Here is a 72,089-nt window from a genome sequence, read left to right on the forward strand (position 1 = left end):
ATTATTGTGAATGAAATATATGAAAAAAATAGGGAGTTTTCCATTTGACATGGTATCAAGAGCTCCATTGAAGAAAACAAATCAGCTTGTTTTCTTTCTTTTTCTTCTTTTGAACTTATGGCATAAGTTTGAGTCGAGGGTTTTCAGTAGCCGTTTGTTGTTACCGCTAGTATCAGTGAAATTGCAAATTGGTCAGATTGTCAAGCTTGAAGAGATTCTATTCGGAACGTGTCCCTCACGCGCCCGGCATTATACTTGTCGACATTTCACGTGCCGACGCATAAGCACTTCTTCGTCATGAGAATAGACGATGTATCTATATATGTTCAGATTATTGTTTTGTGTTCATTATGTTTTATTGGATCAACTTAGTCCAATACCTTAGTACATTCGATGCATCCATGGTAATAATAAATAAATAAAATAATAGAATAGCTATATTATGACGATGACCATTTGCCTTGGTATCTTCTGCATGCATTTTCATGATCCATTGATGCATCGAATGCATCAATTGATATTTCTCAAATAGTTCAGTGACTTAACCGGAGCATGCATTTCGAGTTCATGGTATTTCCATGATTCATGTTACCAATCTTTTGTGGATTGGTCTAGCATGTTTATGTTCAATCGTTATGCTGTGGAACTGTGCCCACCTTGTTCCAAACGACGCCATTTTCATGTGGTTGAATTGAGTAACGGTGTTGTTAGTGAAACTGTTATCCTTCATAATTTCTATACTGTAGATTCATAATTTCTATACTGTAGATTCATAATTTAAATACAATATATTCATAATTTATATAAAGTAAAATCATAATTCCTATACTGTAGATTCATAATATCTGTACTGTAGATTCATAATTTCTAAACTGTATAGTTATCAAATTATGAACATATAGTTCAGTGATTTGTGAATACAGAGTTCAACAATTGAAAATATGAACATATAGCTCTATAATTATGAACATATATTTATAAAATTATGAACATATAACTTTATCACATGTTCACAAATCTAATACTTGTAGATTCATATTTTCTATATTGTAGATTCATAATTTCTAAACTGTGCGATTGCGAACAGAGAAATGCCGTTAACCGCAAGTCAAAAACAATTTTTAAAAAAATTAGAACGGCGTCGTTTTTCCGTTGTGAAACTGTGCCCACCTTGCATAGCATAATTTGCCGTTTATGTTACAACCTACTCCAAAAACTCAATAAAGATGGTATACTTTTTAAAAACTTAAAAAAAATAAAAAATTATTTCAGTAATTTGTATACACAATCAAACTACCAATAACACAAAGTACATACAAACTAAGCGAGAATTTGAAAATCAAAAGTGTTATTATGGAATATATTTAATATTTAATATTTTTTATGGAATTTTGTTAAAATAACTTTTACCTGGCATGCATCTTTTTGGAAAAAAAAAAAAAAAAAAAAAAAAAAGGAAAGTGGACCTATTTTTATCCTTTTTTTTTTTATTTACTTACATGCATCATATTATTGATTTATCTTTTTTTATGTTTACTCACAAAGAAATCACACCATTACTCCTCAGCATATATGGCTTCACTGACCAAAAGTGCATAACATACCATCTTGCTTCATTGATCAAAAGTGCATAACGTGCCATCATTATACCGTGGATCATAGTCCATATTTGTAAGATAGACTATAGACCACTTATATACAAATACATTTTCAATGTACTATAGATTCATTTTTAATATACTACCTAAAAATGGACATATATTACACTAAAAATAAACATTCGATATATTAAAAAGAACATTTTATTAGTGATCCTCGGTATAATTTGCCCATAACATGTGCATAACATGCAATCATTACACTGTGGATCATGATGCACATTGTAAGGTGGACCACTGACATACATCTATATTTGTAATGTACTAAAAGTTCATTTATAGCTTGTTTGGTTCACTGGAAAATATTTGAAAGGAAATGGAATTGAAATTCCATGGAAAATAAATTCTAAGAAAATAAATTCCATTGTTTGGTTGGTGGAAAAGAAATTACTGAATATGAGTTCCATTGTTTGGTTGAGTTTGAAATGGTAAAGAATAATGATTACAATGACAAATATAACCCTACACAACAATAATAATAATATAATAATAATGAGAGTAATTAATACAGAATGATGAGGGTAAAATTGTCATATTAGTTTTCCATGGAAAACAAAATACCTAGTATGAGCTAGGAATTTGTTTTCCTCATTCTCAAGGAAAACATTTTCCAATCATCCAACCAAACAACATAAAACATCATTTTCCTTCACCTTTAGGAAAACATTTTCCATGAAAAATGTTTTCCATCCAACCAAACAACATAAAACATCATTTTCCTTCACCTTTAGGAAAACATTTTCCATGGAAAATGTTTTCCATCCAACCAAACACCCCCTTAGTGTATTGCAAATATATTTTTAGTATAAGACCTAAAAATAATCATATATTACATTAAAAATGAACATTTAGTATGGTAAAATGGAAATTTATCAATGGTCCACGGTATAATTTGCCTGTAACATGAGGGTCATAATGTGCATTCAGTCAAAACAGACTTGCCAGATAAGCTGTTGACTTGTTAAGATCAACAATACACTCCAAAAATAAAATTTAAAAAAAATGATAATAAACAAATGGGTATTGGTTGCTTAATGTGTGCTGAAAAAATGAGAGCATTTACAGAATGCTAAGCATCTATTGCACGTTCCAAGAGACTAAAAGGAAATTGGGGGGAAAGATAAGCCAGAAGGTGATGTCAAGAAAGTAAGATTGGGTATGTGTGGCTGTGAGTGGATGATCCCTACATTCCCAGAAACTTCAAATCTTGTTCTTTCCTTATCGCAACCGCATATATACACAGAGAAGAATAAATTTGAAAAATTTTGCATCACAAACAAATAATCCCACTGTTGTCAAATGGACAGATTGGATAAAGTGTGAATGAACAACTGTGGGTTTAAAAAAGTGGGCAACACATATCTGGAAACGACTTTTTTGTAGTCTAGTGATCGATATCTTAAGTTGGAGGTCACAGATTCAATCTCCGTTCTATCTTAAATGCACCAAACAACAAATAGATGGCAGCTAGGCAGCAGGCAATACCAAATGGAGCAGAGCATTCAACATAAATTATATGATTCATTACTGCACTAGCAAATATGAACTCAAACTCGGTTCACTGCCTGTACTGAACCTCACCTTTACTAAGAACTGCAGCCTTGACCTGTAAGAAAAATGAAACCAATCAAACCACAGTAGTCAGCATGTGCCCCACAGGATGTGTATAGAAATTCCAAACGTCTCATGTCCCGAGGCATGAGAATGCAGCTACCTTCATGTCCCGAGGCATGGGAATGCAGCTACCTTCATGTCCCGAGGCATGGGAATGCAGCTACCTTCATGTCCGAGGCATGTGCCCCTTAAAATTCTACTTGACACAATCAATATTAGTCTCAGACCATAAAAAATACACAGGTATACGTAACAGAATAGAACAAACCAGTTAATCTAATTGGCAAGGCAACAAAGTTCAGTAGCAAGCTCCTGAATATCTGTAGCAATTGCTTGATCATCATCAGAATCTTCACAAGCTTCAGAGTTTAAGAAGGCCATATATATATATATATATACACAAGATATACCCAAATGAGGAATTTGCTTTCAATCAACTCCGGGTTCTTCCAAATATACATCTAATTGTGATCTAATGATAGCAGACACAATCTTAATCTGAAATACATCAAAACTCTTTCAAATCATCCTCCATTCCACTATCAGCTTCACTTTTGACAACTGTTTCCATTTAAGAGTATTAATTGTTGATGCAACACCAGAATATTCAACAATTTCCTGTTATATGTTCTAGCTTTTTGTAAAGCAAAATCTGACAAAGACAATTTTGTGTTTAGGGTCAATTGCCAGCACCGTTCTGCAATCTTCCCAATCCTGATCAAATTTTAGGCTCATTGCATCTGCCATTTCGCTATTATGAGAGTAAGAAGCTTCATCTCTTCTTGAATTTTCAATTTTATCTTCCATGGATCTGAAAACTATGGATCCGCAGCGGGATAACCACGGAGAACATACTAAATCGATTACAATATACTTTGAAGAACACTGCGCCAATCCACTCAAATTGTTTGAACCTTTAACTCCTCAAGTTTGATCATTCTTTCATCGTGATATGAAATAATTACTTTGAGAAAACCTAGCTTCATCATGAGAACAAAAAAATGTCACGGTAGATTGAAGCTTATACTGAACTTGAATAGAAAAGAACAGACAAGTAGATACCAGAAGTTTCGTAGGATTGGGTTTAGGGTTCTTCCGCAATTGAAGCTTTTACGGATCGGTTTTCATGTGTTGCATTTCCACAATTCAAAGGATGCTTCTGCGCAACGGGGGAGACAAAGATGGCGTAAGCAAAATATCGGAACTACATCGTTTTATTGAAATATAATTCGTCAAAATTCCACCAAATAAAATAATGTCAAAATTATCTCAGTTCTACCTAGCCTTTTTTTTTTTGTTTTGTTTTTTGGTTGGAAGCATAGAGAAAACTATCATTCTTTCATCATATCCAACCGCAAAACAGCAAGGATAAGCGAAGAAAAAAAAAAAGAATGAAGAACCGTTCTATATAATTTATTGAGTTAATTTTATTTTTATTCTAAATTTATAGGTGTGAATCCATTTTTAATCTATTTTATCATAATATCCACATTTGGTCATTGTAATATTGTGACATGATATTTTTTGTTCTTTATTAACAAAACAATTTTAATGCGATTAAATACAAAAGCATGTCAGTCTTCAATTACGATTTTTTTTAAATAAACATACAAATATAGCAAGGTCAACTCACTGTGTATAAAAATGATCGAAATATATTTGTATTTAACGATATTTCAACGATTTTGTTGACCACAAAAAAAAAAAAAAAAAAAAAAAAAAAAATTGTCATCGCACAATAATACGATGACCAAATGTGAATGTTATGATAAAAATGGATTAAAAGTAAATTGCGACTTATAAATATAGGAACAAAAATGGATTTAACTCTAATTTATTATAGAAGCGATTTGCCTAGCTAACACATAAGACACTTGATGATCATTTAACCAAAAAAAAAAAATTAAACGATGAAAATTATTCATCATTTCTTTAATATCATTAAGAAGCAAGACAACAGTATATGAGACTATAGCCAACTACATTTTTTTTGGGATCAGTGGGATGGAAATCCTCAATATGACCTACTGTCTTATCACATTGGCATATCGTTATCTAATGATATCCATAGAATCACTGATATAGATGAGGATACGATATATCTGAATGAATAATAATGAGTCTGTACAGGAGTATATATAGTAGTGAATAGTAAACCTATTACAAGACGAATACTAATAATAATAGGTAACGAACACTAATTACTAATAATAATAGGTAACGAACACTAATGATGATAGAGTCCTAATACTCCCCCTCAAGCACAAGGTGGACTAGCAACAACATTGAGCTTGCCACATAGAGTAGAGAAACGCGGACCAGGGAGAGCTTTAGTAAACACATCAGCGAGCTGATCCTTTGTGGAAATGAAGCTAACCTGCAACTCATTCTTCGCCACTTTGTCACGAACAAAGTGGTAATCAATTTCCACATGCTTCGTACGAGCATGGAACACCGGGTTGGAACAGAGATAAGTCGCACCCAAATTATCACACCAGAGAGTGGGAGGAGCAGCCAATGACACTCCAAGCTCGTGCAACAGAGAAACCAACCAGGTGACCTCCGCAGACACATCAGCCAGAGCCTTGTATTCAGCCTCTGTAGACGAACGAGCAACCGTGCGTTGCTTCCGACAAGACCAGGAAATCAGATTGCCACCAAGAAAAACCGCAAAACCACTAGTAGACTTCCTGTCAGCTGGATCACCAGCCCAGTCCGAATCCGAAAAGGCATGAACCGCAACAGAGGAGGAAGGACGAATAAAAAGACTAAAGTGCAGAGTTCCTTTTACATACCGCAAAACACGCATGAGCATAGCCCAATGCTCAGTGGTTGGAGAGTGCATATGCTGACAGACCCGATTCACGGCAAAAGAGAGATCCGGACGAGTAACAGTAAGATACTGTAGAGCCCCAGCAAGACTGCGATACTGCGTGGGATCCGCATAGGGAACCACAGAATCAGAAGAAGGTCGGGACACAAGAACCGGAGTAGCCAACGGTTTACAGTCCACCATACCTGCACGGCTCAAAATATCTCGCATGTATCGCTGCTGAGAAAGAAACAAACCACCATCCTTGGAGACCGTCTCAATGCCAAGAAAAAAAGACGGAGCACCCATGTCACGAATCTTAAACTCCGAGGCTAAGTCAGTAAGAAGCCGAGTAACACACGAAGCATCAGACCCCATAACAAGGATATCATCAACATAGACAAGCAAATATAAACAAATAGAGGCACGCGTATAGATGAATAAAGAAACATCAATCTTGGAGGGTGAAAAACCAACCGACACCAAGAAAGCATGCAACCTATTGAACCACGCTCGAGGAGCCTGCTTAAGACCATAGAGTGACCTCTGTAACAAACACACATCATCCGGCCGTGACTGGTCTTCATAACCGGGCGGCTGTCTCATGTAAACTGTCTCTGCAAGATTACCATTGAGGATGGCGTTGTGAACATCCAACTGCCGAATGACCCAACCGTGAGAAACGGCTAAAGAGAGAAGAAGCAGTACGGTGGTGGGTTTGACAACAGGACTGAAAGTCTCAAAAAAATCTTGCCCAGCGACTTGATTGAAACCCTTTGCGACCAATCGAGCCTTGTGCCGCTCAATCGTGCCATCGGCCTTGCGCTTCGTTCTGAACACCCATTTGCACCCCACAACGTTCATGCCAGGTGTACGACTAACCAGACGCCAAGTGTGATTCTGGAGCAAGGCATTAAACTCAAGATCCATGGCCTCACGCCACTCCGGATACCGAACTGCCTGAGAATAACAAGTCGGTTCAGGAACAGTCATAAGAGCCACATGCTGCGTCGGTCCTTGAGAACGGGTTGCCATGACATGAGACCGAGGCTGAATAGGCTTCGCCGTACGGCGGCCTCGCTTGGGCGCAGTAGGAGCACCCGAGACCGCCCCTTCCGGAGCCGTAGCAGTCACGGTGCGAGAATCTGAACCAGCTGCGGCAGCCCCCGAATCCGCGTCCAACTCTGGATGAGGATCAGGTCCAGTGGGACAAACATCGGAGCCAACACCAACCCGAACGGCACCAACACCCCACGGCTCAACCGGGCGAGAGCTAGAGACCTGAGAAGGCATAGAAGAAGCAAACGGATATACGGTCTCATCAAACCGTACATGACGACAAATGAATACCTTGTTAGTAGCAGGATCTAAACAACGATAGCCACGAAACGAAGACGGATAACCAAGAAACACACACGGGGATGACCGATACTGCAACTTGTTACGATTGTACGGGCGCAACAGAGGATAACAGAGACAGCCAAACACACGTAAGAAGGAATAAGAAGGATTAGAATGATGCAAACGATAATGAGGACTGACATTGTCTAGAACTCGAGTAGGCATTTTATTGATGAGATAGACCGCAGTCTCAAAGGCATAATCCCAATATCGCTGTGGAACCGAAGCCTGAGCCAAGAGAGCCAGACCCGTTTCCACAACGTGACGATGCCGACGCTCAACTCTACCATTCTGCTCATGGGTATAGGCACAAGATTGCCTATGATTGATACCCAAAGAGACAAAAGTACGGTGCAACCGTTTATACTCTCCCCCTAAATCAGATTGTATAGAGACAATCTTACGACCATATGAACGCTCAACTAGTGACCGAAACTGCTCGAAGATAGCATACACATCAGTTTTTAATCGCATAGGATAAAACCATACATAGCGTGTGTAGTCATCAACAAACAAAACAAAATAACGAAAACCACTGACAGAAAGAAAAGGCGATGGGCCCCAAATATCAGTATAAATAAGCTCTAAAACATGCGACGTAGTAGTATTGACACGAGGCAAGGGAAACCGAGATGATTTCCCAAGCATACAAGCACGACATGACACCGAACTATTACTAAAACTAGAATCAATGGAACACGAATTCAAAATCTGTCGCAAGACACGAGGATGAGGGTGACCCAACCGACCATGCCAAACGTCAGAGGAGACACGCGAAGCCACTAACGCAGCGGGACTCGAACGAGAAACAGGCCAAGAATAGAGACCCCTCGAAGCCTGCCCTCTATACAGAACTTCCCTGGTTGAACGATCTTTCACAAAGAAACAATCAGGGTGAAATTCAAAGAATACATTATTATCACGGGCAAACCGTTGCATGGATAATAAAGACGCAGAAAGCCCAGGAACAAAAAGAACATCAGACAACCGAAACAGTGTTTTAGAAGAGGCTACCGAAGACGAACCAGTACCAACAATAGGTAAACACTTACCGTCACCAACACGAAGATGATCCGGACCGTTATAAGAGACCGTCGAGGACATCAAAGACGGATCTGGGGTGGCATGGTTCGACGCACCAGTGTCAGGAAACCATTGCTGAGTGCTAACCGAAGCCGCATCATCCACAGGATACGCAACATGCGCTCTCGGCCCCGGAGCTCCATCGTACCGGCGAAAGCACGAAGCGGCCGAATGGCCCTCGCCGGAGCAGATCTGACACTGGACAGCCCCGGCACCGCCACGACCACGGCCACGCCCTTTGCCGCGACCACGGCCGCGGTTGCCGCCTCCACGTTGCTGCCCGCCCGAACGGCCTCCACCTCGCTGAGCCGCCATGGCGACCGGAGCAGCAGCAACATCACCAGCTTCATCGGCACATATAAAAGCCTGCGAAACAAGAAAATCGGATAGCTCGGGCAGAGACACCGGAGCACCCCTTGTGAGCGACGCCACCAAAGGACGATATTCAGACCGCAAGCCTCGGAATATATACATATTCTGATCCTCTAGCGTCACCGGACGGCCGGCAAGCGCTAAATCCTCGATAAGCACCTACGCACGGCCAAGATAGTCCGGGATCGAAGCATCCCCCTGCCGTAATCCTTGCAACTCACCCACCAACCGGAGGGCATGAGCCCGTGTAGTCGAACCAAGAACCTGTTCGATTGCCAACCACAAATGCCGAGAAGTGGACTTACCGATTGCGAGGTGCATCATCTCGTCGGACAAGGATGAGATTAATAAGGAGAGCACGGCCTTATCTTGACGGAGCCATGCACTCCGAGTAGCGGAAGACAAAGCCGACGAAGGCACGGCAGGAACAGCTCCCTCGGCAGGCGGCACGGCAAGCGCGGTGATCGGCGGACATACCGAAGTACCATCGACAAAACCCAACAACCCTTGGCCATCCAAGAACAGAAGAAGCTGAGTACGCCAAAACAAAAAATTGCGGGATGTCAACTTGATGGAGACGAAGTGATGCGCCGAAGAGAAAGACACCCCCGACTGCAGCGGTGCAACAAGCGCGGCCTCGGAAACGGTCCGTTCAGAACTACCAACAGAGCCGTCATCAGATCCGAGGTGCGCCATTAGAGAGAGGAGAGAGAAACCTGCTGATACCAGATGAGGATACGATATATCTGAATGAATAATAATGAGTCTGTACAGGAGTATATATAGTAGTGAATAGTAAACCTATTACAAGACGAATACTAATAATAATAGGTAACGAACACTAATTACTAATAATAATAGGTAATGAACACTAATGATGATAGAGTCCTAATAATATAAACTCCAGTGGCATATCGTTATCTAATGACATCCATAGAATCACTAATATAAACTTCTTTATCTTAAGCAGGTGGCTTCTCAAACTCCCACCAATAGTGATTTCCATGAATGATCATATTCGCTAAGATATTCGTAACATAATTTTACTCGTGATAAATGTGAGTTAGCTTAGTATCACTATTGGCATGAATTCAATCTTTGTTATTATGTGGGTAGACCACTCGACCAAGCTAAATGCCTTTAAATATCTACTAAGTGTCACGCTGATTTGCATCACATATAAGTTATAAAATATTTTATAGTGTATTGATCGAATATTGAAGACACTTATTACATGTCCTTAATCCAAATCAACATAATACTACCACAAAATAAATACAATATGATTCTTATATTTAAACGTCACAATATATACTAATACTTTTCTAAAAAAATTCATGATATTATTAAAATTTTGATTGATAACATAAAATAATCCTGCAATCATCCCAAGTTGCACACTTGCCCCCACATGTGGCATACCTAAAGTCAAAGATGCCAATATGCGAATATTGTCATTTTGTGCCTTCGATCGGTCGGTCTGTCACTTGTTCTTTGGAACAACATTGTTCTTTCTTTGTTTTACTACTTTATAAGGGAAAGATTATGGCAAATTATGCTGTGCATCCGTATACCGATGCAAAAACGACGTCGTTTTTATAAAACGCGTGTCTCCCTTTAAAAAAAAATTTTGGTTCGAAACTATAATTCCATAATCGATGAACTATAATTCTATAATCGATGAACTATAATTCCATAATCGATGAACTATAATTCCATAATCTAATCTATGAACTAAAATTTTCAGAATGAATGAACTAAAATTTCAGAATATATGAACTAAAATTTCAGAATCGATGAACTATAATTCCATAATCGATGAACTATAGTTCCATAATCGATGAACTATAATTCCATAATCTATGAACTAAAATTCCATAATGAATGAACAAAATAATGTTGTTACTAGGAATCGAACCTGAATTTTTTTTTTTTTTAGGGGAGACACGCGTTTTTAATAAAACGACGTCGTTTTTGCATCTGTATGCACCATGCATGGTGCATACAGATGCACAGCATAACTATTCAAAGATTATTGGTTCACACTTCACATGATGGGCCTAGGACAAACCACAACTCCCTAATTTGATCCACCCCATACAACCAAGTATATTATTTGAGTATTGAAAGTATATTATTTTATATATACAATCAAATAATGTACATTCAATACACAAATAATCTTCTTTTAGTATTTTAAAAATGTATTTTATATTCTGAAAAAATACATTACTTGAGTATTAGAAGTGCATTATTTTGTATAATATACACTCAGACACTCAGTACACAAATAATATACTTTTAGTATATTAAAAACTTACTTTTTTTTTAATGATTCACATATAGCACTGTGTGGACCATAGTCCACATAATAATTCCCCAATCGTTATATCGCGGACCAGGGGTCCACAGCAATACACATGATTCATATTCATAATGCACAGAATTCATGTTTATAATACATTGACACATAAATACGATATAATAACATTAATTTTGTGCATTATCAACATGAATTTTGTGTATTATAAAGTCAAATTCTGTATATTAAACCAGGGTCCACTGTGGATCTTGGTCAACGATATAATTTTCCATAATTCTGTACCTCTCCGGCCCAAGAATATCAGAACTACAATTGTTTTCTGCTCTAGGATTTTAGTTCAATAGTTATGCTGTGAGAACGTGTTCACCATGCGCATGGTAAACACATGAGTAAATTCATAATTTCTATAATGTAGATTCATATATATATATATATATATATATATATATATATATATATATATATATATATATGAAAACGTAGATTCATAATTTTGTTTTTCATTTGTTGTTAACGAGATAGATCCATAATTTCTATGCTGTATATTCATAATTTTTGTACTGTAGATTCATAATTTCTATATCTATAATGTAGATCCATAATTTCTATACTGTAGATCCATAATTTCTGTACTGTAGATTCATAATTTCTATACTGTTGATTCATAATTTCTATATTGTTGATTCATAATTTTTGTACTGTAGATTCATAATAGCTGTAACAACAAATGAAAAACAAAATTATGAATCTATGTTTTTTTTTTTAAAATAAAAAAATTATGAATCTATAGTATAGAAATTATGGATCTACCCATGTGTTCACCATGGGCATGATGAACACGTTTCCACAGCATAATTTGCGATTTTAGTTGGGTTGGGCCTATCCTTAATTAAATTTCATGGGCTATTCATAGGGCCACGTTTGCTCTCAATTGTTACGTCGGAAATTGTGTCCACCTTGCAAGGTGGACACGGTTCTATGTTTATAATTACTGAACTCTATGTCCATAATCTTTGAACTTTATATTTACAAGTATTGAATTCTATATTCACAATTACAAAATTCTAAGTTCATAATTATAAAACTCTATAATCATAATTTTTGAACTTCATTTTCACAATTACAGAACTTTATGTTCATAATTATAGAATTCTATATTCATAATTATAGAACTCTATGTTCAGAAATTTTGAACTCTATATTCATAATTATGACACTTTTGAAATCGTGTCCACCTTGTAAGGTGGACACGATTCCACAACATAATTTGCCGTTTGCTCTCAATCATTATTATATGGACCATAGTCCATATAAGTTGTGTGGACCATATTTTGTTTACTGTAAAATAATGTACATTTAGTACAAAAATAATGTACATTGTATTCAGGAAATGTACATTATTTTTGTTCTGAGTGTACATTATATTGTATGTTAACATTGTGTTATAATTTGCAGTTTGCTCTTTGCTGGGCCTTCATTACCCATTGCTGCATATTGGGCCTTCTGGTGTTAACAGATGCAATATGTAACGTGTATAAAAGTACAAACTACAAAGGCACAAATGTCACATTTTGGACTGGTATCAGGTATGTAAGTCTTGCTCTTTGTTGGGCCGATTGCTGCATATTGGGCCATAAATCCAGTCCACCCAACAGATTATGGCAAATTATGTTGTGCATTCATGGTGTACACGGTTACAAAAACGACGTCGTTTTGACGTTTAATTTTTTTTTTTTTAAATTAGTTTCGATTGCCGTTAACGGCGTTATGTTGTACATAATTTGAATTATATATCCAGAATGAATTATATATATATCCAGAATGAATGAACGATATATCCAGAATGAATGAACTATATATCCAGAATGAATGAATGATATATCCAGAATGTTGTTTTCAAAAAAAATATATCCAGAATGAATGAACTATATATTTAGAATGAATGAACTATATAATTCAAATTATGCACAACATAACGCCATTAACAGCAATTTAAACTGATTTTTTTTTAAGCCAGACGTCAAAACGACGTCGATTTTGCAACCGCGTGCACCATGCATGGTGCATACAGTTGCACAACATAACGCTCCACAGATTACGTAAACCAGCATATGTATAAATATAATTTTTTGCATGAGATGCCCGCATGGGTAGCTCAACTGGTCATAGAGATGAAACTTTGGAAGAATGACCAGGGATCGAGTCTTACTAGCGGTAGTGTGGGAGCAACGCAGTGAGCACCGGTCTAGCCTAGCCTTTTGGAAGAATAATTTTTTGCATGACCTGCAGGTAGGGATGGCAATGGGTCGGGTGTGGGTCGGGGAGGGCTACATCCATCACCCGACCCACCTTATATTTTCTCCATCCACCCCCACCTCCAACCCGCATCGGGTGGACTTTTTCAGAACCCACCCCCACCCCACCGGGTGCGGGTGCCTACTACGGGTACCCACCACTTATCATCCTATTATGTTTTTCAAAAAATAATAGTTAAATTATTTACACATAATAAAAAAATAAAATCCATTAGTAATACTAAAATATAAATAATGGAAATATTTAAATATAATAACTAAATTGTTAATTTTAAAAAATAAACTTAGTAGTTTTGATATAAAAAATAGTAAAAAGATACACGAAGTTATATAAACTTTTATAAATAACTACATACTAGTACTTATTTTATTATTATATATAATATACACACACATGGTGGGTCGGGTGGGGTTCTAGGCGGATCTTGTACATAAAACCCGAATCCAACCCGACCCACCGCGGGTTTTCTTTTTTAAGACCCACCCCCGACCCACCACCCACCATCACAAAAAAAAAACCCGATCCATGCGGGGTGGATTCAGGTGGATATCCACGGGTCGGATTGAAATTGCCATCCCTACCTGCAGGCTACCGTTACTACCGAATAGACAGACATTGAGCAAACTATATTTAAGCCTCTAAGAAGAATATGTGCTACGTGTGTGTATATATAGGCTTTGGATCCCATGAGAACAAATTACTAAGGGAAAACTAAAGACAAATCTCAGCATTACACCTAGGGATGTTAGTGAACAGAGCTTTCGGCAAACTACTCGTGTTCGTGTTCGGTAAGCGTTCGTTTATGTTCGTTTGTTAAGGTAAACGAACCCTTAACAAACAAAAATTAGAGCTCGGTTAATAAACGACAGAGCTTGAACAGTTGTATGCTCGTTTGCTAAGAGATCATGAACAAACTCGTTTGTGTTCGTTTAATAATGTTCGTGAACAAGCTCGTTTAGTGTTTGTTTAATAATGTTCGCGAACATGAACGTAGATTATTTCTTGTTCACGAACGAATTGTGAGCATGAACATGTGCAGGTGTATGGTTATTAAAGGTTCACGAAAGTGCTCATGAACGTAAATCAACATGTTCGTGAACGTGTTCGCGAACATTGGCAAACACGTTCGCGACCGTGTTCGTTAACGTAAACGAACACGTTCGCGAACATTATCAAACACTAATGAACGTTTAACAAACGAACACGAACAGAATTTTCAAAAATCTTAACAAACGAACACGAACACCCCAAAATTCTTAACTAACGAACACGAACAACCTTCGTTCGTTTATGTTCGGTTCGTTAACAGTCCTAATTACATCTATACAAATTTAATGTTTCTGATCAAATTTTTTTAAAAAAAATGCGATGAAATTTTCGTAATTATCTTCAATTTCACTATGCAAATTTGAAGACTTAAATATGCAAATATGGTAAATTTTATAAAATCAGTGAAAAAACTAAATTCTAAATCTAAACCGTAAATGCTAGACTCTAAGTAGTAAAAAATGAACTATTAGACCAAATAAAACAAAAAACGCAGTCATAAAGTCTAAAATCGAAACCCTAAGTGCAATGTACTCTCGCATTTTTGCAAGTGCAATCTTTTAATACTAAATGTGCAAGCCCGAAAAATTGTGAAAATTGCATATTTCAATTCAAATTTGCATAGTAAAGTTGGTGATAACTATAAAAATACCACCACATTTATTTTTTAAATTCAGCTTTAGTCCATTCAATTTTGTCAGATGTAAAATTAAGATTAGATCTTAGTTTTCTCTTAAGGACTTGTTCTCCCGTATAATCTATATATAAAAGAGAAAATCTGAACATGCCATTGAAAGAGTTAATGTGGAATTTAATGATGTTTTGAAGTGATTGTACAACCCATGATAATGGGCATGTCAATGTCATAAATTCCACACACGTAAGTCGTCTTCTTCATATTTATAATGGAAGCCAAAATTGTATCCACTTTAATGTGCTGCTTCAATTCTGCATTTACCCTTCTCATTGCACCATTCTCCTTTTTTCTGCCAACCTCAAATTTTTAGTACACTTTCTCATTTATTCCCAACTCCATTGCTCATCCCCCCAGCCCTAAGATATATGTATATATTTATGACATTTTCCACATTTTTTTTTGGAATGACGAGATAACTTCGCAGCCATTATTTGAAAGTGTACATTAGGTAATCTTTATTTCTTTATAATAATTTACAAACAATAAGTGATAAGTAAACCACGATATAAAAACCTTATGTTCGGCATAAGGCCGTGAAAAAATAAATCTTTTATCACTTGTAGCAATATCCCAATACACTTTCCACTTTTGAATGGATTTAGCATCTTTTAGGTATAATATGCTTTATGATCTTATAATAATAATAATAACAACATCGAAAATGTGACCAAATGGTAAAACATGATTTTCGTATCAGAAGATCATATGTTCAATTCCTGTCTGTTCTCTCAGTTGAGAGTTGAGACTGTTGCAAATGGTCTTACATATAATTTACGGACTAATACACAATATTGAAGGTTACTTGAACTAATACACAAGAACAAAGTTTGTCCATAGATATCATCCAATAGTGGCAGCGAAAATAATAATAAAGTTGGGAAATGAAAGAAGAATCACATTTTGAATGCTGCGCCTAATGCCGAAGAAGAAATTAAAAGATGAAAAAAAAAAAAGAAGAAAAGAAATGGTATAAAGAAGATGAGGAAGGAGGAGGGTATAATGGGACCACAACACAATTATTACCAAATTAATCAAAGCTAGTAGGTAAGAGTGATAGAAAGGTAGGATTGCAGACAAAATATATGCCTCAGCTCTGTAATTGACAAAATCTCAAATTGCAAAATACTTGTATTTAACTGGGAAACACTTACCATGTGTGGAAGGTGGAGGGCCATATATATATATATATATATATATATATATATATATATATATATATATATATATATATATATTCTTGATAGCCATCTATAATTTATTCCAAATTCCATTCTTCTCCCTCCAAACCTTATAATATATTTTTATCATCATTTCATCATTTTAAATTCCAACTTGTTTAGAATATTATTAACTTTTATATTCTCCTCAATTTTTATTTTTATTTTAAAAAAACAACTGTTTTTAGTACATGTGAATTGTGAAGTAAGTCACTAACTATAGATTGTACTTATGGGTGTCCTTATTAAGAGCATCTATCTATAGATGAACAGATACTACAATGTAATACAGTTTCAGTGGAGACGATATTGACTCGTGTATCAACAAGTTGAGAAAGTATAGATGAACAGATACTACAATGCAATAGAATTAGTAGTACTAAAAAAAGCATCTATAAAGAGGATATTACTTTTGCCAGCTTAATTAGCTAAGTAAACTGAAAATGAAAAGGTTGTGCATTGCGCTTTGAGCCCAATAGGTTGCATGCTCACTACGTGGGCACATTATGCTGTGCATCCGTATGCACCATGCATGGTGCATACGGATGCAAAAACGACGTCGTTTTAATAAAACGCGCGTCTCCCCTTAAAAAAAAAAAATCAGGTTCGATTCCCAGCAACAACATATGAACTAAAATTTCATAATCGATGAACTATAATTCTATAATCGATGAACTATAATTCAATAATCTAATCTATGAACTAAAAATTCCAGAATGAATGAACTAAAATTCCATAATCTATAAACTAAAATTTCAGAATCGATGAACTACAATTCCATAATCGATGAACTATAATTCCATAATCAATGAACTATAATTCCATAATCTATGAACTATAATTCCAGAATGAATGAACAATATAATGTTGTTGCTGGGAATCGAACCTGAATTTTTTTTAAAGGGGAGACGTGCGTTTTTTAATAAAACGACGTCGTTTTGGCATCCGTATGCACCATGCATGGTGCATATGGATGCACAGCATAACGATTGCACTACGTGTGTGTTATTATGAGGTGTCAAAATTTAGGTGTTGGGGAAAATTATTATCCACTACATGAGATTTGAAAGTTATTCCATTTTAAGATTAGCTAGAATTTTTTTTTTTTTTTCCTTATAGCATAAGCAAAAACAAATGAAAATTGCTTTAACCGAGATCTCAAAACATTAACAAGTTCAACGTTGAGGATCTACCAAACCCCACAAGAAGGATATGAAAACAAACAAACACGAAATGAATGCCATGTAGTGTGTCCTACACTCGCATTTCCCTCTCTATGGATACAACGATCATGTAAAACCAACTCTTATGAAACAACTTCTGCACAACGGCACATACGCCACATACTATCGAGTAATTTTTTTTTGACACAAGTGTCAAATAGGTCCATCTATTATTACGAAGTGCTCAATTTTTTACTACGAACTAAATTAAGTGTCAAATAGGTCAATCTACGAATTAAATTTGTTCAATTGACATTTTTTACAGGTTAATAACAGGTTACCTATTTAATTATTAAAATAAATAAATAAATAAAATAAAAATAATACAGCCACCAGCTATCCTCGCGGACAGCCGGTGGCTGCCATTTCAAAGACAGTCGTGGTTGTCCGGCGAGGACAGTTGGTGACTGTATTCTTTTTTTTTTTTTAATAATTTTTAAAATATTTTGAAATTATTTTTTTAATAATTGAATTGGTAACCTGCAAAAAAAAAAAGTCAATTACCTGCAAAAAAAGTTAATTGAACAAATTTAGTAGGTAAGTGTGGTTAATTAGCCTTTAATTTAGTTCATGGTGGGAATTGAGCACTTGACAATAGTACATGGGCCTATTTGACACTTCTCCCTTTTTTTTTTCTTTACATAATCTAATCTACTTATGTCACGTTTGGTTCGCGAAATAGAGCTGGAATGGAATAGCATTTCCAATAATAAGTCTTTTCCTTTATTTGGTAAAATCTTCTATTCCCATGAACATTGTTCTTGGGAATGACCTATTCCCGATTCCGGGCTTCCCCTATTTTAAATTATTCCTGAGTTCTCAGGAATAGTCTAAAATTACTATTTCCTATATTACCCAAAAAATCTTAAACATGTACGGGAAGTAGAGAGGGAAGAGGAAGGCATTGTGGGGTGTTGCTGGTCTTGCATGAGGTCCTTGCTGCTGCCATGGCCGAAGACCGGAGGTTTGTTGAGAGAGAGAGAGAGGACGAAGGAGGCTGGGGCTTTGGGTGGATACTCGGCAAAGAGAAGAATGTGCGAGAGAATGCTTCACCTAGATTATGATTTAGGATAAGAATTCTAATTCTTAAGAATTGGGCTAAATATTTTGGGTTTATGTTATTTTAGATTATAAAATGTTATAATAATAATAATAATATATTTTTGTATAGGGGTATTTATGTCTTTTAAGTACATATTCCATTTCTATTCCTTAACTAACCAAACGTTGGAATACAAATCCTAAAGTCAATTCATTCAACGAACCAAACAACAGAATACAATTCCTATTCTATTCCTTACCTATTTCATTCCCTATGGAATAACATTCATATTCCTTCCAAACTGATTCCGTAAACCAAACAGGCCATTATAGTATCTGCTCAATATAAAATGTAAACATCATTGATTGGGATTAGACTTGAACTTCAAACCTTCCATTTATAAAAGTAACAGTAATGTCATCAAAACACTATGGATTAGTTTGTAATCATAGTGGGGGGAGGGGGAGGGGGAGATGAGCAATTTGCACCATAAATTGATCAAATAAACCCTAAAATAAAGTAAATGGGACAATTAAATAGGGTAACCAAATCAATGATATGATTCATACATGCCACCTAAATTATTTTTATGATGGGTCATAATCCCATCAAAGCTAACCCCAACTTGCCATGGTTGGGCACTTGTTTTAACCACAAGAATACAAACGAATATACATACAAGTTCTAGAACGTGGATTCTATACCAAATTTGACCTAACCTAACCTCACTGCATCTTCCATTACTCTATAGTTTATTAGCCCTCACCATGCCCAAAATTCACCAATGCTTATTGATGGTTTTTGGGTTTTCGGGCCCAAGGAGGTCCAACACAACCTATAGCTGGTGGATACACCTTTCACAAAAGGGTTTGAGTTTTAGTAGTAAAATATGATGCTTAATAGTACTTTGTCTATTCCCTCTCCGGGTTCTGGAATCTGTCCCATACAATGGTGGAGGAGCCCTTTTATAGTGGCTCCTCCTCTACCGTCTTAAAGGCTCATGATGGCCGACTTAAAGGGTACATTCAATGCGCCGAGCCGTTGGGCGACGTTACAGACTCTGCCAACGGCTCTCTTTGGCTAATAACTAGCGGACCGAGCCCGGCCTTTAATGCCTCAACGGCTCTCCGGACCGAGTCCTCTCCTAGGTCGGGCCTGGGCCGACTCCTCGTCCCCGCCTGGTATTGGGCCGTCCTTCCGGTCTCTGAACTGGGCCTCCCTCTTTGGACCTGGGCCGAGTCCTGGACTCGGCCCATGCATTCTCTCTGGGCCTCTTTTCTTGGGCCGGGGTTCTCACCCCATCAACTAGTCCCTCACTTTTCCATACCCGGTCCACCAACCTGGGTTTGGAAAAGTAGTAACCCTCTCCTGCTTACCGAATCCGTGCCTTGAATGACTCAGGATTGGCCCAGATTATTCGCTATCTCCCGGATCTCGCGGGACCGTTCTGATCTCCTTGGCCTGGCCTGACACCTATAAATGACCTTGGCCGCTCTTTTCTTAACTTACTAATCCCTCATGGGTCGCTCACCATTGAAAGGGAAGCAGATTGATTTTGGGTCGCCCCGGCGCCCTTTGCCTTTGAAACGGACTCGCCCTGAGAGGGAGCCTAAAAGGAAGGCTCCCCATCCGACTTCACAGAGATCACCTGCTGGCGCCGCCTCTATGGCTCTTCCTCCGCCGACTCCTGCTCGTCGCGAAGTCGCTCCGACTTCTCGCCCTTCTCCTCCTCCGGGGTCTGCTCGAGTAACTTCCCCAGGCGGGACCGTTGTTACCGTGCCTGTCCCAGAGCAGTTGACCTTTCGTATGACCTTTTCTATTCCTCTAGATGACCTGGACGGTCCGGTTACCGGGTTAATGAACGAGGAAGACTTCACTCGTTATCAAGAGATGTACCCGGACGATGAAGAGCTGGTTGTGCCGCCGCTCATGCCGGCGTTCTGGGATTCGCTTTGCCCACCCTCTCCTGGGCCATCGGAAGGGTTCTTTGGAAGCGGCTCCTCCTCGCCGAGTGAGTGATCTTTGTGAACTGGGGTCGGCCGGATTCTCTAGAGGGGTAGTTCTGTTAGGGGCACTTGCTTACTCTGTAATAAGCTCCTTGTAACCTGCACCTTCTTTTTATAATAAAATATTTCCGGCCTTCAGTTTTTCTCTTTTTCAGTATATTTAGCGCACTCGTCCGCCTCAATTGTCGAGGAGTCGACCGCGATGTCGAGTCCTCCTTCCGCTTGACACCTGTAAATCTCGCTTCCCCGGGCGGGCCAGGCTTTTTCCAGTTTAGCGTGCGAATCTCACCCTTCCCGAGCTAATTGGATGGGATTAATCTCTGACAGAGATTCACGCTGCCCGTCTAATCCGGCTCAGTTATGTCAGTTATGATTCCCTCCGTGATTTGCGCCTCGGTCGCTGCTCTCTCGAGGCTCTATATAAGGGCTTTCGGTAGCTCTGTGCTTTCTCACCATTTCATTCCTCAAAAAACCTCAAGCTATGAGCTTCAGGGACGGTGATCGTCGTTGGTCCCTCCGTAATAAGGAGCATGCCCGGCAGGAGGAGCTCCGGCGGAAGAGGGCGGCTAGCGGAGGTTACCTGGTAGGCGACTCCGCTTCTGATCCCATCGTGGTGCCTCCTGACATGCTTGATCCGATGGTCGTGGACCCAGAGGAGGACGAGATGGTGCCCATGGTAGAGGATCCGGAGCCAGAGGGGGACCTAAACTGGGAGGCTCCTCCGCTTTTTGGCGTGGCCATGTCGCCGAGTGCTCTGGAGAAGCCTCTGCAGATGGTCGTAGATGGGAAGCCTGTCGTGTATCTGGATGAACTGCCCGAGCCCGAGCCTGAGCCGAGTCCATTGCCTTTCCGCCCTCATCACTATTTGGAGGGTCCGGAGCCGGTGCGTCATGCGGAGGAGGAGGAAGTTAAGCCCTAGGCCTGTCTTTTCTGTGTAATGTCTATAGCCGAGTCCTCGGCTTTGTACCCCTGTCTTTATGGAATAAAATCTCGTTTTTGCTTTTCGGACCCTGGTTTTTGTGTGTTCCTTTGGCCGACTCCTGTTCGTTATGACCGACTCATAAACTTTGTCCGACTAACTCCCGTGGGTGGGGGACTCGGCAAATTTCGTCGGCCGATCTTGCAACCTGAAGCTCGTCCGGGCCTCTTTATTTGGCCGGACCCGGCCAGGTCACTTCTAGAAACTTCTAGCGTGATCTGGATGGGCCCCCATACCTTTTGCCTTGATGGGCCTTTGGTCTGGCAGGCCGGGTCATCGTCACTCAGCCTTGGCCTAGGGTAGACGCGCCGCTTGCAGGCTAGCCCTAGGCCTGAACCGTCGTTCCGCCCATCGAGGCATTAAATGCGGCATCCCTTCGACGTCTTGTCGCCTCCGATTCCTCCACTACGGAGGCGCCGCGTGGCAGCCTCTTGGACTTCTTTCTCCCTTTTAAAAGGCTTTTTCTCCCATTTTCCTTTTTAATTCTCCTACCAAGCTTCTGCTTCTTTCATCGCCCTCCCAGCCTCAGCTTCAATCTGTAAGTAATGTCTTCCTCTTCTCATTCTTCTTCTTCCTCCCGCCGGCCGTCCTTTGACAACCCGGCGGGGACTTCTCCGTCGTCCTCTTCTTCTTCTTCCGTCGTCCGCCGTCTGGAAATGCCGGCGGACTTCCAGGCGGTGTCTTCTTCTTCCTTCTTAGCCCCTTCTTCTTCTGGGGCGGCCACTCCGATGAGCCCAGCCCCGTTAACTACGGTGGCGGCTTTGCCGGGCGGCGTTATACGGCCGCGAGGCAAGTTTGACTCGGTTGTCCGGCCGTCCGGTCTTCCATCGTCGGCCACAGCGGCGGACCTGGATATGGCCCGCTTTCTGCTGGGCCCTTCGGCCATGGTCGTCGCGGCGGAGGGCCGGCCTATCCACGACCCGCCGGAGGGTTTTGTGGGTATCCATTTGCACTCGGTTGCATTCGGCTTCCGAGTGCCCCCACACCCATTTCTTTCGCTTCTCTTCCGGCATTATAACTTGGTCCCGGGCCAGTTAGTGCCTAACTCTCACCGACTCCTGACCAGCTTCATCAATCTCTGCCATTGGTGGAAGTGCGAGCCAGATTTGGACCTATTCCGGTACCTTTTTACCGTGAACAAGGTCGGCTCTCACTCGCCCGGCTTTATCCAAGTCGCCGCCCGTCCGGGACGTCAACTTTTCGAGGGGTTGTCCGACTCGATAAAGGAGTGGAAGCCCCTTTATTTCTTCGTCCGACCTCGCTCCTCTTCCTTCACCTTTCCGACCCTTTGGCCGGCGACTCTTTTCAAGCCCTGCTCTCGGCGCGCCGTCTTTACGGAGGATGCTGTCATGGGCGGCGACTTCTTGAAGGGCTTCGGGCCGTACTCCGTTAAGTACTGGTCTCGAGTCCGGGCCATGGCCAAGCATGGCCTTCTGCCGGAGGGCGCCGCCACCATAGGTAGCGCCTCCTCCCTCTACTGAGAGTCCGAGTTCCAAGCGGCCTGCTGAGCCTACGGAGGGGCCGGCTCCGAAGAGGATCAGGCTGTGCCATGAGGTGGACGAAGACGCCCAAATCTGGATGGGCAACACCTCCGTTCGCAAGTGGTGCAAGGATGTCCTTTTGCCAAAGGATGTGGAGTCGACCCGTGCTCTTGGCGACGGGTTCATCATCGAGGCTTTGCTCCGGCAGTCGTATCGCGTAAGTGTCACTCATTCGGCCTTTCCCTCTGTTTACCCTCATTTCTTTTCTTTTCTGTTCGACTGACGGTTGGGTGTGCAGGACCTCGCCCTCCAGATGGAACTGGGCAATCGGTTCCAGGGCTTTAGGAACGATATGCGGGCCATGACCGCCAAGCAGCGCCAGACGGAGGAATCTCTTCTGGAAGAGCAGGCAAAGCAACTCAAGATGGTGGAGGTGCACAACGCCGAGCTGCTGAGGGTCACCCGTCAATGGGAGGAGGAGAAGGTGGTGGAATAGCCGGGCGACCATTCGGGTGTACGTAGCCCCGGCATTTTTGAGTCCGAATGGCATGACCCGATAGCAATACACTCCGTCCGGAGTTAGGAAGGCGGTTTTCTCCTCGTCTGCCGGGTGCATGAATATCTGATGGTACCCTCTGAAGGCATCCATAAAACTGAGCAACGCTGACCCGGCCGTCTCGTCGACTAGCTGGTCGATTCGGGGCAGAGGGAACGGATCCTTTGGGCACGCCTTGTTAAGATCTGTGTAGTCTACACACATTCGCCACGTCGGGGGCTTGGGCACAAGGACCACGTTAGCCAACCATTCCGGGTACTTGACCTCACGGACGTGTCCGGCTGCTAACAGCGTGCTGACTTCTTTCTTCACAAACTCCCGCCGATCGTTTGCCAAATATCGCTTCTTTTGCACGACCGGCCGGTGCTCCGGGTCTACGGCGAGTCGATGCGATATGACCGATCGATCTACGCCGGGCATATCTTCTGGGCCCCAGGCGAAGACCAGCCGGTGCTCTTGGAGTACTCTCGTGATTTCCCCCTTTAACTTCTCCGAAAGGCCGACTCCGATTCTCACTCGCCTGCTTGGCTGCGCTGGGTCCACTTCAACTTCCTCTAGCTCGACGGCCGGCTCCGGGCGTGGTATCACTGCTTTCTTAGGGGGCCTCTCGGTGATCTCATGGACCTGCATCCCACACTTGCCCATACCTCTACACGCCTGCAGATAACAGTCGCGGGCGACCTTGCGGTCACAACGCACCGTTCCTATTCCGTTCGGCGTGCGGAATTTCAGGCACAAATGTTCGATCGAGATCAGAGCCCCAAGATCTTCCAAACCCGGGCGGCCGAGTATGGCGTTGTGTGAGCAGGCTAGATCGACCACGATGAACTTCATGCTCAACTGTTGCACGTTCGGATAGCTGCCGATTTCTACAGGAAGAGTGATGGATCCTTCCGCCTCCACCGAGTCCCCGGTGAAACCGGCGAGAGGGGTATTCACGGGCCTGAGCTGTTCTCGGGTCAGCCCCATCTTGGTAAAGGTCTCCAGGTACAGTACGTTGACGCTGCTCCCGGTGTCGACCAGGATTCGGCGGACGACCACACCGTTGATGTCCATGGCGATGACCAACGCGTCTCGATGCGGGGTTTCCCCGGCAGGCAGGTCTTTATCGGTGAACACGATGGGCTCCCGACATGTCTTTTTGGAGCTCTCTTCTCGACCATAGACTGTTCCGACGTATAGCTGCCGAGCCCAGGCTTTTCGGGTGTTCGCGGAATCGCCGCCTTCCGGCCCGCCGACTATCATGTTAATGACCGGCTTCTGGCGCCATTGGGCTTCGTCTTCTTCGGAAGCCGGCCGCTTGCCTCGACTGTTTTCCGAGCTGGCGACGGGTTCCTCACCTCCTCGACCGGTCGACCTTCGCTTCCATTGGTTAGGGGGCGGTGTCCCTTGCTGGATGATCCCCTCCATAATCTTCTTTAGATAGTAGCATTCTTCTGTGCTGTGAGTATAAGATTTGTGATAGCGACAATATTTAGAAGTCTTACCCGTATCCTCGTCCGCTGCTCGGTCGTCCATCGGCGGAGGCGGAGGCGGGGCGACCGCCTGTACTTCGCGGACTGGTTGCTCTGGAACCGGCCGATAGGTGCGAACGACGGGTCGGTCATACGGTCGCCTGACCTCGGGTCGCCGAGCGGCATCCGAACGCCTTTCTCTCGTTTCCACCCGCGTCCTTTTTCCGCTGGCGGACCCACCGACCTCACGCTGCCGTTTATGCTTCATGGCCTGCTCTGTGTTGGCCCTCTTATTGGCCATCTGGACAGCCTCCGCGTATGTCGCCGGGCGATTGTCCCTTAGATCTCGATACAGCTGTCCGGATCGCAAAGATTCAATGAAGAAGGTGAGCGCCGTTTGGTCCTCCACCTCTTCTATCGACTGGATCTCCTTCTGCCAGCGAGCAAGATAGGCTTTCAAGGATTCGCCTTCATCCTGATGGATGTCGCCTAAGTGCGTCAGATCCTTCTGTGGCTTGATGTTAGCGGCATAGTGGCTCATGAAGCGGTCTGCCAGTTCTTCAAAGCTGTGGATCGACCCTGGGGGCTGACTTACAAGCCATCTTTGGGCGGGCCCCTTCAGCGTAGGTAAGAAGGCACGGCACATGACCGGATCTCGCACTCCTAGGACTTGCATCTTAGCTTGGTAACTTAATAGATGTTCTCGCGGGTCGCCTGATCCGTCGAATGTGGCTTGCTCCGGGAACTTAAAGTCGCCCGGTATCTTGAAGGCCATGACCTCGTCCGAGAAGGGCAAGGCGGTTAGCAACGTACGCCCCGGGGATTTGGCTTTTCCCTCCATCCGTTCTCTTAGATTTCGTACCTCTTGTACTAGGTTGGCCACTTCGACCCTTTCCCGGGTGCGATTTCCCGTGGATTCCGTGCTTTCGCCGACTTCAGACTCAGCCGGTTGGGCAGGGTTGCGAGGGGGTTGCTCCACGCGGCGAGTCTCAGTCCTGGCCCTTTTGGTTCGGCTCTTTTCTCGTGCAGCTTGTCGGTCGCGGACGACTAATGGGGCACGACTGGGCTCCCTCCGGCCTAATCGCTCTCTTGCCGACCGACGCCCGACGCTGGGTCCTAGCCGAGAATGAACGGATTGCACCGGCTGGCTTTCAGCCCGTCGGCTCAATTGCCGGTTGTCTGGCCTCTGAGGCGGTCGCAGCTCGCGTTGCTGCTGGCGAGTGATGGACTGTTCTCTCACTCCTAGACTTGCTTCCGCACAGGCGCGCCCGATTGCGCGCAACTGCTCCGGGGTGAGCAGCACTTGAGGTGCTTGCGGGTTTCTCTGCGGCGTCGGCGGCGGTGTCGTCTCGTTTTCTTGGCTTCGGGCATTTCTCCTATTCAGCTGGTTTCTCAAGTCGGCCTCCCGTCCGTTGTCTTGACGGCTCGACTGTTCCTCGCTTCCTGCCATATCTGGAGTTTGCCTGATTCAACTATTGTCCCTCGGACTCGCCTCACTCAAGAGGACACGTGACTCTTCGTTTCGATCCCCACAGACGGCGCCAGTGATGGTTTTTGGGTTTTCGGGCCCAAGGAGGTCCAACACAACCTATAGCTGGTGGATACACCTTTCACAAAAGGGTTTGAGTTTTAGTAGTAAAATATGATGCTTAATAGTACTTTGTCTATTCCCTCTCCGGGTTCTGGAATCTGTCCCATACAATGGTGGAGGAGCCCTTTTATAGTGGCTCCTCCTCTACCGTCTTAAAGGCTCATGATGGCCGACTTAAAGGGTACATTCAATGCGCCGAGCCGTTGGGCGACGTTACAGACTCTGCCAACGGCTCTCTTTGGCTAATAACTAGCGGACCGAGCCCGGCCTTTAATGCCTCAACGGCTCTCCGGACCGAGTCCTCTCCTAGGTCGGGCCTGGGCCGACTCCTCGTCCCCGCCTGGTATTGGGCCGTCCTTCCGGTCTCTGAACTGGGCCTCCCTCTTTGGACCTGGGCCGAGTCCTGGACTCGGCCCATGCATTCTCTCTGGGCCTCTTTTCTTGGGCCGGGGTTCTCACCCCATCACTTATCATACCCCACCATTCTATCATCCTTTGCAACACAAACATGAAACACCATATTCTTCGAGGTTCGGTTTGCAAAGAATTTAAAGTCAAACAATGTCCTAATATTATATGAAAGATGCATGATCTAACACTATTTTTCATAATCGTCAAAAATTTACACATTCGTTCTCTTCCTATAACGCATAGAAAGCTAAATGTCAATGATCATTACATTATTCAGAACAATGAGTTAACAGGGGCATGTGCTTGTCAAAATCTAGGAATATGGTACTCCTATAGGTTGCATTCCTATTTTTTGAAATATTTCGACTTTATAAATTCAACATAGTACCATACCGAATATTTATTTTAAATAAATTATCATCAAATGAATAAGTATTGTAATTTTATTTAATTTATAAAACTCGTGATTTGTACGTACAAGAATTATTCTCCGCCAACTCAATCATTCTTTTCAGGACTAAATTATCAATCTTTTGTGTACATTGAAAGTGGTATAATGTAAAATCTAATATATAACATGACATATCAAATTATAAGCGTAGTTAACAATAAATTTTGATAAAAACCTTAACAAGTTGGTTGAATAATTGGCCTATTAATCACAAAATTTCAAAATTATCATCCTATAAAGTTTTTTATTGATTTTTTATATTGAGTCATTCCACGATAAACAATCTAAATTAATTTACTCCTGTTTGTTAAAAGTCATACGAAACACATTACAAACTTTTCGGTACATCGAAGTTAACGATAAATTTACTTAGATAGACACTAAATTGAGGCAAAGGCCCATTTGAAACCCAGATTTATTATGGTTAAATTAGGAAAATATAAGTGGAAAAAAAAAAAAAGAATAATATAAAAGGAGAAGGGAAATTGATGCAGAGGGGCCCACGAGAACCCAATTTGAAGAATACACTTTCCAACCAACTGGAGCTACCTTAAGTCTGAATTAAGAGTAACCATACAACCTCAGAAATAATCTAAAGGGTGGGCCCCATATTTGCCAAACCAACACAATTGGTTAAGTGGTAATGAATGAATACCTTTTGTGGGAGAATCCAAACGCGCCACTAAAAATATTCTCAATCGCTTCGCGGGGCCAATTTTTCCTTAATTTTCTCAATAACAATTAATAATGAAAAAAACAAGGAAGAGAAGCTTAGTACAACAACGGGAAAATAAAAAGAAAAAGGGAAAAATCATTAAAATTAAAATACTATTTCTTAATACTAATTCAAACACTTTTAGTGACGATTAAAAAAATAATAATAAAGTATAGTTAACGCCAAGCGGATGCGACGGCGAGTGTTCGTCCCATCCAGCCGAAGCCGATACCCCCGGCTTGTTCAGTTATGGTGAATCCTGGGTTGCCACGTGTCCCCGAGTTGAGCTTGGACCGGAGCGAGTCGGGTATCTGTTGGCTCATCGGCATCGCGGTGAACCCGGCCATGCTGAGCCGGGCCCGCCACTTGCCCAACACTTCGCATCTTTCAACACGGTCCCTCCCCTCGCAAGCAACCGAGTTACCCATTTTGCGACCCAGTCCCTCCTCGATTCCGACTCGGAAAATATTCTCCCTCGAAACGGTCGCGTCGAGCGAGTCAAACAGCGCGCCGTAGTACCCGCACGCCTCGTTCACGCGCGCCACGAACGGCGCGGTGTTCCCGTTCAGCTCCTGCTCCACCACCGTAACAACCGTCGGCGACAGCGCCTTCACGCGGCGGAGCAGCTCGTCCCTCCGGTTCTCCGTCGTCACGCTTTCGTCCGGGAGTTTGTACAAATTGAAAGCGAAATTCACGACCAGAGCCTCGTCGGAATCGACGGAGAGGCGCTCGCGGCTCAGCTCGATGTTCGAGCACGGCAAAATGTTGATACTCAAGCACACTCCAGCGGTCTGCGCCTGTTTCTGCAGCTCCACCTCCACGGCTCTCAATTGCTGATCGCCGCCGGGGACGTCGGCGAACGTCGTGATCTTCAACACCGTAGGGTTTTCAGCTTTTCTCGCGGCGAGCGCGTAGAGCAAATGCAAGTACTGTCCGCCTTCGCCGATGTCGAAATCAATGACGTGGAGCTTACAGAATCTCTGCTCCGAAACGGCGTCGAGGATGGCTAGATTCGCCGCCATGAACCCTAGCTTAAAGCACGGCGAAGCTTCGTACAGTTTCTGGGTGGAGAACTCGTGTTCCTTGGTGTGCAGTTCCGATAGTGGGGGAGGATATTCCACGGGGCTCACGCGCGATCGTAAAGCGGAAGTCATGTAAGCTGTCAGTCGCTGTTCGGCGGTGCCTTTCACGTTGGCCACCTGGGCGAGGCGCGTGAGAATCTCCGACGCTACCTCGTTTTTGCCTTCGGCTATCGCCGTCGCCGCCTCTGATATTGCCTGCTTCGGGCATGTTATCGCCGGACACTCCATGGATGACGCACACGATGACGTCGACGATGTTGGAGACGGCGAAATTTGCGGTTTGTTGTTCTGGTTCTGGTATTCAGTCGGGCCTTGGGTTTGGGTTTGGGTTGGGGTCTGGGCTGGGCTAATCAGACTCTGTATCGTCTCCGACCACTCGCTGTTCGTTACGGCGGAGACTGTATCGCCTTCCTCCTCCTCATCGATATCATCCAACAGCTGTTTCTCGAGCTCCTGAAGCCGATTCATCATCTTCTTCTCCGTTTCGAGCCCGGCCCTGTTTTGGACTGAATTTGGAAAGGAAAACCCGGAAGCATAATTCGGGTTACCGGACCCAGACGGTAAAACTGAAACACCGTTAATGTTAACGCTCCCCGCAGGCATGGAGAGTTGAGGCCGGAATTGTTGAAGAATCGGGACGCCGTACCTCGCGTTCATCGCCGGAGAATTTGAATTCGAAGAAATCGAGGACAGCGCCGACAAATCCACCGGCGAGAGAGGAGAAATCGGAGAACTGTGCTGATAAGTTCGAGGCTTAACGTTCCGAAGATAAAGCCCTAGCGCCCCTTGCCGCTGTTGCTGGAGGAATTGCAGTTGCTGCTGCTGCTGTTGAAACTCCACCAGCGACCTTTTCCCGATCAAATCGGACCTCCGATGTGCGATCTGAGAAGCCGGGTCGGACACAATTCCGGGGAGCTGAGACCCATAAGGAACTTGCACTCCCCCCTGCATAAGATTCCCGATATTATTCCCCACGGGGACAGATCTTCCGTTGGAGATCCCGTCGGGACCGCCGTAAAATTCCTGAACGCTGCCGGGAAACCCAGACGACATTTTTGTCTCCGGCGAATAATCTCCCAATCGTTTGTAGCCACTACAGAAGAAGGTGTGGGATTTCAACAAAATTCTGCATTACACACACGAAAAAAGGCAGTTTTTTTTTTTTTTTTTTTTTTTAGAGAGAGAAGGTGGAGAAAAGTGTAGAGAGAGAAAGAAAAAAAGGAATGAAGGCAGCTTCGTTTTAAGCTATTGGATTGATTCTTGTCATCATTATAAGTTGGTCGTTTGGAGAGAGAGCGCGTTACGGTTACCGCATTCTTAAAATATAACTCCGCATTCCGCATAACTTTTCGTTTAAATTTTAAATATATTTTTGCGTTTACAACAAACATATATTTAGATTTATGTTCTAATTCATGAATCTCAACAATATTTTTTTTTTCATTTTTTTTTTAATCAGAAGAGAGGAATAAGCTTCAAAAGAGGAATTAAATATGCAGAAGGGCTAGTTTATGAAAAGAATATTGAAATAAGCATTTTCTCGGTAAATACGTGTTGAAAAATTTTCAATCTATTGAAGATTTCGAGAATATTGAAATAAAAACTGAGTAGGGGTATCAATTATCTTATTCTAATAACATAAATGAGGTGAATGTCCTATTTCATCATTTCTTTATTACAATTTACAAACATTAATAAGGGTGAGTATTGAAAATTAAGTAATATTACTACCTTTTATATACTGTATTACTGTTTTCTAGTCACTTTCAATGGTGTTTGATGGATCCGTTTGCTCTAAACTAACTACATTATCTAACAACTTTTCAAATTTCAACTTCTGTGAAGATAAAAAAAATTATTAAATAACACATCATACCATTAATTTAAGGAGTTTTAAGAGATTTTCTTTTTTAAATGGAAGAGAAACCTCATAAGAATTATCATGAATGTTGCACGACCACTCTACAAGATAACGAAATGATCATCATCAAGATCCAATGAAGTGGCATCGAAGGGCTATCAAACTATTGCAAGTCTCAATGGTATTTTAGTGAGATCTCTTCTAACATATTAGTTGCCCTATTTCTGTCCCTTAAAAACTACGTAAGTTGAATATCCTCACATCTTTGCCATCTCTTTATTGAAAATATTAATAAGGACAAGTAATGCGTATTAGAGAGTATACTCAATTTAATTCACTTGATCACCATTCTCAAGTCACTTTCAACTATGAGACCCAGTGGAACCTTTCGGTCTAAGCTAGTTGTAATCCTCTAATAACATTCTAAATTCAATTTCAGCCATAATTCATGATTCAATAATATTAAAGATAAAATAAGTCACATAACATAATTCAATGAGATTTTCTAAAAACATTTTTGTTGGGGGTTCAAAAATGGAGGATAATCCTCGAATGGGGTGTGTAATGTATACCATTTGTTCCAATTTTATTTTTTCAAAAGTATGAGTGAGTAGAAGATCTTACCAATTCACCATTTATTTAACTCACATAATTACCACCTTGAAGTCAGTCTCAACATCGGTAGAAGAAAACCCTCACCCTCAACTAACCACAATCATTTACTAAGACTCAAAATTTCAATTTCAATCACAATGTAAAATTCAATAATAAAGATAACTAAATAAATAAATAACAATAACTAAATAAATAAATAACACAACATAACACTAACCCAGTGAGTCTTAATATTAAAAAATATAGAATTACAATGAAATTAATATTAAAGTTTAAAATATTAGTGATACCTAATAGTTTTTGGTAATTTAAAGAAAAAATAGGGATGAGGCTTATAATTTCAACTGGCTATGAGAGCACCGGTTTCGCATGCATTTAAAAATCGGAGAGTCTGATTTTTTATTTTGTTTGCGTGCGTTGTTGAATTTGAAAAGCCTTGGTTATAGCCTACCCAGCTGTTTGATTATTAGCCGTTGGATCTTTTTCGTTATGATCATTTTTCCTCGACTTTACGAAGGATCTACGGCTGGATACTGAGGAACATGTACTGCCTTTTCAGATACCCCGCCGCTGTTGTTTAGTGGTTGGCCGACTACACCTCCCACGCGTCGTCACGGTTCGTGGAATTCTGAAATTTGGTGGGAAATTAATAATAATAATAATAATAATAATAATTATTATTATTATTATTATTATTATTATTATTATTATCCGACATTGCCAGATGGAGACTCGAGTTTTTTGGAAAAATTTTACACTTGCAAGATACGAAAATGGGTGTTAGGCTTCATGCGTGTCCCAAACCGTCTTTCAATCTTGTGACTTCGTGAAATTAGATTTTATATATATATATATATATATATATATATATATATATATATATATATATATATATATACGCGCATTGTAACTATTAATTTCCTTAAATTAAACTGTTATATGAATTTCTAACAATTATTTGAGATGCAGATTCAGTCATTATCAAATTAATAAAGTTGGTCTTTCACAAGGCAAAACAACCACATCCCCAAAAAAATCAAATCTCTCACCCAGATAATAACTGATTAACTTAAATTCAGTTACGATTCATCATCGAATCACTAAAAGTGTCATTTATTATTCGGGAAAAAGGCACTTTTTTCCCCCTGAGTTATATGCCTATAACATTTTTCCCCCTAAATTATTGAAGTGGTTGTTTTTCCCCCTGAAATGTTAAATGGACATATTTACCCTTAAACTAAATATTTAATTTATTTTTTTTTCTCCAACAAATTATGATCATAATTTGGTTCAAACCAAACAAATACTATAGCAACCAAACCGAAATATTCCAATTACAATTTAGAATCGAAATTCGATATTTAGAGTTTAGTAAAATCGTGAACCGGAACGGACGGTTCATGTTCCGAACTGAAAAAATAAAATACATTTATTGTTGAATTTAGACTATTTTAAAATAAAAAATAACATTTTAAAATAAAGACGGTTCAAAATCGCGAATCGGATCCGGAATCGCCGGTTCACGGTTCAAGATTCAATTTTTTTGATACATAATTTTAATAAATTGAAATTTAAATATTGGGTTCTAGATCTGAATTATAACCAGGAAACTATTAATTCGATTGATTTAGTATCCGGTTCAATTCAAACTGAACTGTGGTCATCCCTACGTATACGCAATAATTTGTTGGAGTAGTAAAATAAATAAAATGTTTACTTTAAGGGTATAAATGTCAATTTAATATATCAGGGGGGAAAACACCACTTTTAGAATAATTGAGGGGGCTAATGTGCTTACCTGAATAATTAAGGGGGAAAAAGTGCTATAAGTATATAACTCAAGGGTAAAAAGTGTCATTTTCCTTTTATTATTCTCACAAAATGTTGAATTTCCAACGCCAAGAGCTCCTACACTCCGACCTAACTGAGTATTTGGCAAGATGTAAATCACGATGACTCAATGACTCAATGAATATAGCCAAATGCTAGTGCACACAAGGAATCAGTCCATTTTAGACAAAATTCTACACTATTGCTGCTAAAGTTCGACATTGATCTCTTCTCCTAAATACTATCTAAGGAACTATTGAACTAAACATGGGCAGGTTAAAAAAAAGTGAGTTAATTCCAGCAATGGTCCTCAGACTATGTTGATTTTTCACAATTGGTCCCCGACTTTTAATTTGGACAATTTAGACACTCGACTTTCAAAATCTTTCCAATGTTAGTCCTTCCATCACAAACCCGTTAAGTGGATGTTAAATAGGAGGGTAAAACAGTCATTTCACCTGCTGGGTGTAATTCCTTGTCAACGATATGGCCCCTTAGCACCGGACACCACAACTGCAATTCTGGCCGGTTGGGATGAAGCCAGCAGAATGCTAGGCATGGCACTGGGTGCTTGAATGGATGCAGTAAACAATTGTTGTGCCACCATGTAGCCTTGGACAGCCATATTCGAAGACACAGGAGGATTAGAAACCACCATGGAGGGAGTTTCGTCAAGCACTGCCGTAAAGGTGACCGGAGTCCGGTCAAGACCTCGATTGGTGACAAACGACAATTCAGAGGTGGCAGCCATGCTATTGAAACCCCCAGAAGACGCAGAGGGGCCCACTACAGCCGTCGGAAGGGTGGTCAACGGCGGAGCAGTTTCGAACCGAGAGTTCGCAACCGTGCTCCGATCGTGAAGCTGTTGGTCTCGTTGGAGAGCTGCTGTGACGGAGAGGCTTCTGGCTAGAGCCGATTGTCCATCGCCGGCGTTTACCGGGCGGATCTCCACCGGAGAGATCGCGGCAGTCGTGATCGCCGAAGACGCAAAGGTAGGCCGATGTTCGATCTGATGGTCTTGATGAGTAGCTGTGGTGATGGGGACTCTCATGGATGTAACAGAGACACCATCGGAGGCTTGTAGTGGCAAGATCGTCGCCGGAGAGTTCACGGCAGGCGCAACCTCCGAGATCGCAAACAATGGCCGATTGTCTCGCCGGTGGTCCCAATGGAGAGCTGCTGTGTTGGGGATGCTTGCTGCCGGTTCAGAATCACCATCGCCGCCGTGGGGCGGCTGGGACTCCGATTGGGCAGTCGCGGTTGGCGCGACCATCAAGTTCGCAAACTACGACCGATAATCTCGCCGATGGTCTCCTCCAGTGTTAAACGGTGAATTAGAGTCTAAATAAGTAAAATGACTACTTTACCCCTCAAACTAACATCCACTTAACATTCAACTAACGGAAGGATCAATATTGGAAAGATTTTGAAAGTCAAGTGTCTAAATTGTCCAAATTAAAACTCGAGGACTAATTGTGGAAAATCAACATAGTCGGAGGACTATTGCTGGAATTAACTCAAAAAAAGTGTTATTTCCTAACTAATTTATTTGACCTTTTTACTGTGGAACACAACTTGCTCCCTAGTAAATATGGTTCCCGACGAGGGTGATTGGTGGCGTGGTAGGAATGTGGATGATGTAACTGACGGAGTAGTTAATTAATCATTTTACAGAAACAGCGCATTAAGGTGCGTTTGGTAATGGGGTAATGGAATGTATGGGCAGCTGGGGAATTAGGAAGGTGCCCACTCTTTTTAAAACTATATAAATAAATTACGTGTGGAGGCCACCCTTCATTTTCTTACATCTTATTGCACGCAGCTGTTTTACACTTTCATATATCTAATTTAATTTAATTTAATTCAACACGGTTTTTATTTTTAATAATGTAATTCTAAAATAATCTACATATTAGATTCTTAGGATAATATTATGTTGACAGTTAACCGTAGATTCATCCTAAAATTTATTGTTTATTGGGGTTTCATCAAAGATCTGTAACGCACTGGTGTTAAATTAAATTTAATATGCTTTTTAAACGTATATTTATATTACGACGATATTGCGTTAACAGTCAACTGTAAATTCACACTAAATTTATTATTTATTACGTTATTAACGATTTTTCTAGCCCACAGAAAAAAAAAAAAAAAAAAAATTCACTCGCCCACAACCCTCACATGCGACCCGACATGATATTGTGGATAATCAAATTACAAAGACTCAACGATTCATTAGATGAAAGACTGATATTTAGTGCCCACAATCAGCCCACCACAATGATTGTACTTCTCACACTGCGCTTATTTAGGTTTAATTATGTATCTTTATCCACAATCTAGCATCCATAAATAAATCAACTGAATTTTCCGTGCGAGCCACCAACAACTTTTCTTAATTGGCCACAACGTAGTTACCTACTTCTAAACCAATACAGTTGCTGCTAATTGTTGTTTTATTTTTTAATGACGCAATAAATCTTAGCAAATACTTGAGTGTGTGCACTAGATAAATGTTACTCATGTGTAATAAGCCTCTAGTACGTAATTCATATTCTACCACTCGTAACTGAGAGGATGTTGTTGACAATTTTCCAATTTATGATTCTACACATTCTACTGCTACATTTTTTTTTACTTACAACTAAATTACTTATACAACTAGTACCTTAATTCTCTCAAATATAAAAAAATAATAATAAAAAATAAAAAAACTCCCATCATCTTAAACATTTTTTCAATTAATATAATACACACATATACACATACCAAACATTCCAAATTTCCAAGTCTCAATAATCACAATTTATAAGTTTTTTAAAAAGTACTTCTATCATATGCTCTTTAAAGTATGAACCTACCAAATATACAATTGCATTGACTATTAATAAACCGAATAATTTATTTAAAAAAAAAAAAAGAAATGTAACAATTTTATATTTTATATATATACAAACAAAAATTGTACGGAGGAATATTTATATTTATATATGTAATGTAAGAATAGTAATAATGAATTGAAACAATTTATAGAAGTGGATTGATAATTGAATTATAGTAGCATACCATTATGGATTGTTCTCAGCTCCCATCAATCAATCGACGTCACGGGACGGCGGTGTCCCCTCCTCTCCCTCCGCCACATGAGGTGGGTTTTGTAAAAACACCTCAGCCCGCCGCCGTCATGTCACCCAATCCTTCTCCGATCCGATCCGTTTTATATACATACACCATGGCATATATGATATATACAGCCGCAATACTTTACCGTTTTCACCACCGCCCCTCTTGTTTTAACGTGACATCTCGATCTCCATCTATCTATCTTTGGTTAACGTGACCAATGCATGTATCTTCCCATTCCCACTCACATTTTTTGTCACCAATGGTACAAATGTACAATTGGGAAAATACAAGAAAATAAAATAAAAGACAAAGAGAAGTGTAATTTTTTTTTTTTTTGTGTCAATGCAATATATTTGGTAGGTTGATATCTGTAAAAATATAGTATAAAGAATGGTAAAATATGACGCGGAATGGCTGTTTGAGTGGGTAGAGCTTAATTGGCAAATTATGCCCTGGACCCATTGTGGACACGGGCGCAAAACGATATTGTTTTTCAAAAAAAAAAAAAACGCGTCATTTAATTTAAAGAAAAAACAAAGCGCACGCGTTTTGCCGTTAACCGCGTTATTTTTTTTGGATTATGAATGTACAGTTATGCCGTTATGAATGTACAGTTATGCAATTATGAAATTATGAACACAGAGCTCTAACATTATGAACTTACAATTATGAACATATAGTGATAAAATTATGACCATGGAGCTTTAAAATTGTGAATATAGAGCTTTGAAGATTATGAATGTACAGTTGTGGAGTTATGAATATACAGTTATAGAGTTATGAATCTACAGTTATGGAGTTATGAATCTATAGTTATGAGATTATGAATCTACAGTTATGGAATTATGAATGTACAATTATTGATCGAATTATGAACAAAGAGCTCTGACATTATGAACTTACAATTATGAACATATAGTGATAAAATTATGAACATAGAGCTCTAAAATTGTGAACATAGAGCTTCAAAAATTATGAATGTACAATTATGGAGTTATGAATGTACAGTTATGGAGTTATGAATGTACAGTTATAGAGTTATGAACGTACATTTATGGAGTTATGAATGTACAGTTATTAACATATAGTAATAAAATTATGAACATATACACCTATAACGAAGCGGTCTGAAATTAAAAAGAAAAAAAAAAGAAAAAAAAAAAAAGGAGATAACAGTGCCTAACGGCACTATTACCCGATGCTGGACACGGGTCCAACGCATAACGATTGAACTTAATTATCATACCTGAATATCACATGTTTAATTCTTGTCAACATTTTTTCGGTCGAATCCCAAAGTTTACTTAGTATAATTTACCACTTTTATATAATTTGTGGGCTTTTACTTATAAGCGAGTTAAAATATAATAGTAAAACAACAATCATCATTTATAATAAAGTGCGGGCAAGCATTCAAATAATTAAAGTTGAGAGGTATATATTGGTACATATAAGTTGGGACTTAGGAGATTAATTGTCACCTGAACCAACACTTTAATTGGCCTTTCATAACTCATTGGGGCAAAAACGTTTGTTTGTGTTCACACAACTACGCGCAAACCCCGCCTCACTACACGTGCCGCCACAGCACCATGTTCTCAAACCTTAAATATTTCTATGGCCTTCTCAATCAATGTTCATCCATTTCTCATGAAACAATAATACTCCCCTTTCAATGTAATTATTTTTCCTATATTTAAACTTGAATCATGTCACTTTGTTATTTTTATTTACCAATGTAATAACCTTTCTATGATGTGGATTAATATTGGTATCAATAATATTTGATATAATTATATGTGTTATTTTTATTTGTTAAGTGGTAATAGTACCTAATACAATATAATATATCATATATACTTGGGAGAAGTGTTAAATAGGCCCATCTACTATTGCCAAGTGCTCAATTCCCACCACGAACTAAATTAAAAGCTAATTAACTACACTTACCTACTAAATTTGTTCAATTAACTTTTTTTGCAGATTGCTAACAGGTTACCAATCCAATTATTAAAAAATAATTTAAATTTTAAAAAAATAAATAAATAAAAAGATGAAAAACGGAATTTCACAAGCCTAATGACTTTTATTATTATTTGTAGTTTTTTTTTTTTTTTGTTTTATCCTATGTTAATATTATTTAACTAGTCCATTAAGCCTAATGACCTTTTAGCCACAATTAATTGTTTTTCCCTTTGTAGTTAACAACGATTACGAACGAAAAAAGAGAGATCAGGAGTGTTCTTCGGCCATGGCAGCGACTAGGGATGGCAATTCTACTCGCACCTAACGGGTTACCCGCATCCCTGTCCCAATGAGTAATAAAATACCCGCATAATTTAGGTAATGGGTGCGGGTATGGGAGAAAAGTTTTAAACCCGCGCGGGTATGGGGGCGGGTGTGGGGAGAGGCATCCCCGCCCCGCCCTCGCCCCCGCATATATATGTATATATATATATATATATATATATATATATATATATATATATAAAAGTCAATATCAAAGTATTATGTTATTTATTTAATCTGTTAGATTTTTGGGTAGTAAGGGAAGATCCTAACTCACTAATATTACAACTTCTAATTATTTTTTAGTGCTAGTGGCTAAGATTTTATACACTAATGTTGAAGTTGGAAACAAATGTGATATTCAAGTTGGTAGTTATTTGGTGAAGACTTTGATGCATTAATATTATAAATTGTAGTAATAAAAATTTTATTAGATGTAAGTTTCATATTATTAATGAGACTAAGGTTACATGCAAAATCCTCACGGGTATTCCCCGCACCCGCAAAATCCCCACGGGGGCGGGTATGGGAAGGAATTTCATTACCCGCGCGGGTGCGGGTGCGGGTATGGGGGGTGGGGTTGGATTGCGGGATCCCCGCCCCCACCCCGCCCCACTGCCATCCCTAGTGGCTAGCAGCGACTTGCATCGGCTATGAATTTTTTTTTTTAAATTATTTTTAAATTAGTTTTTTAATAATTAGATTGGTAACTTGTTAGCAACCTGCAAAAAAAGTTAATTGAACAAATTTAGTAGGTAAGTGTGGTTAATTAGTCTTTAGTTTAGTTCATGGTGAGAATTGAGCACTTGGCAGTAGTAGATGGGCCTATTTGACACTTCTCCCTATATACTTCTACTTGATAGTTAAATATTGGAACTATTGATGGGGTAAATATGGTTGGGTCCATGGATAAGAACAAGTGGTTGGGTCGGATTGTAGACGGTATCCTTAATGATCTGCTTCTTGGTTTAAATGATAAACGCGGAATATGTCGTAAGATAAGAGGTTCCCGAGCTAAATACGATTAAGTAAAAATGTCCAAAAGTTACCATCACAAGCATTTAATGCGGTATTTATAGGACGCTGAAGGGAGCACATGTCGGTATCTCGACATGCGCGACATGTGGTGCCCATGCACACGGGAGGGTCGGATGCTACACTGATTCCTCCACGTGTACTAAAATTCGAGTAAAGGAATAAGGCTAAAAGCTCCAAGTAGAAACGGTCGGGTGGCCTGTCCCGACCTAAGCTGGTCAGTATGAACCCAAAAGACGGTATTGTTTATCCTAATGCTATTTTTGTATTTATTTATAAGAATAGGCATAATGTATTTTTCGTAAATCACAATTTACCGCAAGTAATAAAACAAAACTTAATAATTTATTTTGAGATAGTTGACTAACTTAACTTATATGTCTTAGAATTGACTTGATTGGATGGCGAGTAATCAAGTAAAATGCAACAACAAGGTCCAAATATTTATTACGGAGTACAATATATATTAATTAGCAAGTAGAACTGTAGAAGTGGGAGTGTAAATAGTTCTTTTTTATTTTTTATTTTTTTAAATTATTTTTATATCGGTAGTATTATTCACCCAATGTGTAATGTGTTGCCCGGTCACTGTTACCTCCTTTAATGATCTGTCCATAACTAATCCGAAAGTAGGTTGTAACTGCAACCGCCGGAACCGGTTGACAATGTCGCTATACCTGAAACCACACGCGCCGGTGGAGAGAGTTTTACATCTCTCAAGATTCCGATATTGTATTTTAACATCCTGCGACTATACACAAGAGTTTAAGGTGAGGATCTAATGCATCTGCAGCCTTTCATTACTCCCCCAACAAAAGCCAGATTCCCATTATATTCTAGCTGCCACTCTTAACATTACTACCTATTCATTTCTACTTTCTTGATTGGCCACATACGTTATAAATGCCTATTTTTGTGTGCTTAGAGATGTCAATCAGACTAACTCAATCACTCGATTTTAAACCAGTCCTCTTATGTTATGTGCATGGTTAATTAAGTTGATTTTATATCTAGCTAAAGGTTTTTGGTCATAATTTATTAATTTTTCGGTTGGGTAGCATAAATTAGATCAGGGGATGAAAGCTTAAAATTATATATACTACGAAATTATGAGCTTAGGAGTGAGTCACTGAGTCTCTATCAAAGAGTGTACAGACTACGAAATTCCTACAAAATCCCACTTCGTTCTAATGTAACAAGCTTGACCGAGATAGTGTTGGTTAGTATCGATTTAGTAATCATCAAGTATGAAAATTATAATTCACCTATTTGATCACAAGTACATGTGGCTGTCATTGTAGGCCGGCCATATGTCTTCAATTCCCTCCTCAGCTCACCTGGTTAGTTGAGCAACTTTGATAATTCAGTCTTTTATGATAAGCTCAGCTCTTTCGAGTTATAATGACAATTTTTTTTTGTGTGATTTGCAGTCACCATATATGTTGAAAATGAAATTGACACAAATTTAGCCTATAGTGTGTATTACATGGTGTTATTAGCTTTTATGAGTGCGATAGATCCCGGCCAGCAGAAAGGATGATGTCAGCATATATACACTGTTGGTGACAATAAATTTTTAACAAAGGAGGGCAGGTAATAGGTGTGCATGCAAGTATGGAAGATTGATTAGGGCAATAAATGCGAGGAATAACTACTGTGGACAAGAAAGTACAAACCACCGAACGCCAGTTTGTTGGCTACGTCATAACAACGGAGGGCGAAAATGTAAAAGCGTGATGCGTTGGATCCACATTTTTCTCATAATTCACGCCCAAACATTACAGACTAAAATGTCTTTATTAGTGCACTTTTTTTTTAACGTTTTCTTTTCTTAAATTTGTTTTTTAATTAATTTAATATTTTAGTAGACAGTATTTAGGATAAGATTCGAACCTCGACGATAATATTATAATTATGTCCAAAGTGAAAAGATCTCTTGTATGTAATTTACACATTCTTAAATGTTCTATCAGACATTTAAAATTGAGGATTCAACCTTTTGAGAGAAGGAAGTACATTTTTTCTCAAATCAGAGAAATTGACATAGAGTCGATATTCATTTTTAAAAATGCAATATCCAAAACACACACACAAATCACTATCTAATAAATCATTTGTAATTATTTGATTAACTTGTGGTGTGATCAATTCACCAATAATCAATAAATGCTTTTAAAAATTAAACACTTATATGCTTTTTAAAAAAAAATATATCTAACCACATATTTTCTCCCCTACTCAACTAAAAATATACACCTAAACATTTTTAAGTTATTCAACACATTGAGATTGATTGTGCTAATAATTTTAGCAAGTGAATTGAAAGGAATACGGAGTATTATTTAATTTTAAGTTGTACTTTTAAATTTGAATATAAAAATATCATCATATGCGTACAACAAAAAGGATAGGTGGCTAATTGTCTATTGATAAAAATAAAATAAAAAATTCAAAAAAGTACAATTCGTTATCTAAGGCTCCATATCCTATTTTTTAAATTCGTAATTATGCTCCAACATTATTTTATAATAATCCGTACATAATAATGGTCTACAAAATTTTTATGAGTCCGAAAAGAGTGGATAAATGAAACATGATTATTGTACTAGAAAGTTATGTGTTTGGTTTTGTTAGCTCCTTCTCATTTAAAAAGTTGTTCGAAACAGTTTTTTGATCAACTTCTTGAGAAAGTCGTTTTGCATGTAATCAGCTATCAACTAACAGTTAATTTACCAAATATCTTTCTACAATCAGCTAATATTATCAACTAGTCAAACCCATTAACTCAATCAACTAACGGCTATTTACCAAACACCTCCTTTACCTCTCATATATGATTTGCGAGTAATTGCACAAAACAAAATTTACTATCCACATATTATTAAATAGTGATAGTAATTGCCAAGCACTTTGTGCTCAGATGACATATAATAACCTCTCACATATGAAAGGCCATGAGATCGAAGTTTTTCTCGTAATCTTTCAAAGAAATTGGTGATAAACTTACATACATTTTTGCCGTTTTCACCGTGAAAACTTCACCGCAGCATTTGGATCCCTTGACTTGTCAACTCGATCCGTTACTTTTTTCGATCAAAAATTGCCACCACCCACCATTTGCAGTATTCGTTAGATTGGTGTGACATTAGAGTCAATAAACAATTTTTATCAAAACTTGTGTGAATGAGATTCGTTTAAAAAGAAATATTACAAAATTTTATGATACTCACGTCAAAGGTAAGAAGACTTGATTCCAATTTAGGTTATAGTGCGACATTATGTTGTAATCTGTATGCATGTTGCCGCCCAAGATGTTCGCGTGGAACACTTATACCCGTAATGTTTATCCGATTGAAGGGATAGCCAATACGATGATTTTTTAGATTGGATTTCACCCGTAGTAATGGCTACATATATACCTAAGTAAGTGTTCAGATTGGTAAATCGTACTACGAAGATCATGTGCGATTGTGCAACATGTTTGACCAAGGGGCAATTCCAACCAAGTTGTTTAAGCGGTTAATTTGGTAATCATAAGGTTACAAGTATGACTTTTAACTGGAATAGCAGGCTACTGACCTTCTTGATTTGAGCGGTTCAACTATGAAAAATCTACTTTGGTATACATTCCTGTGATCATTTATCTACTAGGGTCATAAGGCGAGATTTACGTAGTGCACACCTTTTAGGTAATGGTTGTGGGTATTGACAAATGACAATATAAACTCGTGATCTTCAGGTACCGAAATTATTTTCTACCATTCAGTCACTCCTTTCGGGACAACATGATTCAATTTTAGAAAGAGGCTTTGAACGATGGTTAGCAATGTAAGAGTTGATATGTTGTGATCTTAACTCCCATTATAGATGTATAAGAAGAGCAAATTACACTTTTGGTCCTATGACTATAGAGGGCGTGTTAATTTTGGTACGTGACTTTTAAAACTAACAATTTAGTCCTTTAACTATGATTTTTTTAGCATATTTGGTCCTTCCGGCTAAATCACCGGTGAAAATTGGCCGAAAAATGTAAAGTTTTTAAAATTTTTATTCATGGGGGCAAAACGGTCATTTTATGTTGTAAAAAAAGAAAAAAGAAGGACTATTTTTTACGTTTTTCTTCTGGACTCTCTTTGCTTCAAATTTGTGAGAACTTCACCTCAAGAAGCACAATATACGCTAATAGCTCGTGTACATGAATGATCTTCACCGACGTCGACGAGTTTCTATATTCAAAATTGTGAGATGATTTCCACGAGCCATCGCGATTGCTGTTACGCTCTATGTTTCTAGAGACCGGTGACATGGCGCAACTCAGCATTGCTTGTCTCAAGTTAGAGCTGTCGAACTGGACTTCCTATCCGCCGGCGGGCGTAACACAGAGCGTAACAGTGATAACAAATAATTTTCTTTTTTTTTTACAACGTAAAAGGACCGTTTTGACCCCATAAATAAAAATTTTAAAAAGTTTACATTTTTCCGGCCAATTTTCACCAGTAATTTGGCCGGAAGGACCAAATCTGCTAAAATAATCATAGTTAAAGGACTAAATTGTTAGTTTTAAAAGTCACGTACTAAAATTAACATGCCTCCTATAGTCATAGGATCAAAAGTGTAATTTGCTCTGTATAAGAATATATATGTGGTAAAGTAATAAAGTGGATTTGGGTGGATGAATACTAAGAGCAACATGATGAAATTGCGTTCGGAGTTTGATTTGTAAACCCAAAAAAAATCTGCATTCACAAGGCACCGTTTGGCATGTGACACACAAATTTGTTGCTTCACATTTACTCCTATTGCAGGTAAGCATATGTATAAATGTGTAAACACTTAAATTTTTCATGGCAGGTTGCGTGTGGCCAAAACCAAACACGAAATTAGTTTGCAATGACAATCACCCTAACCAACTTTCATATATTTAATCGTCCGTTCATACTGTTCGTTCTCCCACCTCCCCAAACGCTGCTTTACTTTTGGTTTTGCAGATGTAAAATGTGCCACTTGTTCATCGTTCAATCGATAATTTCAGTTTAATTTGTTGGGTAATAAGGTGGAAAATCTAAAAAATAATAATCTTACGAAGAGATTATTATTATTATATGAAAAATATAGGCAAATATTTGGAAGGAAATGGTGGATGATTCGGTTAGTGGTTAGCACGAGTTAAACGAATCGTTCTTTTTCTTAAAATCTTATTTGTTACCCATCACAAATGTTAGGAGCGTTGTATCCTAGGTTTCCCAGGATAAAACGTGCTACGATTCAGTGTTTGAGCATCCAAACAAAGAACTCAACGAACTAGAGCAAAGCTTAGAACACAATAGGTTTAGAAAGGAGTAGATACATAGATTTTGGAACTGAAAATATTATTTTCGTTGTATGTTTCTCTTTTTTTTTTCTTTTTTTTTTTTTTCTTAAATTCTGTTGCTACTACTATTTCTAATATAGGAGAAGGTGATGTAAATAACATCCATTCTTGGCATTTAAACCCATGTTCAAATCTTTCAAAACTGACCATTGAATATGGAGATTAATTCTGAAATTCAAAATTAACTGACCAGTGAATATGAAGATTAATTCTGAAATTCAAAATTAACTGACCATTGAATATGAAGATTAATTCTGGAATTCAAAATTATAATTAATTATTACTTCCGTAACAGCTGAATTAATCCAAAAAACTGCCAAATAAAATGCATCCCATGCCGAAATATCACAAGTACCGCCTCGGCCTGTACACGAGTTCTTGAGTCAAGCCTTTTGAGGCTCACTTTGGGATTTAATTTGCACCCTTGCGCACAAGAGAGAGCCTTTTTAATAAAAGAGCTCTTTTATAAATAGTGGTGCAAATCCACTTTCCAAACCAATGTGGGACAAAAGTTTCTCTTTTTCCCTTCATTTTCCAACTCAAATGGGTCTACTTTGAGAATCAATATTTCATTCACCCATTATCCGTTTTGAGCGTACAATATATCAATCTCTTCGTCTCACAACGAAGAACCCGAATCCACTTTGATCCGACCCAAATCGAAAGTGGACCCCACTAATCATTGTACCACAAAATAGCTACTAAAATTGTCATTTTGTGCCTATTTATGCTAATTTTTCAACATAATTTGCATATAACTAATGTCTCAAATACAACCTCGACTAAATCAAAAGTGAAGTGGACGATGAGATAGAGCATGATTTTTATATCAGAATATTACAAATTCGATTCTTACTAAGACATTTTTTTTTTTGAGAGGAAAAGAAGAGATTGTATTAAGCGAAATCTGAAGTCAGTACATCGAAAATAAAAAGGAAAGGAACATGAAAACAGTCGGAACAGTCAGACTTGGATAGGGCTTCACTAGCAAACAAACGGGCAACCCTATTCGCAGACCGTTTAGCAAACAAAAAGCTAATATTAGTAAAAGACTTAGTTATTTCCCTAACATCATGAAGGATGAGATCAAAGGAAGACATAGGATCATAGTTGTGAACACCCTTGACTACTTGGAGACGGTCTGTTTCCACCTGAATGTTGTCATAATGTAGTTGCTTCAATCATTTTAGTGCTTCACGAACACCTATTGCTTCTCCTTCACATGGCTTATAGAGATCCTGTATGGGAAGTATCCTGGCAGCGATAAAGGATCCTGATGAGGAGTCTCTTAATTAAACCCGTAGCACATGGTTTTCCATATGAGGTTTATCTCTTCTATACATTTTTGTGGGCTACTACACAAGAGTAATGATTACCTACTACATCTCTTGAATAGTAGCTTGTGGATTTTCTTCGTCATTCAAAAAAGGTTAAGTAGAGTTGTTATGAGTTACAAATAGAGTTGTTATGAGTTACAAACTTACAATGAAGAAAAACTCTCAATGGTGAATAAAATGTTTCAAGAGCGCTGTGTAGGTTAGTGTACACTGAATTAGGACTTAAAGTTAAATACTAAATAATACCCAGAACAAGTTCATACAAATTAGATATAATTTTAAAAACTCCACTTATTGTACATATATTAAAGATTAATAATATCAATTTTCTCGAAATAATTTATACACAACGTGACACATTGTGATTAACTTATTATCTAATTAGATCAATATAATCAAGTAACACTTTAATTTAAAAGTTAACTAATCATAATAATATAATATATCAAATTGAAAAGTATTTCTACTCCTTAAAATACATTTGTTATTATTTTTTATATTAAATTTACAAGGTGATAATGGTAGTGGGGTCGGAATATACAACAGTCCATGCAACATATAAAGTTGGACCCTAGCTCACAGTTTACCTACCGTATGATTACCCACCTCAACGAACTACTCAAACTAAAAGCAAAACTAAAAACATTAAAAAATATATAAAACTAAAAAATAAAATAAGTTACCAGAAAACAGATAAAATTGCATTTTTTATTATTATTTAGTTTCTCTATGGTACAAACTTAGGGTGTGTTTGAGTTTAACTATAAGGAATGTGAATCCCTCACCTTTAAAAAAAAAAATAATAAGGAATATGAATCAAAATTATTGTTATTATTTAGTTGACAAGTTTCTAGAATACTTCTATGGAATTTTGTTACCTCCTTAATTAGAAAACCAATTCTCAAATAAAATAAGTGTTTCATTCTATTATTCTCCCTCCTATTAGTAATTTGATTTTTTTGGATTTGTGCTTTTAGATTTTTGTTTTTATTTTTTTGTTCATATTGGTGCTTTGGATGTCTTTATAATAGAATAAATTGTCTTGATTTTTTGTTTTTGTATTTTTAAAACATTTATTCTCATTATAGGATCATCCATAAACAAGCAACATTATTGATAATCACTCAAATTCTATTATACTACCAAACATGCAAAAATACTATCACCAAAAGTCATTACTATTACCAAGTATTTAATTCACATTTCAATTCTGATTTCTATGTGCAAACCAAACACAACCTTAGTCTCTTGATCAGGGACGGAGGCAGAGGGGGGGCAGGCGGGGTCAGCTGCCCCCCCTCACCCCACCCCATCCCATATGTAATATGTATATGTATATATGTATATATGTATATATATTATATGTTTTAGTATTAGTATAAAAAAATTAGTAAATATTAACAAGTAAGGAGTTAGATTAGTTGGTAGAGCATATCTATAGTAATGAGAATGGTCTTGGGTTCAAAACCTTGCATTAGCATATTTTGTCCTTCTCCTATAGCTTTAACATATTTACTTTTTTAATATTTAATACACACACACACACACATATCTAATCTAAAAACATAATAAGTGTTAATACAAGTTATGTCCTTGATTTTTGTCCCCTTTTTATATGCTAATAAATATATACATTTTGCTTTAATTGTTGTACATTCATTTGCATTAGACAAAATCACCCTTACACCGTTAGTTTTTAATATATCTACCAATCTTACCATACACCTACATCTATCATATCTTTTTCCTATTTTTAATTATCATTTTATTAAAATTATCATATAACAATTAATTTAATTATAAATTATATTATATTATATATATATATATATATATATATATATACATATATATATACATATATATATATATATATATATATATATATATATAATATGTATGTATATTATTTGTGTATACATATCAATATATCATATATGTGGGTGTTAGCTTAGTATTATTTGTAAATTATTATTATATAAAAATATAATTTTTTTGTTTTGTTTTGATCACTATATTATTCAAATATATGATAATTCAAAAGTATCATCACTTTAAGAAATTGCGAAACATAATTTTAATTAATTTTTTAAATTTTGTTACTTACAAGTATTATAATATTGGGCATAAATTTTCGCGCATCGCGCGTACAAAATGCTAGTGTGTGTATATATATATATATATATATATATATATATATATATATATATATATATATATATATATATATATATATATATATATATATATATATATATATATAACATTCTTTTATATTAATAGTGATATGTATAATTTATAATGTGTTTTCTATTCAAATTATTTTATTAAATTACAATTATATTTCTTAAGTAATGGTTATATAAAAAAAAATTCTTAGGTAATTTATTTATTTATTTTATAAATTATATCTTTTGTTTTAATGTTTCGCTTTTACTGGAAAAAATTTCTGAATCCGTCCTACTTCGCTCCTCCTCAATCGAATTTCTGGCTCCGTCCCTGCTCTTGATTATGTCATTTATGTGTGACTATCTGTAATCTTTAAATTATGCGTGTAGTTGCAATTTTAGTACATCGACAGTAAAAATGTAATTTATTTTTTTTTGGACAATAAAAATGTACTTTTTAAAATAAGAATTAAATAAACAAAAATCCATTGCCAATTTAACAGTTCAATGGCTAAACGGGGCAATACATTTCACCGGAGGATCAAAACTGCCGCCACAGGGCATTTTAGTCAATTGAAGTTATTGAACTGTCCCCAATTTGACAACTCAGTGGCTGACGTACTATTGGTCTTGGGCTTTTTGAAATTTTGACGGGAACGACGGCGAGAGCGTATGGACGAGCTCACCGGATCTCTATAGAACCCGGCCCGAATTTTTTAAAAAAGGTCAAAGTTAGGGAGATCGTAGGTAATCTTTACGCGCAATTTTTGGAGCGTGGGGAGCGTGCTTGCTTAGCGTCACACAAAATGTGAATTCGTCCAGTACAGAATGATTACGGGTTTTCTTGTGTTGGATACACGGACAGTTGCCCAAAATCCCAAACTCACCTCTCACGTAATTTGACGGTTATGATCGCTTGAGAGACGGCAAATTATTGTGTGGATCAGGAATAATATGTACATTTTTAATATATTAAACGTATATTATTTTTATATTAAAGGTATATTATTTTTGTATTGAAAATACATTATATAAAATAATATAACTCTTAGTATATTAAAAATGTACCTTACGTACATAAATAATTACCCTTAGTATATTAAAAATGTACTTTTTATTTACGGTCCACACAATTACGTGGACCATGGTCTATATAATAATGATTGTTGAGAGACACTTTTCTCTTTCCTTCCTCTCTCTCCTAGTCAGCACCTTAAAAATCACAAAAAAATAAAACAATACTATTGGAGATGCTCTAAAAGCATCCGCATCAGTTGGGGAGATTTGATGGATAATGTAAGAGTAATTAGGAAAGAGAAAATGGGAGGGGAGAGAGAAAAAAAAAAAAAGAAAAAGCAAAACAAAACAAAAGTTAAAATACAAAAAAACAAAAAAAAAACAAACAGATGAAATCAGATGCGTGTCTCCGGGCGCGTGCAGTGCACGCGCCTGCCTTCCTCTTTTTTTTTTTTTTTTTTCATTCTCCCTTCATTTGCAGGAGAATTATTTTTGTATTCTTTCTTCTCCACATTGGTTATTATCTTCAACATGAGAGAATTCAACTTACATTATCCCCATATTATGCATTGATGTGGTTGCTCTAATGGACAATAAAAACTTATCCGACAAGTAAAATCCTTTTTGACAGCCGTAGTTAAAGACGTGCAGGGGGAGAATTATGTATACTACTTTGAAATTGAAGCCAATGCTATATACAATACGTAAATTTTCATTCTAGACTTGTGGAACAATTCCTAGGAGAACAACCATTTAGTATATGTTATTGGACGATAAATTCTAGAAAACCAAAACATGCGTGTTTGGAGTTAGAATACATGTAAGATAGAACATAGATCCGTTTAGCTTAAGTTAGACAAGGTCAATATAATGTGACATTGGGGCTGCTGCCTAATCCTATTGCTATGTAATTGGTAATGGTTGAATATAATAAGACGACAATGAAGAGAGAGAGAGGGAGAAAAGTGCCAGGGCACAATTAGTTGGACTAACTCGTCCTTTTAAATATGAAATTGAATAAGTAATTTGGTAAGAAGTTATATTATTGTGTTGTTATTTATTATTAGATTATAAATTTATTTTATCTGTGGTCCTTTAACTATAATACAAATTTTATTCATGATGGATGTTAATGTCGAAGTTAGGTCATGGCTTGTCTCAAAACACGACTCATGCATGGACTCTGCACAGATCCATAAATATCATTAAGTGGATGTATAAGTTTAAAAAATTGAAGATGAGATAAAAATATTTATGCTACCTTACACTTAGATAAATGTTTGTATAATATTATATTATTTGTTTCAATTAAAATGTTTGATAATGCTTGAACATTATTTTTTGTTGTATCCATAAATTAATATAAAAATTATTTTGTATCAAAAATTAAATCTATTATATACACACACACAAACGTACTATATCATTACATAATGAATCATATTACAAATTAAATTACAGAAAATTTTAATTATGTACTTGGATGTAAATTACTTTGATAAATAATGTCGTGGGAGAGACATTTTTTTAATATATTTATAAGAATTTTGAACCTGACACCAAAAAAAAAAAAAAAAAAAAAAAAAAAACCATAATTGAATAAATTTAATAGATTTTCAATTACCAGAGAAAAGGAACCTTACCTATTCTAAGTGAGATTTGTTTTTCTTAATATTATGCAATGTGATTCTCTATTAAATGAGACTTTTCTAAATAAAAAAATGAGTAAATACCTAAAATGGTCCCTCGATTATAGCTAAATTCATAAATTGGTCCTTAACTTTTAATTTCAACCAATGAAGTCCTTAACTTTGTAATTTTGACACGATTTGGTCCTCCATCTATTTGACTATATGTTGACCGTGATCGACGATCTCCAGAAGAATCTTCAGCTCTCGTCGGAGCATGTGGAGGCCTCCAGGATGACATTGCATCGGTTCGGAAACACGTCGTCTTCTTCGCTCTGGTACGAACTCAACTACATTGAATCCAAAGGGAGGATGAAGAAAGGCAACCGGATGGTAGATTGCTTTCGGCAGTGGATTCAAATGTAACAGTGCGGTCTGGAAATGCAAACGGAACCTTAAAAACCCAACGATGGACCATGAAATTCATATATATCCTCAAAATCACAGTCAACAAACGGTCAAATAGACAGAGGACCAAATTGTGTTAAAATTGCAAAGTTAAGGACTTAATTGGTTGAAATTGAAAGTCGATGACCAATTTGTGAATTTAGCTATAGTCGAGGGACCATTTTAGATATTTACTCTAAAAAAATTACATTAAAAGTGAGAATAATTTTTACCTATTTAAATTTTAAAAAAAAAAATCGAAATTTTCTAACTACCAAACCACCTCAAAATGCCAGGTGAAAGAGTTGTTAAATCTTTGGCGGCCGACGTCACGGGTGAACTCAACTTTCTGCCCTTGCGCACTACTTTGTGAATCTTGAGCGCCGAAATTTTGGATTGTGTACTAACCAATATTAGCCGTTAGATCGACTCGACGGATTGGCATCCTGCACACGCGTCACTCGATTATCGCCTCGTCAGTGCCACACAGTGTGTAATCTAATCCATGTCGTGTTGGACAACCATCACACATGGAATACTACAACTTCTGTTTGAAAAAACACCAAAATTTGAAATTTACCATATTACCCATACTACAATTATTGAAAAGACTGTTAATTCACTTCGAAGGTAAAGGAATCGGTTCTAATGTGAGTAGGGGTGGGAATAGGGCAGGTCCCTTGTAGGGACGTATATTCTGACCTAATTAAAGCCTAGTTAGACCTAGCTTGTTTAGTAAAAAGGCTTGGCTTGAGCCAATTGGCAAATTATGTCCTGAAAACGTGTTCACCGTGAATGGTGAACACAAGGCCAAACGACGTTGTTTTAGGCAAAAAAATAAAAATAAAAATTCGTGGATGTGGAGTTAACGGCGCGCTTTGATCAAATTATGAATTTTCTTTTATGAGATTATGAATTTTCAGAAAATTCATAATCGCATAACAGAAAATTCATAATCGCATAACAGAAAATTCATAATCGCATAACAGAAAATTCATAATCTCATAAGTGAAAATTCATAATCTTATAACAGAAAATTCATAATCTCATGGTTCCATGAATTTTCATAATTTATGAATGTCCGTGATTTTGGACGGGAATGTGTAGGCATGGTTCCAAAGTGAATGTGCAGGCATGAATTCATAATTTATGAATGTCCGAAATCATTGTTCACCTCAAATTAAAGTGAAACCGCAAAAAATTCATAATCGCATAACAGAAAATTCATAATCGCATAACAGAAAATTCATAATCTCATAACAGAAAATTCATAATCTCATAACTGAAAATTCATAATCTTATAACAGAAAATTCATAATCTCATGGTTCCAAAGTGAATGTGTAGGCATGGTTCCAAAGTGAATGTGCAGGTATGGATTCATAATTTATGAATGTCCGTGATTTCGGACGGGAATGTGTAGGCATGGCTCCAAAGTGAATGTGCAGGCATGAATTCATAATTTATGAATGTTCGAAATCATTGTTCACCTCAAATTAAAGTGAAACCGCAAAATGTGAAAATGAAGAAGAAAAGTCACGCAATTAATTAAGAAAAAAAAAAAGAAAAAAAGATAACGGTGTACTAACACCGTTGGAACCGTGTTCATCATGAATGGTGAACACGGTTCCATGATTTCAAAGCTTATTAAACTAAACAGGTCAGGCCTATATGTACCAGGCTCGGCCTTCAGGCCTACAGGCCTGGCATATATATATATATATATATATATATATATATATATATATATATATATATATATATATATATATATATATATATTCTATTTTATACCTAATATTTTTATATTTACAATATAACCCCAAGTATATATAATTACCAAACCCTAATCCTTCACCTCCAAAATCTCATTCTAAATTATTATTCAACTATAAACATTGCTGTTAATCCTGCTATAAGTGATTTTATTGTGTAATTTTTTTATTAACTGTTCTTACTATAATAATAATTAATGAAATGTCGCAACTTAATTATGTGAGTTGAATGTTAATTATATATAATATTATATAGGATAACAAACACTAATACAATTGAATTTATTTCTAAACAAGTTAACGAGCATGCTGAAGTCGTGACTTATTTTATTTTATATTTTAATGCTATTATCTTTGCATTGTGGTGATATACTTATGTAATTATGTATTAGTTTTGTATTAGGTACATTTCTTATATTATTTAGATATACTAAAGTTTTTAAAAAGTCTTAACATGTAGGCTTTAATTGGCTCAAGGTAGGACATACATTGAAGCATTTTTAATAACCTAAATATTAAACAGGCTTCAGATCAGGCCAGGCTAATTGCAGGCTCAGGCTTGAGCCTAACAAAAAGCCTACATACAGGCTCAGGCTCAGGCCTAGGCTTTAGATTTTCGTAACTGGCCCAGACCTAATTTTTCAAAGCTCGGCTCGGCTCGGCCTATTTCCACCCCTAAATGTGAGCCTTGATAACGAGGTTTTGTTAGATTTTATTTCGAGAATGGCGTAAACTATTTAGGTATTTTCCAAATTAATTTTGCATTAGCTTCTAAATATAAATCAAGACATGTGTTGTTATCGAATCTCGGCACTAATAGTGTAAGAATTAATGAATTATACTCAAAATAGAGAATATCTTTTGTGCGCACTAATATTTAGCAATGTCTGCTAAACCATTAAATTACCGTGATTAATATTCTGTTGGGTCGGGATGTAAAACCCTCATGATTGGATTGACCCGTTAATATTACCATTAGTTATCATTTTTAAATATTATTTTATCATTATTAACATGTCTAACATGTTATCATGTCATATTGTGTCTATACCCTCAAAACATGTTAACTAAATGTATTTATACTATCTTTTCAATTTATTTAAAAATTGTATTTATATTTAAAATTTTAACCTCTAAATCTTAACGAGTTATGTCTATATTTAATTTTAGAGAAAATGGCACTTTTCCCCCCCTGTGTTATATGCTTATAGCATTTTTTCCCCTTGAGTTATTCATGCATTCACATTTGCCCCCTCAATTATTATAGAAGTGGCGGTTTTTCCCCCTGATAATATTAAATGGACATTTCTACCCTTAAAACAAATATTTTATTTATTTCTCTTCTTCAACAAATTATTGCTTATACGTAGGAATGACCACGGTTCGGTTCGAACTGAACCAAACACTATAGTAATCAAATTAAAAAATTTCGATTATGATTCATAACATAACCCATTATTTGGGTTTCCGTTTATTAAAATCGTGAACTGGAAAAAAATGGATCCTGAACCGTGAACCGGAGGTTCAAATCGGAACAACTACTAGCAATAGCTTAAATTAGAATTATAATATTTACAAATAGTGTATGTTTTTTCCGCATTTATATTGACTCTCACATATAACTATATAAGTATATATAATCGCGATTTGAGTTTTATTTTGAACCGTCGGTTCACGATTTTGGATCCAATTTGAACGGTTGGTTCAAACTTTCTTTTAAAATTTTATTTTTAAAATATTCTAAATTCAACACTTAATGTATTTTATTTTTTCAAATCGTGGTTATAATTTGTTGGAGAAGAAAAATAAATGAAATATTTATTTTAAGGGTAAATATGTCCATTTAATATATCAGGGGAAAAACTGCCACTTAAATAATTTAGGGGGAAAAAGTGCTATAAATATATAACAAAGGGGAAAAAAGTGTCATTTTCCCTTAATTTTATCATGTTCATATTGTTATAATGTTATCATGTAAACCCATTTAAATGATTTCTCAAAGTACACTACAAGGAAAAAAAAAACTTCTATCACAGCTAAGATACATTTTGTTGGGTTTGGATTTTATGTATATGATGACGTCACATTATTTAATATTTATAGCAGCTATTTGACACCATACCATCCCAAGTTGATTTTATATTATATATCCCAGTTGTTGTAGTGCTTTTCTTGCCACTTCCACATTTGTTGATAAAAGCCTGTGTTGTGACAACACTCACAATGTTGGAAAAATATGTTAGAAAAATAATATTCAAATGATATTTTAAGTAGTTATTTTGTGGTACAATTATAAGTGGGGTCCACTTCTGATATGGGTCGAGTCAAAGTGAATTCGGGTTTTTCGTAGGGAGACGAAGAGATTGATATATTGTACACTCAAAACGGATAATGGGTGAATGAGATATTGATTCTCAAAGTAGACCTATTAAGTTGGAAAAATGAAGGGAAAAAGTAAAGTTTTTATCCCACGTTGGTTTGGGAAGAGGATTTGTCCCACTATTTATACAAGAGCTCTTTTTAGGTTTATTGAATTGTATAGCATAGAGGTTCTCTCTCATGCACATGATGGTGCAAATCAAATCCCAAATTAAGATATATATATATATATATATATATATATAAAAAAAAAAAAAAAACAACTTGATCTAAGCCTAAACTTGAGTACACCGATAGCTATGTAACTTTCTGGAAAAATTTTGTGCGTGTTTGGAGGATTAATTCAGCTGTTACGGAATTAATTTCAGAATTAATCTCCATGTTAAATAGTCAGTTTTGAATGTTATAATCTGATTTTAAATTGGATTTAATGCTATTGTTGAATGCTATTCACACTTCAATCTCCTATATAAGTTTGTGGTTGGGGAAGCAGATTTATAGAAAGAAAAGTGTAAAAAGAGAAACAACACACACACACACTAGATTTTACTCTCTCAAAACTCTGCTCTGACTCTTGTCCTGCTGCTGTGTTTTGTCCATGCTCTAGTTCGCCGGGTTCATTTGTTTGTGTGCTCAAACGTCGAATCGTAGTACGTTTTATCCTAGAAAGCCTAGGCCACAACGCTCCTAGCACTTTTGGGAGGTGACAAATAAGGTTTTAAGGAAAATGAATTTACACTCAACTCGTACTTACCACTCTTCTCCATCTCATTTCTTTTCCGGTTTTGGGATTATGCTCTAAGCAAAAATCATTATACTACACTTTGTTTTCTTTTGGTTGGAATTATAATATGAGGATTATAAATTTCATTTTGGTTGATATACACTTATCTTTTTCGTAGATATAGATATATATAACCGTGGGGGTCTGATTTATATATATATATATATATATATATATATATATATATATATATATATATATATATATATCAAATAATATTTTATATACTTTCGTTGTATATATAAATATTATTTTACGATATTTAATCGACGTTTGGTTCATTATTTCCAACAAAATAATACTCCGTACCACTTTAAGGTAAAATATTTTTTTTTTTTTGAAACGTAAAGGAAATTATACTTTAAGGTAAAATATGATTGGTAATTTCAAGAATTACAAACGTCAAAACTATGCCAGCAAAAATAATCTTCATGGTGAGGAGGACAAAAAAACTCATATATAGTCAATAGTTGAAAGTATGCACTGATTAAATTCTACTCATATATAATTAAGGATGAACCCCAAAAATTAAATAAGTAGGGGGCGAAGTTTAAATGCCTTTAGAAATGTTAGAGATAATATATCAAACACCCAAAGGTTCAAATACAAAATGTAATAAAAAATAAATAAAAAATACTTGAGTGGAGTGAAAATGTGATTTTTATTTTTTTTGAATGCTACTGGCTCTAAGAACCAAACCAAACCAATAACGCCTCCGCCTCCACTGAGGCTCAAACTCACAACCATTCAAATGGAAGTCCAACCCAGGTACCATTAGACCACATAGTCCAACCTGGGTATAGTGAAAATGTGAAATTTTAAAACACTTCGAAATGCTATAAAAATATTTATGACAAAATGTGAAACATAATCATTTAGATAAAATAATTTGAATAGAAAAGACACTATAGTTATAAATACTTTTTAATTTTAATTTATTTTAGTTAGATCAACTTTAAGTTTTTCTAAATTAATTCGAATACGATAGTATAATATAAACTTGTATACTACATTAATTAAATGATTAATAAAAAATAGACCAAAAATATATTTAATTTATTGCAAGTGAGATTTAAACCTATGACATATGCAATTTAATTTAACATGAAGTTTAGAGTTCCAATCAACTAAGCTACTCAAACATTTACTATTTTATACATAAATATAGATTTTATATATAAGTTAATGCTATATATATATATATATATATATATATATATATATATATATATATATATATTATATTTGCTTGGTGACAAAATATGTTAAATATCAACACACGTTTGCTCCTCAAAGTCTTAACTTTACAAATTTATTTCAAAAATTCATAAATCCTCTGATTTTTTTCTCCAAATGATGAGATTAGATTTTTCTCTTTTGATATGTTTTTATTGAATGTAAAAGAAATGTTCAGTCATTTTACTTACGTTAGTCTCTCGTTTGTTAAGCAATCAGTTAACTGCGTTGCCCATCAGTTTGCTAGTGAGTTCGTCTATTTGACAAATTGCATTGAGTGACTTCTTTACCTTTCTACTTGTTTAATTGACATTTTGTATGATGATTTAATTTTTCTTCAGAGAGAGACTTTATCCATCACTACCAACGTTATCATTAATTAAGGGATTAAACGTGATGGACCAATAATTAAAAGAATAAGCTAACTCAAATATTTCCCTCTAAATTATAATTAAAAATGTGATAAAGTTGTAATAACCTTAAAATTAAAAGTATCCATTCATTCAATTATCTTATTAAACCAACATAAAGTTGAATTCATTTGGAAAAAATTTGACTAATTTTTTTTTTCTTAATTTCTTTTATACCACTATCTAGTGACCATCTTGGACTCTTGGTTTAATTTACTTGTGGGTATTCAAAAATTTCATACTCCAATAACGTTATTAGGAGTGGTTCAATTTAGAAAGGTAGGCATGCAAATTGTATAAGAAAAATAATGATGAATTGAATGAGGTCCCAATGGGATATGGCCACGCCCACCTCTCCATAAGGATTGCAGTCTATGGGATAACTATCTTTATGCAAAAAGAAAGATAGCAATGACTATGCGTTGTAGACTTGTAGATAGATATTAGCCCACAAAATTAGTTTACTTCTAATTAAGGTAGTGGTTTTTTTTTCTTCTTCTTTTATTTTGTTGCAACTATACTAGGAAGACACTATGTGCTTGTTTGGCAAATGGCAATTTAAAGCAGCGGATTTGCTCCAAACCGCCAACTACCAACACACTGCCACTTTACTATGGCGTTTTGGAGAAAGAAAGATCTTTCCCCAAAACGCCCCTATATATATATTATTATAAAAAAAAAAAAAATTGAAACTGTATTTAGTGCCATTAAGGCTCCTTAATTACAGGAGCCTTTTTGGCTCTTTAATCTCAAAAGAGAAGTGATGCTCTCTTATATAGAGGAGTTCATTTGAGCTCCTCTTCCTGAGTTACCGATGTGGGATCAAAAAATGATCCCACGTCTGTGACTCTACTTTGTGTTTTTTTTTTTTTTTTTTTTTTATATAAATTTCTTTTTATAATAATAATAATAATAATAATAATAATAATAATAATAATAATAATAATAATTACTATTATTATTATTATTATTATTACTATAAAATATATATATACCCTTTAGGTCATTTTACATGTTAACTTCTAATCTAAACCGCTAATTTTACCAAACACTTTTTTACAAACCGCTGACACAATTCGTTAGTCAAACACGCTAACACAATCCGCTATTTGCTAGCCGCTAACACAATCCGCTACCGCTAACCGTTAACCGCTGATTGCCAAACAAGACCTATGTGACAGACTCAACTAAGATGACGTTGACAAAAATTGAATTTATGATTAACCGTAAGATAATCTTCTACCTAGCTTAAAAATTGTCATAGTATATAATGGCCGGTGTTGGACTATCTCGATTAATAACATGTTCATATCTCTTACTTGGGTGGTCTATATGTAATTTCTATATTGTCATCCCACAAATTCAATTTTCTAACTCTAGCTACTAATCACGATGACAATGGGCAATTAATATATAGTATTTGGCCTTTAATTTCTAAACCCTAATATGATGGATTTAGATAATTGATAATTGAGTTTGCGAAGGCAAAATAATTCTTGTACTGGGACAAGTTCAAGTAACAGTACTGAAAATTCATCGATACACGATTGTGCACATACACATAATTTGAGATATAATAAACAAGGTTTAAGACGAGTTTGTGATGCTTATAAGTAATACTCATCATTAGGATTCATAAAAAAAAATTAAATGGTTCTAAATATATTCAGATTCAGAAACACCTAAATGAATACTGTACCCACCATCATCCATATATTCGAGTGTAATGCTCACACTCAATTTCAGTTAAAAGAATTCACCATTATCAACAACTTTGCGCATATATATATATATATATATATATATATATATATATATATATATATATATATATATATATATGTGCGCGCGCGCGCTTGCCTTAGGATTTTGATTTAGTATGCTAATTGAGTCACCATATTATAGACCCCTTGAATGGTGAGCTTAAATCTAGAACCACACGAAACATTTAAGGAAACATTGTCTAGGGAGCAACCAGAAAAGCTCACAAAATTGAAGTTTTTCAGAGAATTTGAATCCATCACATGATGAGCAACTAGGAATAAATTAAATTAGAGTTGAAATTCAGAAGGTTCATGTGCTACATTGCACCAAATCTGGCAAAAGTAATGGTAGATTTTTGGGCTATTTCTTCTTTTGGTATATAAACCTCACCACTTCATCAACCTATGCTCAGACGGACTCCACTCCAATATATGCATTTAAATTGTGCAAAACGTGGGGAGATTCTAGCTCAACGTGCTTGTTGCTCGAGGATATAAGAGGTTTGAGATGGCACAATTCGAACCGAATTGGTCAAGTAAGTTACTTTGTAGTCACAAGGTCGAAAAATGAGTCATATTTAATCGATTCAAACTAAGAAAGTCAATATACAGTTCCATTGGAAGTCGAATTTGGAACTTTTTGATTACTAATCTAACTATCCGACTAATTTGGTTGAAATTGTACCAACTACTCAATGGCTAAGCAGACAATATCAAATGCCGGTACGTATAAGGAATCTGCCCACTTTGAGGATATAGAAAGTTTGAGATGTCACAACTCGCTCCGAATTGGTCAGGTAAGTTACTTTATGATTACAAGACCAGAAAATGAGTCATAGACTCATAATTAACTGATTCAAATCAAGAAAGTCAATACACAGCTTCCATTGAAAGATGAACTTAGAACTTTTCTATTATTAATCTAATTATCCGACTAATTTGGTTGAAATTGTACCAACTATATATTTAATATCTTGATATGGTTGTATGGTTGTTGTGTACTTATGTATTTTTTTTTTTTTTGAAAATGTGTACTTATGTATTATTTTATGTTTGGTCAGATTTCGTATTGTAACAACTAAAGTCATGGCGATACAGTCAAATCTTGTCTCGGAAGCAGGATGTGGCAAAGTTGATTTAACAGTATATAAACTTTATTGGTTAAATTATTGGGTCCAATTAATATTTTGAAACATGGTGTACTTGTTTGTTAAAATAAAAAAGTTCTGTGAAAATACCAAAATTTTGTGTTACAAATTCACGTTATTTATTTTTCCTTAATGCTTATAACAGAGACTAAAGTTCACATAATAAGATTAACTTTTGATACGTTTCTTTTTAATGTACCACATGTTCATTCTTAATGTACTATAAATTCAAAACGAGCCTACAACGTACTAAAAATGAATATTTATTATGGTCTCAAACGATATATAAATTGTGTTTCTAAGTCAAAACACAGAGAATTTGTAAATACAATACAAGGTCATCAAAATCCTAATATGTTAATATTGTGTGACTGCAGTATTTGAATGGAACTTGTGAATACAAAACAAGGTAATCAAATTATATATATGTTAACATTGTGTCTTCGTAATATACAAATTCTGAAATTTTAAATGATAATTGTGAACATTTAGACTCAAATCCACCTTGCAATGTGGACCCGGGTCCACAGAATAATTTTCCGTATATTCATGGTCGCAAATTATGCCATGGAATCGTGTTCACCGAGAATGGTGAACACAAGGCAAAACGACGTCATTTTTAGGCAAAAAAAACAAAAAATCGTGGATGTGGAGTTAACGGCGCGCGTTTGATCAAATTATGAATTTTCTGTTATGAGATTATGAATTTTATGAAAATTCATAATCTCATAACAGAAAATTCATAATCGCATAACAGAAAATTCATAATCTTGACAACTGAAAATTCATAATCTCATAACAGAAAATTCATAATCTTATAACAGAAAATTCATAATCTCATGGTTCCAAAGTGAATGTGTAGGCATGGTTCCAAAGTGAATGTGCAGGCATGGATTCATAATTTATGAATGTCCGTGATTTCGGACGGGAATATGTAGGCATGGTTCCAAAGTGAATGTGCAGGCATGAATTCATAATTTATGAATGTCCGAAATTATAAATGTAATGAAAATTCATAATCTCATAACAGAAAAATTCATAATCGCATAAGAGAAAATTCATAATCCCATAACTGAAAATTCATAATCTTATAACAGAAAATTCATAATCCCATGGTTCCAAAGTGAATGTGTAGGCATGGTTCCAAAGTGAATGTGCAGGCATGGATTCATAATTTATGAATGTCCGTGATTTCGGACGGGAATGTGTAGGCATGGTTCCAAAGTGAATGTGTAGGCATGAATTCATAATTTATGAATGTCCGAAATCTTTGTTCACCTCAAATTAAAGTGAAACCGCAAAATATGAAAATAAAGAAGAAAAGTCACGCAATTAATTAAGAAAAAAAAAAAAAGAAAAAAGATAACGGTGTACTAACACCGTTGGAACCGTGTTCACCATGAATGGTGAACACGGTTCCATGGCATAACGTCCCATTCATGGTCGGACCAAATGATTTCACGTAATGGGCCGTATAAGGAAACTTCGACCCAATTGGTTAAAGTAATATTTCAATTAATATTGGCTCTGTTTGAGAAAGAATCCAATCATGGCATTAAGGTTGGGCCGAACATTTCTAACTTGCTAGTATTTCGCAAATTATGCCGTGCAACATGGTACACACGGTTGTAAAAACGACGTCGTTTTAACTAGAAATATGCGTCTCACTTAAAAAAAAAAAAAAAAAAAAAATCAGGTTCGATTCTTGGCAATAATATTTTTTTTTGTGTGCATAATTTGAATTATATATCCACAAATTCATAACTATATATCCACAAGTTCATAATTATATGTCCACAGTGAATGAATAACACAAAATCCAGAATGAATGAACTAAATATCCACAATGAATGAACTAAACATCCATAATGAATGAACTAAATATTCATAAATTCATAACTATATATCCACAAATTCATAACTATATATCCACAATAATGTTGTTGAGGGGAATCGAAACTGATTTTTTTTTTTTTTAATGAGACGTGCGTTTTTAGTCAAAATAATGTCGTTTTGCAATCGTGTGCACCATGTGGTTGCACAGCATAACTATTGCTAATATTTTGTTGTATAAATGGGCCGACAATAGCCGGCCCAGTTAACATCGATAATGTTGTTTACAGTTTTAGTCAATTGAGTACTGGATTTTAGTACATAAATGGATACAATCATACAAATATAATGTAGAATGTAGAATAAGGTTACTTGAGTGATATCTGTGTGCAATAGGACCTGTTGAGAGTCAAACTTATAATCTTTTAGTTATCAAGTCAATAATCTAACTTAGTCGAGTTGTCCCGACATTACCCGCTTTAGGTATGTATGATGTTGCTTTTATAGTTCATTTTATTTTCACGTGTTTTTTAGAACAGTGAAAAGAATATGTTCCCAATTTCTAATGGAATGGTTAGTGACAAGTGTATTTATGTCCATGCTTCTTCCCCATATATAGGCCTATTTTAAGTGAAAAATACTTTGACTGAATTTCCATTTTTACCCTCATTCTCCACCATACTATGTAAAGCATTATTTTCCTTCAAACCCTAAGTTTAGTTGCTGGTTGGGAAGACAAAGAGAGTGAAGATAGTGATTCTTCCCATTTTCAAAAGTGAAAGGAGGGATCCCCACACCTTATTATACCACTGCCTCGGAGCTTGCTTCAAACCATACAAACTCTTCTTCAATCTGTAAACAATAACTCTCTATCATTTTGACTTTGAAACCCTCAGGCGCTCCATATATATCTCCTCATCTAAATCACCATGGAGAAAAGCTGTCTTCACATCCATATGTTCAATTTCTAAATCCAAACGGGCTGCTAGACCCAACACAACTCTAATGGATGAAAATTTCACAACAGGAGAGAAAATTTCATCAAAATCAATACCTTTCTTTTGGCTAAAACCCTTCACCACCAATCTAGCTTGAACCGTGGAACTGAAGTGCCTTCTTCATGTTTCAAGCTGTAGACCCACCTGTTCTTCAAAGCTTTTTTGTTCTTTGGTGCCCTCACTAACTCAAAGGTATCATTTGCATATAGGGAATTCATCTCATCCTGCATAGCCTCAATCTATTGTCTCTTTTGCTCACTCTCTGTAGCTTCTTCATAGGACTCAGGTTCTCCCCCATCAGTCAAGATTCAAGAGCACATACTGACTGAAAGCGTAACGAGTAGATGGTCTCTGCTCCCTGTTAGACCTTCTAGGATGATCAACTGGTACTTGCGAAGGAACTTCTTGTTCTTGGTGCACAACATCATCAACATGACCATCTAAATCAACTGTATCATCCTGAATAAAGGTGTGCAAACTTCGAATAATTTTCGGTTAACCGACCGAACCGACAAAGTTCGGTTAACAGTTTTTGAACCGAACTTTTTCGGTTCGGTTAATAGTTAAAGGAATTTTAAAACTTTGGTTAACGGTTAATTCGGTTCAAAAGGTCGGTTAACCGAAGTTTTTAATATATATATATATATATATATATATATATATATATATATATATATATATATATATATATATATAATAAAAATATAAATACTAATTTGAAGTTATGGATGTTTGGAGTTTATAATTCATATTTTTTAATATTTTGTTATGAATTTATTATGATATGTATTTTATTTTAATTGGATTTATTATTTTAGGTGTTATTTATAGATTTTTAAATTTTAGCTTTAAAAAGTTCGGTTAATCGGTTAACCGAAAAAAATTTCGGTTCGGTGAATTCGGTAGAGCAAACTTCGGTTCGGTTAACGGTTAAAGAAAAAAAAAACTTCGGTTAATTCGGTTCGGTTAAAACGGTTCGGTTAACCTATTGAACACCCCTAATCCTGAAGGTCTAGTACAGGATCACCATTCTGACCATTCTCCTGAACCTCATCAACATCATGTGTATCTTTGCTGGAAACTGGCTCAAGGTCAACCAAACTTCCGTTGTAATGAGATTCTGGCTTCCTCACTTTATCAACATCCTCAATGGTTTGAATTTCAAATAACACTACATCACGACTTCTCACAAGCTTCTTCACAACTGGATCATACAGCTTGTAGCCAAATTCATCAAGACCATAACCAATAAAGATGCATTGTCTAGTCGTCGAGTCCAACTTAGATCTCTCATCTCTTGGGACGTGCACAAATGCCTTGCAACCGAAGACTCTGAGGTGATCATAAGAAACTTCCTTTCCACCTCAAACCTTATCAGGAACTTCATTAATCAAAGCAATAACGGGAGATAACTTGATAACATGAACAGCTGTGGAAACTACTTCAGCCCAAAATGATCTCGGCAACTTTGCACCATCAAGCATGCATCTAACTCTCTCTATAATTGTTTGGTTCATCCTCTCTGCTAAGCCATTTAACTGAGGAGTCTTAGGAGGAGTTTTTTATGTCTAATACCGTGCATTTTGCAATACTCATCAAATGGACCACGGTATTAACCGCCATTATCAGTACGAATGCACTTCAATTTCTTTCCTGTCTGACTCTCAACAAGAGCATGCAACTCTTTAAATACACCAAGCACACCATCTTTGTGCTTCAAACGTTCAAAGTGTAGACCCAAAGTTTCCTAGAACAATCATCAATAAAGGTCACAAAGTAAGACGCACATCCAAGTGACCCAACCTTCATTGGTCCACACACATCACAATGTATCAACTCAAGTGGCTCTGATCTCTTCGAAGGAGGATTGCTCATGAAAGAAACTCTTTTATGTTTCCCCGTCAAATAATGAACACATATGTCCAACCTAGCTTCTTTTATCCCGGAAAGCTTACTCTTCTTGGCATTATAATCAATCTCTTTCACACTCATGTGGCCAAGTCGTTTATGCCACAATTCTGATGCACTTTCTTTTGCTGCCACATTCACTGAATCACCAGAAAAAAAACTTTGCAAAGAGTACAAGTTAGAAGACTTGTTACTTCGTGCAATTACCGGTGAACCTTTAGTGATTTTCCAATGTCCATCACCAAAGAAACAACATAAACCATCATCATCAAGCTTTCCTGTAGAAATAAGATTTAGTTTGATACCTGGTGCATGCTTTACATTTTTAAGTACAAGCTTTGCGCCATTGCCTGTCTCAAGGCAAACTGTACCAGTATCAATCACCTTCACCTGACCATTATCACCCATTCTCAGCTCTCCAAAGTCACCTGGAGTATATGAAGTAAAGAATTCCTTCCTTGGTGTAACATGGTAGGATGCACCTGAATCCACAATCCAAGTTGTTTCAAGGCATGCAACGTTGATGGCATTCTCATCACAAGCAACATGTAAATCTGCTTTAACTGTTGCAACCTGGTTTTCGGTGTTATCATCTTTCTTGTCTTGCTTCTTATTCCTTTTCAACTTGAAGCAGTTTTTCTTGATATGCCCTTTCTTGCCACAATAATGACATTCAAGATCCTTGTGCATTGACCTTGACTTACTTCTACTTTTATCTCTACCCTTTTGACCCCTTTTCTTGTTTCTCCCCTATCATTTGTAACCAAAATATTTGACTGAGAAGTGAAGGTGTCTTGAGATTTTCTTCTTGATTCTTCATTCAAGATATCACTCTTGACATACTCCATGGTCACAACACTGTTGGGAGCAGAGTTGGTCAAAGAGACCCGAAGTGTTTCCCAAGAATCAGGTAGAGTGTTAAGCAACCAGAGACCAAGTATCTCATCCTCAAATTTGATGCCCATGCTAGACAACTGATCAAGAACACCCTAAAAATCATTGATCAATGTACCTTCCCTGTATCTTAGATTCATCAACTGTTTTAGCAAAAAACAATTTGTTATTGTCTGTCTTAGAAGCATGCATGGTCTCAAGTTTATCCCACATGCTTTTGGCATGTGTCTCATTGACAATGTGATTCAGAACATTATCTTCAACTCATTGGCGAATATAACCACAAACTTGTTGGTGCTTAAAGTCCCACTCTTCGTCTGACATACTTTCTGGCTTTGCACTTGCAAACACAGGTATATGTAATTTCTTCACAAACAGGAGATCCTTCATCTTGGCCTGCCAAATTTGATAGTTTCTACCATTCAATCGCACCATATTACTAATATTTGTCTCCATGTCAAATGTACCCAATCAACAACCTGGCTCTGATACCACTTTGTTGGGAAAAATCCCACTTCATGTGACAATGAAAAATCACATAACCGACAAGAGCACAAACACAAGATGATACATAATAGCCAAAAATAAATAACAACACAATGGACACAAGATTTACGTGGAAAAACCACGGGACCACCACCACCAACAATTCCACTATAAAAATCTCAGGTACACATGTTCAGGCTATCTCACGAGCCATACATCCACAAATCATCAAATACACCAATTCTAGGCCAAATACATCCTTTAAAATTCACAGGCTAAATAAGAATAATATCTCGTACGTACTCAAAATATTCAACTACCACGAACAAGATAAAATGAATATAAGTAATACGAGATTACCCAAACGATGCTTGGAATAAATACAATCTGACCTTCAAAAGTAGTTGATGAAGATTGTACCCAACAAGTCTGGCAAATTCACAACAACACTGATAGTTTCCTCCACTACCAAATGAAGAGAAGAAGAAAAAAGGTTTTTCTTTCTCTCTACTTGCTAATGCCGAAATGTAAGAAAGAAGAAAGACAAAAATGTTTCTTTTCTTTTCTTTGGCTTCACTGCCGAAACAAAATCACATATGTATATGTGAATACTTGGAGAAGAATGAAGAAGCTCCTTTTATAACCTCAATACTTGAACATGGAAATAATGAAGAGTAAATGAAAATTAATTTCTTCAACTCTTCTACTTCTCCAACTCCTTATATCCCCATTATTATTATTATTATTATTATTATTATTATTATTATTATTATTATTATTATTATATAAATAATAATAATTATGGCTCAAAAGTATAGTGGATAAAAATTGGCTTGGTCCAAACATGAGCTATTTACCACATAGGAGGGAAGCTCAACCTAACATTATCTAATGAGAATGAATATATTCATTGACATCATTTTGGGTTGGAATTATAGATCGAATTAATTCATTTCCTTTGAATGCAATCTTTCACACACGAAATTAATTATATCACTTTAGATTGGCACTAAATGACTACATACTTGATCCAAAAAATCTCACTCTTCATTCTATTGTGTTTCCAAGTTCGTTTGCCTTGTCCTTATTTTACTACGGAGTATTATTTAATTGTATTGTATACTATTATTTCAAGGTTTAATGTGGACAAATTTCTTTTGCGCACCAACATTTAGCCTTGTTCGAGTCACCAAATGTTGCATTGCTTGAATACTAATGCTCGATCATTTATTGATAGCGAAAGTGTAACTAATAGTCACCAAATGTTGCATTGCTTGAATACTAATGGGACATAACAACTTTTTAATGCCATATAAAGATAAATTGTTTTATTCTTGAACCTTTATCATATGAAGCCAAATGTTATGTTCGGTGCAGTGTCCTTTTTTTTTTTTTTTTTTTTTTTTTTTTTCTTCTTTTCAAAATTCGATTTTGATTGTGCAGACTTGAAATTGGACATGAGAAATTCACTGTTTTTTGGATCCAATCTTGTGTATTGAGTGTATAAGAAACAAAGAACTGTTGTTAGATTTTTCACAAGAGACTGAATATAAAGCTCTAATATATGTTTGTGGTGAAGTAATTTGAATTAGATCTCTATTGAGTGAGATTGGCGTGAATATCATTTCTGTTCCCAAGCTGTGGTGTGATAATCTTAGTATTACATACATGTGTGCAAATCTCATATTTCATGCGCATACCAAACATGTGGAGATTGATTATCACTTCGTCAGAGAGTTGCCAATAGATACATTCAAGTTTACTTTATCTCAACTAAAGATCAACTTGTTGATATATTTATAAAGGCTATACGTGGTCCTAGATTTTCTTTTCTTAGAAACAAGCTACAGGTCACGTCTGTACCCTGTGCTTGAGTGTGAGTATTAGAACTCTATGTATTTGAGTTAGTCTATGGGTCCTTATCATAGTCTCCCTATGATTCTCCTGTATATATACATATGACTTGTACCTTTGTAATCACATTCATTTAATACAATTCTATCATTTCTCATCCGGTGCATTATCTTCTTTTTTCTTTTCTTTCCAATTTGATGTTGATTGTGTAGACTTGAAATTGGATAGTGACTCTTGAACTATAAGGGGCATTTTATTTACGGAATGTAAAATTATTGTGTAATAGAATTACTTTTTCAAGATTAATAACTTTGAGAATCTAACCAATAATCTTCATTCGGAAGAGTCACTTAATGTTCTTATATTACAAGGTCATTCGTCTCATCTTATCTAAATAATCTTATATTATTTGAATCAAATATTTTTTTAAGTGTCACAATATTAATGGATCGAACATAAAAACCGGAATTGAGTTTAATTTAGCAACATTGGCCACAATTTAATTCCGCAGCATTTAATTATGTCATAAAATGCTTTCTGTCTGAAGTGACGACTAGGGAAGTAAGGTTGGTAGGTTTTGTGCTCTGATTTTTTCCACGTCGTATGTTATCCATCGACAACCAGACAATTAAGGTTTTTGAATAGTTGGTTGGTTGACTTTATTTCTTGCACGGGGAATTGCTCCCTCTTTTGTTCTTGTTTGTTTTTGTTTTTGTTTTTTTTTGTTTTTTTTTTTTTTTTGTTTTTTGTTTTTTGTTTTTTTTTTTTTTTTTTTGGTGAGATTCAAAATAATGAGATGTTTGGTTTAAGTTATACAATATAATCAGATGAATGTGACATTCCAAAACTTACATTCTCATGTTTTCTAAATCAAATTAGTTTATATTACATGGTCCATTTTAACCAAACACAAACGACCCTTGAGATTTAACTAATTCTTCTAGTGCTTGCACCTCCGACATCGGCCTGCAAGAGCGCTGAAAGGTTATCCGGGGGGTCCGTCATGAGATTAGCCTCTCACTCTGTGGTTTGATCCAATTAAATTGACTAGGAAGTTAGTACATTTGTTCTCTTTTCGCAGCACATGAGAAACTCGAAGATGATTAAGCCCCCATCACCAGGTGCTTGCAATCCCGTACAAGCCCTATCGCACAATCCTTAGGGAAGTCCCCAAGATAAGTGTTGCTTGCAATCCTGTTACTTGCACGGGAAATTGTTCCTTCTTTTGTGGTTGTGGTTTAAAATAAATAGTAGGTGTCAACCAATTATATAAGGTAGTAGAAAACCACTTAATATGACATCTACGAGTATCTTAATTGGTTCATAAGGAATAAATAATGGATAAAGGTTAAAAAAAATACTTAACATGATTCGAAATAGGTAACTTAGTGAATGGAGAATAATTTTCGTATTAAATGACAATGAGTTTGATTCTTGCCACATTATTATGTTGATAATGGTTGTATATATGAAGCATTAATTAATGTTTGTTGTTGTTTTTTTTTTTTTTTTTTTTGAAAGGAATGTTTGTTGTTGTATGAATGAAAGATACAAAATCAAACATTAATTTACTGTTATGGAAGTAATGATCTAATGAATAATGAGTGTAACAAAACTAGTCAATTAATACTTCCAACACGGGATAACTGATGTCACAATTTTATTATTTAAAACAAAACTTTGAAATAGTATTATATATTCCAATTTGCAAAAGATGAAATATACAAAATAAAAATACAAATAAAGGTAATATTCATTTTTGGTTCTAGATTTATAGGTGGTTGTTAACTTTTAAAACATCCACTTTTGATCATAGTATTATTATGATATGACTATGTTTTGTCCTCCATCAACCTAACAGTCTAAATTTTGTCAAATACAAGAGCATTTCAATCTTTAATTTTGATATTTTTTCAAAAAAATAAACATAACAAATATAGTGGGTCAACCTATTTTGTATAAAAAAAATCGAAATGTCATAATAATAATAATAGAACTAAATGAGGATGTTTTGATAAAAAAAAAATAATAAATAAAAAGACTAAAGTGAACTGTGAGTTATAAATTTATGACAAAAATAGAATTAACTCTATTAATTATTTTGATTTTAGTAAAATCTGGTGTGTAATAGGTTCATGTCATGGGTATATATTTGAAGGGATCGGAAATGCAGAATGCAGAAGCAACAGAAAAAGAAACCGCGAAAGTCGTAACTAACTGGCACGAAACGGTACGAGGGCAAAAACCCTCGGAGCACTGAAGCGACACCATTTTCTCCGGCGAAAAGCTTCCCCTTTCACCTACCGACGTTCATTTCCGCTGAGAATAGCTGAGAATGGAGGCGCCGTTGCTGAACGGCTTCTCCAGC

The 72,089-nt window shown here is 36.8% G+C and overlaps 2 protein-coding genes and 1 long non-coding RNA gene across 3 annotated transcripts in view; 1 reads left to right on the top strand and 2 right to left on the bottom strand.

Moving 5' to 3' along the window:
* Window positions 1-2,894: 2,894 nt before the first annotated feature.
* On the bottom strand, window positions 2,895-4,516 carry LOC109194021. Its single transcript, XR_002056360.1, has 2 exons — window positions 3,373-4,516; window positions 2,895-3,264 (listed from the first exon to the last, which is right to left on the bottom strand). It is a non-coding gene; the product is annotated as an uncharacterized LOC109194021 (long non-coding RNA).
* A 23,842-nt stretch (window positions 4,517-28,358) lies between these two features.
* LOC109146473 (scarecrow-like protein 8) lies at window positions 28,359-30,777 on the bottom strand. The gene has a single exon (XM_019294120.1). The coding sequence runs from the start codon at window positions 30,582-30,584 to the stop codon at window positions 28,626-28,628; it is 1,959 nt and encodes a 652-aa protein (XP_019149665.1). The 5' UTR covers window positions 30,585-30,777; the 3' UTR covers window positions 28,359-28,625.
* Window positions 30,778-71,871: 41,094 nt separating this feature from the next.
* LOC109146539 (protein DETOXIFICATION 35-like) overlaps window positions 71,872-72,089 on the top strand; it is a 2,612-nt gene continuing 2,394 nt past the window's right edge. Inside the window, exon 1 of the mRNA XM_019294204.1 lies at window positions 71,872-72,089. This exon is cut by the window's right edge and continues 252 nt beyond it. Coding sequence (XP_019149749.1) covers window positions 72,057-72,089 — 33 coding nt within the window. The 5' untranslated portion in view covers window positions 71,872-72,056.

This window comes from Ipomoea nil, unplaced genomic scaffold (genome assembly GCF_001879475.1).
Source record: "Ipomoea nil cultivar Tokyo-kokei standard unplaced genomic scaffold, Asagao_1.1 scaffold1932, whole genome shotgun sequence".
Taxonomy (NCBI): domain Eukaryota; kingdom Viridiplantae; phylum Streptophyta; class Magnoliopsida; order Solanales; family Convolvulaceae; genus Ipomoea; species Ipomoea nil.

What these genes read in the sequence shown, in the direction of transcription:
- LOC109146473 (XM_019294120.1), bottom strand. Translation starts at nt 30,584, where the DNA reads ATGTCGTCTGGGTTTCCCGGCAGCGTTCAGGAATTTTACGGCGGTCCC.